Genomic DNA, 72,089 nt, shown 5'->3' with positions numbered 1-72,089 from the left:
ACAAAGAAACAGTGTTTCAGTGCGTTAAAACGTTGCTCTATCTTGAATAACAAGCTTATTACATGCGAATCCTATTGGGAACCTACTCATTCAACATGATACTTAGATTCCATTCCTTAAAATGTTGCTCGATTTTGAAAAGCAAACTAATACAAGCATATCCCATTGGGAACTCACTGAATTCGCCTAGAAATTTTGATTCCGTTCGTGAAAATTTTCCTATATCCCGAACAGTCCACTTATTACTAGTGCGGCCTATTGGGAACTAACCGAATTCACCATGTTACTCAGATTCGGCTCACCAAATTTTTATAAATCTTTAAAAGTACACATATTACAAGAGCAGGCTACTAGGAACTTACTGAATTCACAAAGAAACAGTGTTTCAGTGCGTTAAAACGTTGCTCTATCTTGAATAACAAGCTTATTACATGCGAATCCTATTGGGAACCTACTCAATTCAACATGATACTTAGATTCCGTTCCTTAAAATGTTGCTCGATATTGAAAAGCAAACTCATACAAGCATGTCCCATTGGGAACTCACTGAATTCGCCTAGAAATTTTGATTCCGTTCGTGAAAATTTTCCTATATCCCGAACAGTCCACTTATTACTAGTGCGGCCTATTGGGAACTAACCGAATTCACCATGTTACTCAGATTCGGCTCACCAAATTTTTATAAATCTTTAAAAGTACACATATTACAAGAGCAGGCTACTAGGAACTAACTGAATTCACAAAGAAACAGTGTTTCAGTGCGTTAAAACGTTGCTCTATCTTGAATAACAAGCTTATTACATGCGAATCCTATTGGGAACCTACTCAATTCAACATGATACTTAGATTCCGTTCCTTAAAATGTTGCTCGATATTGAAAAGCAAACTCATACAAGCATGTCCCATTGGGAACTCACTGAATTCGCCTAGAAATTTTGATTCCGTTCGTGAAAATTTTCCTATATCCCGAACAGTCCACTTATTACTAGTGCGGCCTATTGGGAACTAACCGAATTCACCATGTTACTCAGATTCGGCTCACCAAATTTTTATAAATCTTTAAAAGTACACATATTACAAGAGCAGGCTACTAGGAACTAACTGAATTCACAAAGAAACAGTGTTTCAGTGCGTTAAAACGTTGCTCTATCTTGAATAACAAGCTTATTACATGCGAATCCTATTGGGAACCTACTCAATTCAACATGATACTTAGATTCCGTTCCTTAAAATGTTGCTCGATATTGAAAAGCAAACTCATACAAGCATGTCCCATTGGGAACTCACTGAATTCGCCTAGAAATTTTGATTCCGTTCTTGAAAATTTTCCTATATCCCGAACAGTCCACTTATTACTAGTGCCGCCTATTGGGAACTAACCGAATTCACCATGTTACTCAGATTCGGCTCACCAAATTTTTATAAATCTTTAAAAGTACACATATTACAAGAGCAGGCTACTAGGAACTAACTGAATTCACAAAGAAACAGTGTTTCAGTGCGTTAAAACGTTGCTCTATCTTGAATAACAAGCTTATTACATGCGAATCCTATTGGGAACCTACTCAATTCAACATGATACTTAGATTCCGTTCCTTAAAATGTTGCTCGATATTGAAAAGCAAACTCATACAAGCATGTCCCATTGGGAACTCACTGAATTCGCCTAGAAATTTTGATTCCGTTCGTGAAAATTTTCCTATATCCCGAACAGTCCACTTATTACTAGTGCGGCCTATTGGGAACTAACCGAATTCACCATGTTACTCAGATTCGGCTCACCAAATTTTTATAAATCTTTAAAAGTACACATATTACAAGAGCAGGCTACTAGGAACTAACTGAATTCACAAAGAAACAGTGTTTCAGTGCGTTAAAACGTTGCTCTATCTTGAATAACAAGCTTATTACATGCGAATCCTATTGGGAACCTACTCAATTCACCATGATACTTAGATTCCGTTCCTTAAAATGTTGCTCGATATTGAAAAGCAAACTCATACAAGCATGTCCCATTGGGAACTCACTGAATTCGCCTAGAAATTTTGATTCCGTTCGTGAAAATTTTCCTATATCCCGAACAGTCCACTTATTACTAGTGCGGCCTATTGGGAACTAACCGAATTCACCATGTTACTCAGATTCGGCTCACCAAATTTTTATAAATCTTTAAAAGTACACATATTACAAGAGCAGGCTACTAGGAACTAACTGAATTCACAAAGAAACAGTGTTTCAGTGCGTTAAAACGTTGCTCTATCTTGAATAACAAGCTTATTACATGCGAATCCTATTGGGAACCTACTCAATTCAACATGATACTTAGATTCCGTTCCTTAAAATGTTGCTCGATATTGAAAAGCAAACTCATACAAGCATGTCCCATTGGGAACTCACTGAATTCGCCTAGAAATTTTGATTCCGTTCTTGAAAATTTTCCTATATCCCGAACAGTCCACTTATTACTAGTGCCGCCTATTGGGAACTAACCGAATTCACCATGTTTCTCAGATTCGGCTCACCAAATTTTTATAAATCTTTAAAAGTACACATATTACAAGAGCAGGCTACTAGGAACTAACTGAATTCACAAAGAAACAGTGTTTCAGTGCGTTAAAACGTTGCTCTATCTTGAATAACAAGCTTATTACATGCGAATCCTATTGGGAACCTACTCAATTCAACATGATACTTAGATTCCGTTCCTTAAAATGTTGCTCGATATTGAAAAGCAAACTCATACAAGCATGTCCCATTGGGAACTCACTGAATTCGCCTAGAAATTTTGATTCCGTTCGTGAAAATTTTCCTATATCCCGAACAGTCCACTTATTACTAGTGCGGCCTATTGGGAACTAACCGAATTCACCATGTTACTCAGATTCGGCTCACCAAATTTTTATAAATCTTTAAAAGTACACATATTACAAGAGCAGGCTACTAGGAACTAACTGAATTCACAAATAAACAGTGTTTCAGTGCGTTAAAACGTTGCTCTATCTTGAATAACAAGCTTATTACATGCGAATCCTATTGGGAACCTACTCAATTCAACATGATACTTAGATTCCGTTCCTTAAAATGTTGCTCGATATTGAAAAGCAAACTCATACAAGCATGTCCCATTGGGAACTCACTGAATTCGCCTAGAAATTTTGATTCCGTTCGTGAAAATTTTCCTATATCCCGAACAGTCCACTTATTACTAGTGCGGCCTATTGGGAACTAACCGAATTCACCATGTTACTCAGATTCGGCTCACCAAATTTTTATAAATCTTTAAAAGTACACATATTACAAGAGCAGGCTACTAGGAACTAAATGATTTCACAAAGAAACAGTGTTTCAGTGCGTTAAAACGTTGCTCTATCTTGAATAACAAGCTTATTACATGCGAATCCTATTGGGAACCTACTCAATTCAACATGATACTTAGATTCCGTTCCTTTAAATGTTGCTCGATATTGAAAAGCAAACTAATACAAGCATATCCCATTGGGAACTCACTGAATTCGCCTAGAAATTTTGATTCCGTTCGTGAAAATTTTCCTATATCCCGAACAGTCCACTTATTACTAGTGCGGCCTATTGGGAACTAACCGAATTCACCATGTTACTCAGATTCGGCTCACCAAATTTTTATAAATCTTTAAAAGTACACATATTACAAGAGCAGGCTACTAGGAACTAACTGAATTCACAAAGAAACAGTGTTTCAGTGCGTTAAAACGTTGCTCTATCTTGAATAACAAGCTTATTACATGCGAATCCTATTGGGAACCTACTCAATTCAACATGATACTTAGATTCCGTTCCTTAAAATGTTGCTCGATATTGAAAAGCAAACTCATACAAGCATGTCCCATTGGGAACTCACTGAATTCGCCTAGAAATTTTGTTTCCGTTCGTGAAAATTTTCCTATATCCCGAACAGTCCACTTATTACTAGTGCGGCCTATTGGGAACTAACCGAATTCACCATGTTACTCAGATTCGGCTCACCAAATTTTTATAAATCTTTAAAAGTACACATATTACAAGAGCAGGCTACTAGGAACTAACTGAATTCACAAAGAAACAGTGTTTCAGTGCGTTAAAACGTTGCTCTATCTTGAATAACAAGCTTATTACATGCGAATCCTATTGGGAACCTACTCAATTCAACATGATACTTAGATTCCGTTCCTTAAAATGTTGCTCGATATTGAAAAGCAAACTCATACAAGCATGTCCCATTGGGAACTCACTGAATTCGCCTAGAAATTTTGATTCCGTTCTTGAAAATTTTCCTATATCCCGAACAGTCCACTTATTACTAGTGCCGCCTATTGGGAACTAACCGAATTCACCATGTTTCTCAGATTCGGCTCACCAAATTTTTATAAATCTTTAAAAGTACACATATTACAAGAGCAGGCTACTAGGAACTAACTGAATTCACAAAGAAACAGTGTTTCAGTGCGTTAAAACGTTGCTCTATCTTGAATAACAAGCTTATTACATGCGAATCCTATTGGGAACCTACTCAATTCAACATGATACTTAGATTCCGTTCCTTAAAATGTTGCTCGATATTGAAAAGCAAACTCATACAAGCATGTCCCATTGGGAACTCACTGAATTCGCCTAGAAATTTTGATTCCGTTCGTGAAAATTTTCCTATATCCCGAACAGTCCACTTATTACTAGTGCGGCCTATTGGGAACTTACCGAATTCACCATGTTACTCAGATTCGGCTCACCAAATTTTTATAAATCTTTAAAAGTACACATATTACAAGAGCAGGCTACTAGGAACTAACTGAATTCACAAAGAAACAGTGTTTCAGTGCGTTAAAACGTTGCTCTATCTTGAATAACAAGCTTATTACATGCGAATCCTATTGGGAACCTACTCAATTCAACATGATACTTAGATTCCGTTCCTTAAAATGTTGCTCGATATTGAAAAGCAAACTCATACAAGCATGTCCCATTGGGAACTCACTGAATTCGCCTAGAAATTTTGATTCCGTTCTTGAAAATTTTCCTATATCCCGAACAGTCCACTTATTACTCGTGCCGCCTATTGGGAACTAACCGAATTCACCATGTTACTCAGATTCGGCTCACCAAATTTTTATAAATCTTTAAAAGTACACATATTACAAGAGCAGGCTACTAGGAACTAACTGAATTCACAAATAAACAGTGTTTCAGTGCGTTAAAACGTTGCTCTATCTTGAATAACAAGCTTATTACATGCGAATCCTATTGGGAACCTACTCAATTCAACATGATACTTAGATTCCGTTCCTTAAAATGTTGCTCGATATTGAAAAGCAAACTCATACAAGCATGTCCCATTGGGAACTCACTGAATTCGCCTAGAAATTTTGATTCCGTTCGTGAAAATTTTCCTATATCCCGAACAGTCCACTTATTACTAGTGCGGCCTATTGGGAACTAACCGAATTCACCATGTTACTCAGATTCGGCTCACCAAATTTTTATAAATCTTTAAAAGTACACATATTACAAGAGCAGGCTACTAGGAACTAAATGATTTCACAAAGAAACAGTGTTTCAGTGCGTTAAAACGTTGCTCTATCTTGAATAACAAGCTTATTACATGCGAATCCTATTGGGAACCTACTCAATTCAACATGATACTTAGATTCCGTTCCTTTAAATGTTGCTCGATATTGAAAAGCAAACTAATACAAGCATATCCCATTGGGAACTCACTGAATTCGCCTAGAAATTTTGATTCCGTTCGTGAAAATTTTCCTATATCCCGAACAGTCCACTTATTACTAGTGCGGCCTATTGGGAACTAACCGAATTCACCATGTTACTCAGATTCGGCTCACCAAATTTTTATAAATCTTTAAAAGTACACATATTACAAGAGCAGGCTACTAGGAACTAACTGAATTCACAAAGAAACAGTGTTTCAGTGCGTTAAAACGTTGCTCTATCTTGAATAACAAGCTTATTACATGCGAATCCTATTGGGAACCTACTCAATTCAACATGATACTTAGATTCCGTTCCTTAAAATGTTGCTCGATATTGAAAAGCAAACTCATACAAGCATGTCCCATTGGGAACTCACTGAATTCGCCTAGAAATTTTGTTTCCGTTCGTGAAAATTTTCCTATATCCCGAACAGTCCACTTATTACTAGTGCGGCCTATTGGGAACTAACCGAATTCACCATGTTACTCAGATTCGGCTCACCAAATTTTTATAAATCTTTAAAAGTACACATATTACAAGAGCAGGCTACTAGGAACTAACTGAATTCACAAAGAAACAGTGTTTCAGTGCGTTAAAACGTTGCTCTATCTTGAATAACAAGCTTATTACATGCGAATCCTATTGGGAACCTACTCAATTCACCATGATACTTAGATTCCGTTCCTTAAAATGTTGCTCGATATTGAAAAGCAAACTCATACAAGCATGTCCCATTGGGAACTCACTGAATTCGCCTAGAAATTTTGATTCCGTTCGTGAAAATTTTCCTATATCCCGAACAGTCCACTTATTACTAGTGCGGCCTATTGGGAACTAACCGAATTCACCATGTTACTCAGATTCGGCTCACCAAATTTTTATAAATCTTTAAAAGTACACATATTACAAGAGCAGGGTACTAGGAACTAACTGAATTCACAAAGAAACAGTGTTTCAGTGCGTTAAAACGTTGCTCTATCTTGAATAACAAGCTTATTACATGCGAATCCTATTGGGAACCTACTCAATTCAACATGATACTTAGATTCCGTTCCTTAAAATGTTGCTCGATATTGAAAAGCAAACTCATACAAGCATGTCCCATTGGGAACTCACTGAATTCGCCTAGAAATTTTGATTCCGTTCTTGAAAATTTTCCTATATCCCGAACAGTCCACTTATTACTAGTGCCGCCTATTGGGAACTAACCGAATTCACCATGTTTCTCAGATTCGGCTCACCAAATTTTTATAAATCTTTAAAAGTACACATATTACAAGAGCAGGCTACTAGGAACTAACTGAATTCACAAAGAAACAGTGTTTCAGTGCGTTAAAACGTTGCTCTATCTTGAATAACAAGCTTATTACATGCGAATCCTATTGGGAACCTACTCAATTCAACATGATACTTAGATTCCGTTCCTTAAAATGTTGCTCGATATTGAAAAGCAAACTCATCCAAGCATGTCCCATTGGGAACTCACTGAATTCGCCTAGAAATTTTGATTCCGTTCGTGAAAATTTTCCTATATCCCGAACAGTCCACTTATTACTAGTGCGGCCTATTGGGAACTATCCGAATTCACCATGTTACTCAGATTCGGCTCACCAAATTTTTATAAATCTTTAAAAGTACACATATTACAAGAGCAGGCTACTAGGAACTAACTGAATTCACAAAGAAACAGTGTTTCAGTGCGTTAAAACGTTGCTCTATCTTGAATAACAAGCTTATTACATGCGAATCCTATTGGGAACCTACTCAATTCAACATGATACTTAGATTCCGTTCCTTAAAATGTTGCTCGATATTGAAAAGCAAACTCATACAAGCATGTCCCATTGGGAACTCACTGAATTCGCCTAGAAATTTTGATTCCGTTCTTGAAAATTTTCCTATATCCCGAACAGTCCACTTATTACTCGTGCCGCCTATTGGGAACTAACCGAATTCACCATGTTACTCAGATTCGGCTCACCAAATTTTTATAAATCTTTAAAAGTACACATATTACAAGAGCAGGCTACTAGGAACTAACTGAATTCACAAAGAAACAGTGTTTCAGTGCGTTAAAACGTTGCTCTATCTTGAATAACAAGCTTATTACATGCGAATCCTATTGGGAACCTACTCAATTCAACATGATACTTAGATTCCGTTCCTTAAAATGTTGCTCGATATTGAAAAGCAAACTCATACAAGCATGTCCCATTGGGAACTCACTGAATTCGCCTAGAAATTTTGATTCCGTTCGTGAAAATTTTCCTATATCCCGAACAGTCCACTTATTACTAGTGCGGCCTATTGGGAACTAACCGAATTCACCATGTTACTCAGATTCGGCTCACCAAATTTTTATAAATCTTTAAAAGTACACATATTACAAGAGCAGGCTACTAGGAACTAAATGATTTCACAAAGAAACAGTGTTTCAGTGCGTTAAAACGTTGCTCTATCTTGAATAACAAGCTTATTACATGCGAATCCTATTGGGAACCTACTCAATTCAACATGATACTTAGATTCCGTTCCTTAAAATGTTGCTCGATATTGAAAAGCAAACTAATACAAGCATATCCCATTGGGAACTCACTGAATACGCCTAGAAATTTTGATTCCTTTCGTGAAAATTTTCCTATATCCCGAACAGTCCACTTATTACTAGTGCGGCCTATTGGGAACTAAACGAATTCACCATGTTACTCAGATTCGGCTCACCAAATTTTTATAAATCTTTAAAAGTACACATATTACAAGAGCAGGCTACTAGGAACTAACTGAATTCACAAAGAAACAGTGTTTCAGTGCGTTAAAACGTTGCTCTATCTTGAATAACAAGCTTATTACATGCGAATCCTATTGGGAACCTACTCAATTCAACATGATACTTAGATTCCGTTCCTTAAAATGTTGCTCGATATTGAAAAGCAAACTCATCCAAGCATGTCCCATTGGGAACTCACTGAATTCGCCTAGAAATTTTGATTCCGTTCGTGAAAATTTTCCTATATCCCGAACAGTCCACTTATTACTAGTGCGGCCTATTGGGAACTAACCGAATTCACCATGTTACTCAGATTCGGCTCACCAAATTTTTATAAATCTTTAAAAGTACACATATTACAAGAGCAGGCTACTAGGAACTAACTGAATTCACAAAGAAACAGTGTTTCAGTGCGTTAAAACGTTGCTCTATCTTGAATAACAAGCTTATTACATGCGAATCCTATTGGGAACCTACTCAATTCAACATGATACTTAGATTCCGTTCCTTAAAATGTTGCTCGATATTGAAAAGCAAACTCATACAAGCATGTCCCATTGGGAACTCACTGAATTCGCCTAGAAATTTTGATTCCGTTCGTGAAAATTTTCCTATATCCCGAACAGTCCACTTATTACTAGTGCGGCCTATTGGGAACTAACCGAATTCACCATGTTACTCAGATTCGGCTCACCAAATTTTTATAAATCTTTAAAAGTACACATATTACAAGAGCAGGGTACTAGGAACTAACTGAATTCACAAAGAAACAGTGTTTCAGTGCGTTAAAACGTTGCTCTATCTTGAATAACAAGCTTATTACATGCGAATCCTATTGGGAACCTACTCAATTCAACATGATACTTAGATTCCGTTCCTTAAAATGTTGCTCGATATTGAAAAGCAAACTCATACAAGCATGTCCCATTGGGAACTCACTGAATTCGCCTAGAAATTTTGATTCCGTTCTTGAAAATTTTCCTATATCCCGAACAGTCCACTTATTACTAGTGCCGCCTATTGGGAACTAACCGAATTCACCATGTTACTCAGATTCGGCTCACCAAATTTTTATAAATCTTTAAAAGTACACATATTACAAGAGCAGGCTACTAGGAACTAACTGAATTCACAAAGAAACAGTGTTTCAGTGCGTTAAAACGTTGCTCTATCTTGAATAACAAGCTTATTACATGCGAATCCTATTGGGAACCTACTCATTCAACATGATACTTAGATTCCGTTCCTTAAAATGTTGCTCGATTTTGAAATGCAAACTCATACAAGCATGTCCCATTGGGAACTCACTGAATTCGCCTAGAAATTTTGATTCCGTTCGTGAAAATTTTCCTATATCCCGAACAGTCCACTTATTACTAGTGCCGCCTATTGGGAACTAACCGAATTCACCATGTTACTCAGATTCGGCTCACCAAATTTTTATAAATCTTTAAAAGTACACATATTACAAGAGCAGGCTACTAGGAACTAACTGAATTCACAAAGAAACAGTGTTTCAGTGCGTTAAAACGTTGCTCTATCTTGAATAACAAGCTTATTACATGCGAATCCTATTGGGAACCTACTCAATTCAACATGATACTTAGATTCCGTTCCTTAAAATGTTGCTCGATATTGAAAAGCAAACTCATACAAGCATGTCCCATTGGGAACTCACTGAATTCGCCTAGAAATTTTGAATCCGTTCGTGAAAATTTTCCTATATCCCGAACAGTCCACTTATTACTAGTGCGGCCTATTGGGAACTAACCGAATTCACCATGTTACTCAGATTCGGCTCACCAAATTTTTATAAATCTTTAAAAGTACACATATTACAAGAGCAGGCTACTAGGAACTAACTGAATTCACAAAGAAACAGTGTTTCAGTGCGTTAAAACGTTGCTCTATCTTGAATAACAAGCTTATTACATGCGAATCCTATTGGGAACCTACTCAATTCAACATGATACTTAGATTCCGTTCCTTAAAATGTTGCTCGATATTGAAAAGCAAACTCATACAAGCATGTCCCATTGGGAACTCACTGAATTCGCCTAGAAATTTTGATTCCGTTCTTGAAAATTTTCCTATATCCCGAACAGTCCACTTATTACTCGTGCCGCCTATTGGGAACTAACCGAATTCACCATGTTACTCAGATTCGGCTCACCAAATTTTTATAAATCTTTAAAAGTACACATATTACAAGAGCAGGCTACTAGGAACTAACTGAATTCACAAAGAAACAGTGTTTCAGTGCGTTAAAACGTTGCTCTATCTTGAATAACAAGCTTATTACATGCGAATCCTATTGGGAACCTACTCAATTCAACATGATACTTAGATTCCGTTCCTTAAAATGTTGCTCGATATTGAAAAGCAAACTCATACAAGCATGTCCCATTGGGAACTCACTGAATTCGCCTAGAAATTTTGATTCCGTTCTTGAAAATTTTCCTATATCCCGAACAGTCCACTTATTACTCGTGCCGCCTATTGGGAACTAACCGAATTCACCATGTTACTCAGATTCGGCTCACCAAATTTTTATAAATCTTTAAAAGTACACATATTACAAGAGCAGGCTACTAGGAACTAACTGAATTCACAAAGAAACAGTGTTTCAGTGCGTTAAAACGTTGCTCTATCTTGAATAACAAGCTTATTACATGCGAATCCTATTGGGAACCTACTCAATTCAACATGATACTTAGATTCCGTTCCTTAAAATGTTGCTCGATATTGAAAAGCAAACTCATACAAGCATGTCCCATTGGGAACTCACTGAATTCGCCTAGAAATTTTGATTCCGTTCGTGAAAATTTTCCTATATCCCGAACAGTCCACTTATTACTAGTGCGGCCTATTGGGAACTAACCGAATTCACCATGTTACTCAGATTCGGCTCACCAAATTTTTATAAATCTTTAAAAGTACACATATTACAAGAGCAGGCTACTAGGAACTAAATGATTTCACAAAGAAACAGTGTTTCAGTGCGTTAAAACGTTGCTCTATCTTGAATAACAAGCTTATTACATGCGAATCCTATTGGGAACCTACTCAATTCAACATGATACTTAGATTCCGTTCCTTAAAATGTTGCTCGATATTGAAAAGCAAACTAATACAAGCATATCCCATTGGGAACTCACTGAATTCGCCTAGAAATTTTGATTCCGTTCGTGAAAATTTTCCTATATCCCGAACATTCCACTTATTACTAGTGCGGCCTATTGGGAACTAACCGAATTCACCATGTTACTCAGATTCGGCTCACCAAATTTTTATAAATCTTTAAAAGTACACATATTACAAGAGCAGGCTACTAGGAACTAAATGAATTCACAAAGAAACAGTGTTTCAGTGCGTTAAAACGTTGCTCTATCTTGAATAACAAGCTGATTACATGCGAATCCTATTGGGAACCTACTCAATTCAACATGATACTTAGATTCCGTTCCTTAAAATGTTGCTCGATATTGAAAAGCAAACTCATCCAAGCATGTCCCATTGGGAACTCACTGAATTCGCCTAGAAATTTTGATTCCGTTCGTGAAAATTTTCCTATATCCCGAACAGTCCACTTATTACTAGTGCGGCCTATTGGGAACTAACCGAATTCACCATGTTACTCAGATTCGGCTCACCAAATTTTTATAAATCTTTAAAAGTACACATATTACAAGAGCAGGCTACTAGGAACTAACTGAATTCACAAAGAAACAGTGTTTCAGTGCGTTAAAACGTTGCTCTATCCTGAATAACAAGCTTATTACATGCGAATCCTATTGGGAACCTACTCAATTCAACATGATACTTAGATTCCGTTCCTTAAAATGTTGCTCGATATTGAAAAGCAAACTCATACAAGCATGTCCCATTGGGAACTCACTGAATTCGCCTAGAAATTTTGATTCCGTTCGTGAAAATTTTCCTATATCCCGAACAGTCCACTTATTACTAGTGCGGCCTATTGGGAACTAACCGAATTCACCATGTTACTCAGATTCGGCTCACCAAATTTTTATAAATCTTTAAAAGTACACATATTACAAGAGCAGGGTACTAGGAACTAACTGAATTCACAAAGAAACAGTGTTTCAGTGCGTTAAAACGTTGCTCTATCTTGAATAACAAGCTTATTACATGCGAATCCTATTGGGAACCTACTCAATTCAACATGATACTTAGATTCCGTTCCTTAAAATGTTGCTCGATATTGAAAAGCAAACTCATACAAGCATGTCCCATTGGGAACTCACTGAATTCGCCTAGAAATTTTGATTCCGTTCTTGAAAATTTTCCTATATCCCGAACAGTCCACTTATTACTAGTGCCGCCTATTGGGAACTAACCGAATTCACCATGTTACTCAGATTCGGCTCACCAAATTTTTATAAATCTTTAAAAGTACACATATTACAAGAGCAGGCTACTAGGAACTAACTGAATTCACAAAGAAACAGTGTTTCAGTGCGTTAAAACGTTGCTCTATCTTGAATAACAAGCTTATTACATGCGAATCCTATTGGGAACCTACTCATTCAACATGATACTTAGATTCCGTTCCTTAAAATGTTGCTCGATTTTGAAATGCAAACTCATACAAGCATGTCCCATTGGGAACTCACTGAATTCGCCTAGAAATTTTGATTCCGTTCGTGAAAATTTTCCTATATCCCGAACAGTCCACTTATTACTAGTGCCGCCTATTGGGAACTAACCGAATTCACCATGTTACTCAGATTCGGCTCACCAAATTTTTATAAATCTTTAAAAGTACACATATTACAAGAGCAGGCTACTAGGAACTAACTGAATTCACAAAGAAACAGTGTTTCAGTGCGTTAAAACGTTGCTCTATCTTGAATAACAAGCTTATTACATGCGAATCCTATTGGGAACCTACTCAATTCAACATGATACTTAGATTCCGTTCCTTAAAATGTTGCTCGATATTGAAAAGCAAACTCATACAAGCATGTCCCATTGGGAACTCACTGAATTCGCCTAGAAATTTTGAATCCGTTCGTGAAAATTTTCCTATATCACGAACAGTCCACTTATTACTAGTGCGGCCTATTGGGAACTAACCGAATTCACCATGTTACTCAGATTCGGCTCACCAAATTTTTATAAATCTTTAAAAGTACACATATTACAAGAGCAGGCTACTAGGAACTAACTGAATTCACAAAGAAACAGTGTTTCAGTGCGTTAAAACGTTGCTCTATCTTGAATAACAAGCTTATTACATGCGAATCCTATTGGGAACCTACTCAATTCAACATGATACTTAGATTCCGTTCCTTAAAATGTTGCTCGATATTGAAAAGCAAACTCATACAAGCATGTCCCATTGGGAACTCACTGAATTCGCCTAGAAATTTTGATTCCGTTCTTGAAAATTTTCCTATATCCCGAACAGTCCACTTATTACTAGTGCCGCCTATTGGGAACTAACCGAATTCACCATGTTACTCAGATTCGGCTCACCAAATTTTTATAAATCTTTAAAAGTACACATATTACAAGAGCAGGCTACTAGGAACTAACTGAATTCACAAAGAAACAGTGTTTCAGTGCGTTAAAACGTTGCTCTATCTTGAATAACAAGCTTATTACATGCGAATCCTATTGGGAACCTACTCAATTCAACATGAAACTTAGATTCCGTTCCTTAAAATGTTGCTCGATATTGAAAAGCAAACTCATACAAGCATGTCCCATTGGGAACTCACTGAATTCGCCTAGAAATTTTGAATCCGTTCGTGAAAATTTTCCTATATCCCGAACAGTCCACTTATTACTAGTGCGGCCTATTGGGAACTAACCGAATTCAACATGTTACTCAGATTCGGCTCACCAAATTTTTATAAATCTTTAAAAGTACACATATTACAAGAGCAGGCTACTAGGAACTAACTGAATTCACAAAGAAACAGTGTTTCAGTGCGTTAAAACGTTGCTCTATCTTGAATAACAAGCTTATTACATGCGAATCCTATTGGGAACCTACTCAATTCAACATGATACTTAGATTCCGTTCCTTAAAATGTTGTCGATATTGAAAAGCAAACTCATACAAGCATGTCCCATTGGGAACTCACTGAATTCGCCTAGAAATTTTGATTCCGTTCTTGAAAATTTTTCTATATCCCGAACAGTCCACTTATTACTACTGCGGCCTATTGGGAACTAACCGAATTCACCATGTTACTCAGATTCGGCTCACCAAATTTTTATAAATCTTTAAAAGTACACATATTACAAGAGCAGGCTACTAGGAACTAACTGAATTCACAAAGAAACAGTGTTTCAGTGCGTTAAAACGTTGCTCTATCTTGAATAACAAGCTTATTACATGCGAATCCTATTGGGAACCTACTCATTCAACATGATACTTAGATTCCATTCCTTAAAATGTTGCTCGATTTTGAATAGCAAACTCATACAAGCATGTCCCACTGGGAACTCACTGAATTCGCCTAGAAATTTTGATTCCGTTCTTGAAAATTTTCCTATATCCCGAACAGTCCACTTATTACTAGTGCCGCCTATTGGGAACTAACCGAATTCACCATGTTACTCAGATTCGGCTCACCAAATTTTTATAAATCTTTAAAAGTACACATATTACAAGAGCAGTCTACTAGGAACTAACTGAATTCACAAAGAAACAGTGTTTCAGTGCGTTAAAACGTTGCTCTATCTTGAATAACAAGCTTATTACATGCGAATCCTATTGGGAACCTACTCAATTCAACATGATACTTAGATTCCGTTCCTTAAAATGTTGCTCGATATTGAAAAGCAAACTCACACAAGCATGTCCCATTGGGAACTCACTGAATTCGCCTAGAAATTTTGAATCCGTTCGTGAAAATTTTCCTATATCCCGAACAGTCCACTTATTACTAGTGCGGCCTATTGGGAACTAACCGAATTCACCATGTTACTCAGATTCGGCTCACCAAATTTTTATAAATCTTTAAAAGTACACATATTACAAGAGCAGGCTACTAGGAACTAACTGAATTCACAAAGAAACAGTGTTTCAGTGCGTTAAAACATTGCTCTATCTTGAATAACAAGCTTATTACATGCGAATCCTATTGGGAACCTACTCAATTCAACATGATACTTAGATTCCGTTCCTTAAAATGTTGTCGATATTGAAAAGCAAACTCATACAAGCATGTCCCATTGGGAACTCACTGAATTCGCCTAGAAATTTTGATTCCGTTCTTGAAAATTTTTCTATATCCCGAACAGTCCACTTATTACTAGTGCGGCCTATTGGGAACTAACCGAATTCACCATGTTACTCAGATTCGGCTCACCAAATTTTTATAAATCTTTAAAAGTACACATATTACAAGAGCAGGCTACTAAGAACTAACTGAATTCACAAAGAAACAGTGTTTCAGTGCGTTAAAACGTTGCTCTATCTTGAATAACAAGCTTATTACATGCGAATCCTATTGGGAACCTACTCATTCAACATGATACTTAGATTCCGTTCCTTAAAATGTTGTCGATATAGAAAAGCAAACTCATACAAGCATGTCCCATTGGGAACTCACTGAATTCGCCTAGAAATTTTGATTCCGTTCTTGAAAATTTTCCTATATCCCGAACAGTCCACTTATTACTAGTGCCGCCTATTGGGAACTAACCGAATTCACCATGTAACTCAGATTCGGCTCACCAAATTTTTATAAATCTTTAAAAGTACACATATTACAAGAGCAGGCTACTAGGAACTAACTGAATTCACAAAGAAACAGTGTTTCAGTGCGTTAAAACGTTGCTCTATCTTGAATAACAAGCTTATTACATGCGAATCCTATTGGGAACCTACTCATTCAACATGATACTTAGATTCCATTCCTTATAATGTTGCTCGATTTTGAAAAGCAAACTCATACAAGCATGTCCCATTGGGAACTCACTGAATTCGCCTAGAAATTTTGATTCCGTTCTTGAAAATTTTCCTATATCCCGAACAGTCCACTTATTACTAGTGCCGCCTATTGGGAACTAACCGAATTCACCATGTTACTCAGATTCGGCTCACCAAATTTTAATAAATCTTTAAAAGTACACATATTACAAGAGCAGGCTACTAGGAACTAACTGAATTCACAAAGAAACAGTGTTTCAGTGCGTTAAAACGTTGCTCTATCTTGAATAACAAGCTTATTACATGCGAATCCTATTGGGAACCTACTCAATTCAACATGATACTTAGATTCCGTTCCCTAAAATGTTGCTAGATATTGAAAAGCAAACTCATACAAGCATGTCCCATTGGGAACTCACTGAATTCGCCTAGAAATTTTGAATCCGTTCGTGAAAATTTTCCTATATCCCGAACAGTCCACTTATTACTAGTGCGGCCTATTGGGAACTAACCGAATTCACCATGTTACTCAGATTCGGCTCACCAAATTTTTATAAATCTTTAAAAGTACACATATTACAAGAGCAGGCTACTAGGAACTAACTGAATTCACAAAGAAACAGTGTTTCAGTGCGTTAAAACGTTGCTCTATCTTGAATAACAAGCTTATTACATGCGAATCCTATTGGGAACCTACTCAATTCAACATGATACTTAGATTCCGTTCCTTAAAATGTTGTCGATATTGAAAAGCAAACTCATACAAGCATGTCCCATTGGGAACTCACTGAATTCGCCTAAAATTTTGATTCCGTTCTTGAAAATTTTTCTATATCCCGAACAGTCCACTTATTACTACTGCGGCCTATTGGGAACTAACCGAATTCACCATGTTACTAAGATTCGGCTCACCAAATTTTTATAAATCTTTAAAAGTACACATATTACAAGAGCAGGGTACTAGGAACTAACTGAATTCACAAAGAAACAGTGTTTCAGTGCGTTAAAACGTTGCTCTATCTTGAATAACAAGCTTATTACATGCGAATCCTATTGGGAACCTACTCAATTCAACATGATACTTAGATTCCGTTCCTTAAAATGTTGCTCGATATTGAAAAGCAAACTCATACAAGCATGTCCCATTGGGAACTCACTAAATTCGCCTAGAAATTTTGATTCCGTTCTTGAAAATTTTCCTATATCCCGAACAGTCCACTTATTACTAGTGCCGCCTATTGGGAACTACCCGAATTCACCATGTAACTCAGATTCGGCTCACCAAATTTTTATAAATCTTTAAAAGTACACATATTACAAGAGCAGGCTACTAGGAACTAACTGAATTCACAAAGAAACAGTGTTTCAGTACGTTAAAACGTTGCTCTATCTTGAATAACAAGCTTATTACATGCGAATCCTATTGGGAACCTACTCATTCAACATGATACTTAGATTCCATTCCTTAAAATGTTGCTCGATTTTGAAAAGCAAACTCATACAAGCATGTCCCATTGGGAACTCACTGAATTCGCCTAGAAATTTTGATTCCGTTCTTGAAAATTTTCCTATATCCCGAACAGTCCACTTATTACTAGTGCCGCCTATTGGGAACTAACCGAATTCACCATGTTACTCAGATTCGGCTCACCAAATTTTTATAAATCTTTAAAAGTACACATATTACAAGAGCAGTCTACTAGGAACTAACTGAATTCACAAAGAAACAGTGTTTCAGTGCGTTAAAACGTTGCTCTATCTTGAATAACAAGCTTATTACATGCGAATCCTATTGGGAACCTACTCAATTCAACATGATACTTAGATTCCGTTCCTTAAAATGTTGCTCGATATTGAAAAGCAAACTCACACAAGCATGTCCCATTGGGAACTCACTGAATTCGCCTAGAAATTTTGAATCCGTTCGTGAAAATTTTCCTATATCCCGAACAGTCCACTTATTACTAGTGCGGCCTATTGGGAACTAACCGAATTCACCATGTTACTCAGATTCGGCTCACCAAATTTTTATAAATCTTTAAAAGTACACATATTACAAGAGCAGGCTACTAGGAACTAACTGAATTCACAAAGAAACAGTGTTTCAGTGCGTTAAAACGTTGCTCTATCTTGAATAACAAGCTTATTACATGCGAATCCTATTGGGAACCTACTCATTCAACATGATACTTAGATTCCGTTCCTTAAAATGTTGTCGATATTGAAAAGCAAACTCATACAAGCATGTCCCATTGGGAACTCACTGAATTCGCCTAGAAATTTTGATTCCGTTCTTGAAAATTTTCCTATATCCCGAACAGTCCACTTATTACTACTGCGGCCTATTGGGAACTAACCGAATTCACCATGTTACTCAGATTCGGCTCACCAAATTTTTATAAATCTTTAAAAGTACACATATTACAAGAGCAGGCTACTAGGAACTAACTGAATTCACAAAGAAACAGTGTTTCAGTGCGTTAAAACGTTGCTCTATCTTGAATAACAAGCTTATTACATGCGAATCCTATTGGGAACCTACTCATTCAACATGATACTTAGATTCCATTCCTTATAATGTTGCTCGATTTTGAAAAGCAAACTCATACAAGCATGTCCCATTGGGAACTCACTGAATTCGCCTAGAAATTTTGATTCCGTTCTTGAAAATTTTCCTATATCCCGAACAGTCCACTTATTACTAGTGCCGCCTATTGGGAACTAACCGAATTCACCATGTTACTCAGATTCGGCTCACCAAATTTTTATAAATCTTTAAAAGTACACATATTACAAGAGCAGGCTACTAGGAACTAACTGAATTCACAAAGAAACAGTGTTTCAGTGCGTTAAAACGTTGCTCTATCTTGAATAACAAGCTTATTACATGCGAATCCTATTGGGAACCTACTCAATTCAACATGATACTTAGATTCCGTTCCTTAAAATGTTGCTCGATATTGAAAAGCAAACTCATACAAGCATGTCCCATTGGGAACTCACTGAATTCGCCTAGAAATTTTGAATCCGTTCGTGAAAATTTTCCTATATCCCGAACAGTCCACTTATTACTAGTGCGGCCTATTGGGAACTAACCGAATTCACCATGTTACTCAGATTCGGCTCACCAAATTTTTATAAATCTTTAAAAGTACACATATTACAAGAGCAGGCTACTAGGAACTAACTGAATTCACAAAGAAACAGTGTTTCAGTGCGTTAAAACGTTGCTCTATCTTGAATAACAAGCTTATTACATGCGAATCCTATTGGGAACCTACTCAATTCAACATGATACTTAGATTCCGTTCCTTAAAATGTTGTCGATATTGAAAAGCAAACTCATACAAGCATGTCCCATTGGGAACTAACTGAATTCGCCTAGAAATTTTGATTCCGTTCTTGAAAATTTTTCTATATCCCGAACAGTCCACTTATTACTACTGCGGCCTATTGGGAACTAACCGAATTCACCATGTTACTCAGATTCGGCTCACCAAATTTTTATAAATCTTTAAAAGTACACATATTACAAGAGCAGGCTACTAGGAACTAACTGAATTCACAAAGAAACAGTGTTTCAGTGCGTTAAAACGTTGCTCTATCTTGAATAACAAGCTTATTACATGCGAATCCTATTGGGAACCTACTCAATTCAACATGATACTTAGATTCCGTTCCTTAAAATGTTGCTCGATATTGAAAAGCAAACTCATACAAGCATGTCCCATTGGGAACTCACTGAATTCGCCTAGAAATTTTGATTCCGTTCTTGAAAATTTTCCTATATCCCGAACAGTCCACTTATTACTAGTGCCGCCTATTGGGAACTAAACGAATTCACCATGTAACTCAGATTCGGCTCACCAAATTTTTATAAATCTTTAAAAGTACACATATTACAAGAGCAGGCTACTAGGAACTAACTGAATTCACAAAGAAACAGTGTTTCAGTTCGTTAAAACGTTGCTCTATCTTGAATAACATGCTTATTACATGCGAATCCTATTGGGAACCTACTCATTCAACATGATACTTAGATTCCATTCCTTAAAATGTTGCTCGATTTTGAAAAGCAAACTCATACAAGCATGTCCCATTGGGAACTCACTGAATTCGCCTAGAAATTTTGATTCCGTTCTTGAAAATTTTCCTATATCCCGAACAGTCCACTTATTACTAGTGCAGCCTATTGGGAACTAACCGAATTCACCATGTTACTCAGATTCGGCTCACCAAATTTTTATAAATCTTTAAAAGTACACATATTACAAGAGCAGGCTACTAGGAACTAACTGAATTCACAAAGAAACAGTGTTTCAGTGCGTTAAAACGTTGCTCTATCTTGAATAACAAGCTTATTACATGCGAATCCTATTGGGAACCTACTCATTCAACATGATACTTAGATTCCGTTCCTTAAAATGTTGCTCGATATTGAAAAGCAAACTCATACAAGCATGTCCCATTGGGAACTCACTGAATTCGCCTAGAAATTTTGAATCCGTTCGTGAAAATTTTCCTATATCCCGAACAGTCCACTTATTACTAGTGCCGCCTATTGGGAACTAACCGAATTCACCATGTTACTCAGATTCGGCTCACCAAATTTTTATAAATCTTTAAAAGTACACATATTACAAGAGCAGGCTACTAGGAACTAACTGAATTCACAAAGAAACAGTGTTTCAGTGCGTTAAAACGTTGCTCTATCTTGAATAACAAGCTTATTACATGCGAATCCTATTGGGAACCTACTCAATTCAACATGATACTTAGATTCCGTTCCTTAAAATGTTGTCGATATTGAAAAGCAAACTCATACAAGCATGTCCCATTGGGAACTCACTGAATTCGCCTAGAAATTTTGATTCCGTTCTTGAAAATTTTTCTATATCCCGAACAGTCCACTTATTACTAGTGCGGCCTATTGGGAACTAACCGAATTCACCATGTTACTCAGATTCGGCTCACCAAATTTTTATAAATCTTTAAAAGTACACATATTACAAGAGCAGGCTACTAGGAACTAACTGAATTCACAAAGAAACAGTGTTTCAGTGCGTTAAAACGTTGCTCTATCTTGAATAACAAGCTTATTACATGCGAATCCTATTGGGAACCTACTCATTCAACATGATACTTAGATTCCATTCCTTATAATGTTGCTCGATTTTGAAAAGCAAACTCATACAAGCATGTCCCATTGGGAACTCACTGAATTCGCCTAGAAATTTTGATTCCGTTCTTGAAAATTTTCCTATATCCCGAACAGTCCACTTATTACTAGTGCCGCCTATTGGGAACTAACCGAATTCACCATGTTACTCAGATTCGGCTCACCAAATTTTTATAAATCTTTAAAAGTACACATATTACAAGAGCAGGCTACTAGGAACTAACTGAATTCACAAAGAAACAGTGTTTCAGTGCGTTAAAACGTTGCTCTATCTTGAATAACAAGCTTATTACATGCGAATCCTATTGGGAACCTACTCAATTCAACATGATACTTAGATTCCGTTCCTTAAAATGTTGCTCGATATTGAAAAGCAAACTCATACAAGCATGTCCCATTGGGAACTCACTGAATTCGCCTAGAAATTTTGAATCCGTTCGTGAAAATTTTCCTATATCCCGAACAGTCCACTTATTACTAGTGCGGCCTATTGGGAACTAACCGAATTCACCATGTTACTCAGATTCGGCTCACCAAATTTTTATAAATCTTTAAAAGTACACATATTACAAGAGCAGGCTACTAGGAACTAACTGAATTCACAAAGAAACAGTGTTTCAGTGCGTTAAAACGTTGCTCTATCTTGAATAACAAGCTTATTACATGCGAATCCTATTGGGAACCTACTCAATTCAACATGATACTTAGATTCCGTTCCTTAAAATGTTGTCGATATTGAAAAGCAAACTCATACAAGCATGTCCCATTGGGAACTCACTGAATTCGCCTAGAAATTTTGATTCCGTTCTTGAAAATTTTTCTATATCCCGAACAGTCCAAATATTACTACTGCGCGCTATTGGGAACTAACCGAATTCACCATGTTACTCAGATTCGGCTCACCAAATTTTTATAAATCTTTAAAAGTACACATATTACAAGAGCAGGCTACTAGGAACTAACTGAATTCACAAAGAAACAGTGTTTCAGTGCGTTAAAACGTTGCTCTATCTTGAATAACAAGCTTATTACATGCGAATCCTATTGGGAACCGACTCAATTCAACATGATACTTAGATTCCGTTCCTTAAAATGTTGCTCGATATTGAAAAGCAAACTCATACAAGCATGTCCCATTGGGAACTCACTGAATTCGCCTAGAAATTTTGATTCCGTTCTTGAAAATTTTCCTATATCCCGAACAGTCCACTTATTACTAGTGCCGCCTATTGGGAACTAACCGAATTCACCATGTTACTCAGATTCGGCTCACCAAATTTTTATAAATCTTTAAAAGTACACATATTACAAGAGCAGGCTACTAGGAACTAACTGAATTCACAAAGAAACAGTGTTTCAGTGCGTTAAAACGTTGCTCTATCTTGAATAACAAGCTTATTACATGCGAATCCTATTGGGAACCTACTCAATTCAACATGATACTTAGATTCCGTTCCTTAAAATGTTGCTCGATATTGAAAAGCAAACTCATACAAGCATGTCCCATTGGGAACTCACTGAATTCGCCTAGAAATTTTGAATCCGTTCGTGAAAATTTTCCTATATCCCGAACAGTCCACTTATTACTAGTGCGGCCTATTGGGAACTAACCGAATTCACCATGTTACTCAGATTCGGCTCACCAAATTTTTATAAATCTTTAAAAGTACACATATTACAAGAGCAGGCTACTAGGAACTAACTGAATTCACAAAGAAACAGTGTTTCAGTGCGTTAAAACGTTGCTCTATCTTGAATAACAAGCTTATTACATGCGAATCCTATTGGGAACCTACTCAATTCAACATGATACTTAGATTCCGTTCCTTAAAATGTTGTCGATATTGAAAAGCAAACTCATACAAGCATGTCCCATTGGGAACTCACTGAATTCGCCTAGAAATTTTGATTCCGTTCTTGAAAATTTTTCTATATCCCGAACAGTCCACTTATTACTACTGCGGCCTATTGGGAACTAACCGAATTCACCATGTTACTCAGATTCGGCTCACCAAATTTTTATAAATCTTTAAAAGTACACATATTACAAGAGCAGGCTACTAGGAACTAACTGAATTCACAAAGAAACAGTGTTTCAGTGCGTTAAAACGTTGCTCTATCTTGAATAACAAGCTTATTACATGCGAATCCTATTGGGAACCTACTCATTCAACATGATACTTAGATTCCATTCCTAAAAAGGTTGCTCGATTTTGAAAAGCAAACTCATACAAGCATGTCCCATTGGGAACTCACTGAATTCGCCTCGAAATTTTGATTCAGTTCTTGAAAATTTTCCTATATCCCGAACAGTCCACTTATTACTAGTGCCGCCTATTGGGAACTAACCGAATTCACCATGTTACTCAGATTCGGCTCACCAAATTTTTATAAATCTTTAAAAGTACACATATTACAAGAGCAGTCTACTAGGAACTAACTGAATTCACAAAGAAACAGTGTTTCAGTGCGTTAAAACGTTGCTCTATCTTGAATAACAAGCTTATTACATGCGAATCCTATTGGGAACCTACTCAATTCAACATGATACTTAGATTCCGTTCCTTAAAATGTTGCTCGATATTGAAAAGCAAACTCACACAAGCATGTCCCATTGGGAACTCACTGAATTCGCCTAGAAATTTTGAATCCGTTCGTGAAAATTTTCCTATATCCCGAACAGTCCACTTATTACTAGTGCGGCCTATTGGGAACTAACCGAATTCACTATGTTACTCAGATTCGGCTCACCAAATTTTTATAAATCTTTAAAAGTACACATATTACAAGAGCAGGCTACTAGGAACTAACTGAATTCACAAAGAAACAGTGTTTCAGTGCGTTAAAACGTTGCTCTATCTTGAATAACAAGCTTATTACATGCGAATCCTATTGGGAACCTACTCAATTCAACATGATACTTAGATTCCGTTCGTTAAAATGTTTTCGATATTGAAAAGCAAACTCATACAAGCATGTCCCATTGGGAACTCACTGAATTCGCCTAGAAATTTTGATTCCGTTCTTGAAAATTTTTCTATATCCCGAACAGTCCACTTATTACTAGTGCGGCCTATTGGGAACTAACCGAATTCACCATGTTACTCAGATTCGGCTCACCAAATTTTTATAAATCTTTAAAAGTACACATATTACAAGAGCAGGCTACTAGGAACTAACTGAATTCACAAAGAAACAGTGTTTCAGTGCGTTAAAACGTTGCTCTATCTTGAATAACAAGCTTATTACATGCGAATCCTATTGGGAACCTACTCATTCAACATGATACTTAGATTCCGTTCCTTAAAATGTTGTCGATATTGAAAAGCAAACTCATACAAGCATGTCCCATTGGGAACTCACTGAATTCGCCTAGAAATTTTGATTCCGTTCTTGAAAATTTTCCTATATCCCGAACAGTCCACTTATTACTAGTGCCGCCTATTGGGAACTAACCGAATTCACCATGTAACTCAGATTCGGCTCACCAAATTTTTATAAATCTTTAAAAGTACACATATTACAAGAGCAGGCTACTAGGAACTAACTGAATTCACAAAGAAACAGTGTTTCAGTGCGTTAAAACGTTGCTCTATCTTGAATAACAAGCTTATTACATGCGAATCCTATTGGGAACCTACTCATTCAACATGATACTTAGATTCCATTCCTTATAATGTTGCTCGATTTTGAAAAGCAAACTCATACAAGCATGTCCCATTGGGAACTCACTGAATTCGCCTAGAAATTTTGATTCCGTTCTTGAAAATTTTCCTATATCCCGAACAGTCCACTTATTACTAGTGCCGCCTATTGGGAACTAACCGAATTCACCATGTTACTCAGATTCGGCTCACCAAATTTTTATAAATCTTTAAAAGTACACATATTACAAGAGCAGGCTACTAGGAACTAACTGAATTCACAAAGAAACAGTGTTTCAGTGCGTTAAAACGTTGCTCTATCTTGAATAACAAGCTTATTACATGCGAATCCTATTGGGAACCTACTCAATTCAACATGATACTTAGATTCCGTTCCTTAAAATGTTGCTCGATATTGAAAAGCAAACTCATACAAGCATGTCCCATTGGGAACTCACTGAATTCGCCTAGAAATTTTGAATCCGTTCGTGAAAATTTTCCTATATCCCGAACAGTCCACTTATTACTAGTGCGGCCTATTGGGAACTAACCGAATTCACCTAGTTACTCAGATTCGGCTCACCAAATTTTTATAAATCTTTAAAAGTACACATATTACAAGAGCAGGCTACTAGGAACTAACTGAATTCACAAAGAAACAGTGTTTCAGTGCGTTAAAACGTTGCTCTATCTTGAATAACAAGCTTATTACATGCGAATCCTATTGGGAACCTACTCAATTCAACATGATACTTAGATTCCGTTCCTTAAAATGTTGTCGATATTGAAAAGCAAACTCATACAAGCATGTCCCATTGGGAACTCACTGAATTCGCCTAGAAATTTTGATTCCGTTCTTGAAAATTTTTCTATATCCCGAACAGTCCACTTATTACTACTGCGGCCTATTGGGAACTAACCGAATTCACCATGTTACTCAGATTCGGCTCACCAAATTTTTATGAATCTTTAAAAGTACACATATTACAAGAGCAGGCTACTAGGAACTAACTGAATTCACAAAGAAACAGTGTTTCAGTGCGTTAAAACGTTGCTCTATCTTGAATAACAAGCTTATTACATGCGAATCCTATTGGGAACCTACCCAATTCAACATGATACTTAGATTCCGTTCCTTAAAATGTTGCTCGATATTGAAAAGCAAACTCATACAAGCATGTCCCATTGGGAACTCACTGAATTCGCCTAGAAATTTTGATTCCGTTCTTGAAAATTTTCCTATATCCCGAACAGTCCACTTATTACTAGTGCCGCCTATTGGGAACTAACCGAATTCACCATGTAACTCAGATTCGGCTCACCAAATTTTTATAAATCTTTAAAAGTACACATATTACAAGAGCAGGCTACTAGGAACTAACTGAATTCACAAAGAAACAGTGTTTCAGTGCGTTAAAACGTTGCTCTATCTTGAATAACAAGCTTATTACATGCTAATCCTATTGGGAACCTACTCAATTCAACATGATACTTAGATTCCGTTCCTTAAAATGTTGTCGATATTGAAAAGCAAACTCATACAAGCATGTCCCATTGGGAACTCACTGAATTCGCCTAGAAATTTTGATTCCGTTCTTGAAAATTTTTCTATATCCCGAACAGTCCAAATATTACTACTGCGGCCTATTGGGAACTAACCGAATTCACCATGTTACTCAGATTCGGCTCACCAAATTTTTATAAATCTTTAAAAGTACACATATTACAAGAGCAGGCTACTAGGAACTAACTGAATTCACAAAGAAACAGTGTTTCAGTGCGTTAAAACGTTGCTCTATCTTGAATAACAAGCTTATTACATGCGAATCCTATTGGGAACCTACTCAATTCAACATGATACTTAGATTCCGTTCCTTAAAATGTTGCTCGATATTGAAAAGCAAACTCATACAAGCATGTCCCATTGGGAACTCACTGAATTCGCCTAGAAATTTTGATTCCGTTCTTGAAAATTTTCCTATATCCCGAACAGTCCACTTATTACTAGTGCCGCCTATTGGGAACTAACCGAATTCACCATGTAACTCAGATTCGGCTCACCAAATTTTTATAAATCTTTAAAAGTACACATATTACAAGAGCAGGCTACTAGGAACTAACTGAATTCACAAAGAAACAGTGTTTCAGTGCGTTAAAACGTTGCTCTATCTTGAATAACAAGCTTATTACATGCGAATCCTATTGGGAACCTACTCATTCAACATGATACTTAGATTCCATTCCTTAAAATGTTGCTCGATTTTGAAAAGCAAACTCATACAAGCATGTCCCATTGGGAACTCACTGAATTCGCCTAGAAATTTTGATTCCGTTCTTGAAAATTTTCCTATATCCCGAACAGTCCACTTATTACTAGTGCCGCCTATTGGGAACTAACCGAATTCACCATGTTACTCAGATTCGGCTCACCAAATTTTTATAAATCTTTAAAAGTACACATATTACAAGAGCAGGCTACTAGGAACTAACTGAATTCACAAAGAAACAGTGTTTCAGTGCGTTAAAACGTTGCTCTATCTTGAATAACAAGCTTATTACATGCGAATCCTATTGGGAACCTACTCAATTCAACATGATACTTAGATTCCGTTCCTTAAAATGTTGCTCGATATTGAAAAGCAAACTCATACAAGCATGTCCCATTGGGAACTCACTGAATTCGCCTAGAAATTTTGAATCCGTTCGTGAAAATTTTCCTATATCCCGAACAGTCCACTTATTACTAGTGCGGCCTATTGGGAACTAACCGAATTCACCATGTTACTCAGATTCGGCTCACCAAATTTTTATAAATCTTTAAAAGTACACATATTACAAGAGCAGGCTACTAGGAACTAACTGAATTCACAAAGAAACAGTGTTTCAGTGCGTTAAAACGTTGCTCTATCTTGAATAACAAGCTTATTACATGCGAATCCTATTGGGAACCTACTCAATTCAACATGATACTTAGATTCCGTTCCTTAAAATGTTTTCGATATTGAAAAGCAAACTCATACAAGCATGTCCCATTGGGAACTCACTGAATTCGCCTAGAAATTTTGATTCCGTTCTTGAAAATTTTTCTATATCCCGAACAGTCCACTTATTACTACTGCGGCCTATTGGGAACTAACCGAATTCACCATGTTACTCAGATTCGGCTCACCAAATTTTTATAAATCTTTAAAAGTACACATATTACAAGAGCAGGCTACTAGGAACTAACTGAATTCACAAAGAAACAGTGTTTCAGTGCGTTAAAACGTTGCTCTATCTTGAATAACAAGCTTATTACATGCGAATCCTATTGGGAACCTACTCAATTCAACATGATACTTAGATTCCGTTCCTTAAAATGTTGCTCGATATTGAAAAGCAAACTCATACAAGCATGTCCCATTGGGAACTCACTGAATTCGCCTAGAAATTTTGATTCCGTTCTTGAAATTTTCCTATATCCCGAACAGTCCACTTATTACTAGTGCCGCCTATTGGGAACTAACCGAATTCACCATGTAACTCAGATTCGGCTCACCAAATTTTTATAAATCTTTAAAAGTACACATATTACAAGAGCAGGCTACTAGGAACTAACTGAATTCACAAAGAAACAGTGTTTCAGTGCGTTAAAACGTTGCTCTATCTTGAATAACAAGCTTATTACATGCGAATCCTATTGGGAACCTACTCATTCAACATGATACTTAGATTCCAATCCTTATAATGTTGCTCGATTTTGAAAAGCAAACTCATACAAGCATGTCCCATTGGGAACTCACTGAATTCGCCTAGAAATTTTGATTCCGTTCTTGAAAATTTTCCTATATCCCGAACAGTCCACTTATTACTAGTGCCGCCTATTGGGAACTAACCGAATTCACCATGTTACTCAGATTCGGCTCACCAAATTTTTATAAATCTTTAAAAGTACACATATTACAAGAGCAGGCTACTAGGAACTAACTGAATTCACAAAGAAACAGTGTTTCAGTGCGTTAAAACGTTGCTCTATCTTGAATAACAAGCTTATTACATGCGAATCCTATTGGGAACCTACTCAATTCAACATGATACTTAGATTCCGTTCCTTAAAATGTTGCTCGATATTGAAAAGCAAACTCATACAAGCATGTCCCATTGGGAACTCACTGAATTCGCCTAGAAATTTTGAATCCGTTCGTGAAAATTTTCCTATATCCCGAACAGTCCACTTATTACTAGTGCGGCCTATTGGGAACTAACCGAATTCACCATGTTACTCAGATTCGGCTCACCAAATTTTTATAAATCTTTAAAAGTACACATATTACAAGAGCAGGCTACTAGGAACTAACTGAATTCACAAAGAAACAGTGTTTCAGTGCGTTAAAACGTTGCTCTATCTTGAATAACAAGCTTATTACATGCGAATCCTATTGGGAACCTACTCAATTCAACATGATACTTAGATTCCGTTCCTTAAAATGTTGCTCGATATTGAAAAGCAAACTCATACAAGCATGTCCCATTGGGAACTCACTGAATTCGCCTAGAAATTTTGATTCCGTTCTTGAAAATTTTTCTATATCCCGAACAGTCCACTTATTACTAGTGCGGCCTATTGGGAACTAACCGAATTCACCATGTTACTCAGATTCGGCTCACCAAATTTTTATAAATCTTTAAAAGTACACATATTACAAGAGCAGGCTACTAGGAACTAACTGAATTCACAAAGAAACAGTGTTTCAGTGCGTTAAAACGTTGCTCTATCTTGAATAACAAGCTTATTACATGCGAATCCTATTGGGAACCTACTCAATTCAACATGATACTTAGATTCCGTTCCTTAAAATGTTGCTCGATATTGAAAAGCAAACTCATACAAGCATGTCCCATTGGGAACTCACTGAATTCGCCTAGAAATTTTGATTCCGTTCTTGAAATTTTCCTATATCCCGAACAGTCCACTTATTACTAGTGCCGCCTATTGGGAACTAACCGAATTCACCATGTAACTCAGATTCGGCTCACCAAATTTTTATAAATCTTTAAAAGTACACATATTACAAGAGCAGGCTACTAGGAACTAACTGAATTCACAAAGAAACAGTGTTTCAGTGCGTTAAAACGTTGCTCTATCTTGAATAACAAGCTTATTACATGCGAATCCTATTGGGAACCTACTCATTCAACATGATACTTAGATTCCAATCCTTATAATGTTGCTCGATTTTGAAAAGCAAACTCATACAAGCATGTCCCATTGGGAACTCACTGAATTCGCCTAGAAATTTTGATTCCGTTCTTGAAAATTTTCCTATATCCCGAACAGTCCACTTATTACTAGTGCCGCCTATTGGGAACTAACCGAATTCACCATGTTACTCAGATTCGGCTCACCAAATTTTTATAAATCTTTAAAAGTACACATATTACAAGAGCAGGCTACTAGGAACTAACTGAATTCACAAAGAAACAGTGTTTCAGTGCGTTAAAACGTTGCTCTATCTTGAATAACAAGCTTATTACATGCGAATCCTATTGGGAACCTACTCAATTCAACATGATACTTAGATTCCGTTCCTTAAAATGTTGCTCGATATTGAAAAGCAAACTCATACAAGCATGTCCCATTGGGAACTCACTGAATTCGCCTAGAAATTTTGAATCCGTTCGTGAAAATTTTCCTATATCCCGAACAGTCCACTTATTACTAGTGCGGCCTATTGGGAACTAACCGAATTCACCATGTTACTCAGATTCGGCTCACCAAATTTTTATAAATCTTTAAAAGTACACATATTACAAGAGCAGGCTACTAGGAACTAACTGAATTCACAAAGAAACAGTGTTTCAGTGCGTTAAAACGTTGCTCTATCTTGAATAACAAGCTTATTACATGCGAATCCTATTGGGAACCTACTCAATTCAACATGATACTTAGATTCCGTTCCTTAAAATGTTGCTCGATATTGAAAAGCAAACTCATACAAGCATGTCCCATTGGGAACTCACTGAATTCGCCTAGAAATTTTGATTCCGTTCTTGAAAATTTTTCTATATCCCGAACAGTCCACTTATTACTAGTGCGGCCTATTGGGAACTAACCGAATTCACCATGTTACTCAGATTCGGCTCACCAAATTTTTATAAATCTTTAAAAGTACACATATTACAAGAGCAGGCTACTAGGAACTAACTGAATTCACAAAGAAACAGTGTTTCAGTGCGTTAAAACGTTGCTCTATCTTGAATAACAAGCTTATTACATGCGAATCCTATTGGGAACCTACTCAATTCAACATGATACTTAGATTCCGTTCCTTAAAATGTTGCTCGATATTGAAAAGCAAACTCATACAAGCATGTCCCATTGGGAACTCACTGAATTCGCCTAGAAATTTTGATTCCGTTCTTGAAATTTTCCTATATCCCGAACAGTCCACTTATTACTAGTGCCGCCTATTGGGAACTAACCGAATTCACCATGTAACTCAGATTCGGCTCACCAAATTTTTATAAATCTTTAAAAGTACACATATTACAAGAGCAGGCTACTAGGAACTAACTGAATTCACAAAGAAACAGTGTTTCAGTGCGTTAAAACGTTGCTCTATCTTGAATAACAAGCTTATTACATGCGAATCCTATTGGGAACCTACTCATTCAACATGATACTTAGATTCCAATCCTTATAATGTTGCTCGATTTTGAAAAGCAAACTCATACAAGCATGTCCCATTGGGAACTCACTGAATTCGCCTAGAAATTTTGATTCCGTTCTTGAAAATTTTCCTATATCCCGAACAGTCCACTTATTACTACTGCGGCCTATTGGGAACTAACCGAATTCACCATGTTACTCAGATTCGGCTCACCAAATTTTTATAAATCTTTAAAAGTACACATATTACAAGAGCAGGCTACTAGGAACTAACTGAATTCACAAAGAAACAGTGTTTCAGTGCGTTAAAACGTTGCTCTATCTTGAATAACAAGCTTATTACATGCGAATCCTATTGGGAACCTACTCAATTCAACATGATACTTAGATTCCGTTCCTTAAAATGTTGCTCGATATTGAAAAGCAAACTCATACAAGCATGTCCCATTGGGAACTCACTGAATTCGCCTAGAAATTTTGATTCCGTTCTTGAAAATTTTCCTATATCCCGAACAGTCCACTTATTACTACTGCGGCCTATTGGGAACTAACCGAATTCACCATGTTACTCAGATTCGGCTCACCAAATTTTTATAAATCTTTAAAAGTACACATATTACAAGAGCAGGCTACTAGGAACTAACTGAATTCACAAAGAAACAGTGTTTCAGTGCGTTAAAACGTTGCTCTATCTTGAATAACAAGCTTATTACATGCGAATCCTATTGGGAACCTACTCATTCAACATGATACTTAGATTCCATTCCTTAAAATGTTGCTCGATTTTGAAAAGCAAACTCATACAAGCATGTCCCATTGGGAACTCACTGAATTCGCCTAGAAATTTTGATTCCGTTCTTGAAAATTTTCCTATATCCCGAACAGTCCACTTATTACTACTGCGGCCTATTGGGAACTAACCGAATTCACCATGTTACTCAGATTCGGCTCACCAAATTTTTATAAATCTTTAAAAGTACACATATTACAAGAGCAGGCTACTAGGAACTAACTGAATTCACAAAGAAACAGTGTTTCAGTGCGTTAAAACGTTGCTCTATCTTGAATAACAAGCTTATTACATGCGAATCCTATTGGGAACCTACTCATTCAACATGATACTTAGATTCCATTCCTTAAAATGTTGCTCGATTTTGAAAAGCAAACTCATACAAGCATGTCCCATTGGGAACTCACTGAATTCGCCTAGAAATTTTGATTCCGTTCTTGAAAATTTTCCTATATCCCGAACAGTCCACTTATTACTAGTGCCGCCTATTGGGAACTAACCGAATTCACCATGTTACTCAGATTCGGCTCACCAAATTTTTATAAATCTTTAAAAGTACACATATTACAAGAGCAGGCTACTAGGAACTAACTGAATTCACAAAGAAACAGTGTTTCAGTGCGTTAAAACGTTGCTCTATCTTGAATAACAAGCTTATTACATGCGAATCCTATTGGGAACCTACTCAATTCAACATGATACTTAGATTCCGTTCCTTAAAATGTTGCTCGATATTGAAAAGCAAACTCATACAAGCATGTCCCATTGGGAACTCACTGAATTCGCCTAGAAATTTTGAATCCGTTCGTGAAAATTTTCCTATATCCCGAACAGTCCACTTATTACTAGTGCGGCCTATTGGGAACTAACCGAATTCACCATGTTACTCAGATTCGGCTCACCAAATTTTTATAAATCTTTAAAAGTACACATATTACAAGAGCAGGCTACTAGGAACTAACTGAATTCACAAAGAAACAGTGTTTCAGTGCGTTAAAACGTTGCTCTATCTTGAATAACAAGCTTATTACATGCGAATCCTATTGGGAACCTACTCAATTCAACATGATACTTAGATTCCGTTCCTTAAAATGTTGTCGATATTGAAAAGCAAACTCATACAAGCATGTCCCATTGGGAACTCACTGAATTCGCCTAGAAATTTTGATTCCGCTCTTGAAAATTTTTCTATATCCCGAACAGTCCACTTATTACTACTGCGGCCTATTGGGAACTAACCGAATTCACCATGTTACTCAGATTCGGCTCACCAAATTTTTATAAATCTTTAAAAGTACACATATTACAAGAGCAGGCTACTAGGAACTAACTGAATTCACAAAGAAACAGTGTTTCAGTGCGTTAAAACGTTGCTCTATCTTGAATAACAAGCTTATTACATGCGAATCCTATTGGGAACCTACTCAATTGAACATGATACTTAGATTCCGTTCCTTAAAATGTTGCTCGATATTGAAAAGCAAACTCATACAAGCATGTCCCATTGGGAACTCACTGAATTCGCCTAGAAATTTTGATTCCGTTCTTGAAAATTTTCCTATATCCCGAACAGTCCACTTATTACTACTGCGGCCTATAGGGAACTAACCGAATTCACCATGTTACTCAGATTCGGCTCACCAAATTTTTATAAATCTTTAAAAGTACACATATTACAAGAGCAGGCTACTAGGAACTAACTGAATTCACAAAGAAACAGTGTTTCAGTGCGTTAAAACGTTGCTCTATCTTGAATAACAAGCTTATTACATGCGAATCCTATTGGGAACCTACTCAATTCAACATGATACTTAGATTCCGTTCCTTAAAATGTTGTCGATATTGAAAAGCAAACTCATACAAGCATGTCCCATTGGGAACTCACTGAATTCGCCTAGAAATTTTGATTCCGTTCTTGAAAATTTTCCTATATCCCGAACAGTCCACTTATTACTACTGCGGCCTATTGGGAACTAACCGAATTCACCATGTTACTCAGATTCGGCTCACCAAATTTTTATAAATCTTTAAAAGTACACATATTACAAGAGCAGGCTACTAGGAACTAACTGAATTCACAAAGAAACAGTGTTTCAGTGCGTTAAAACGTTGCTCTATCTTGAATAACAAGCTTATTACATGCGAATCCTATTGGGAACCTACTCATTCAACATGATACTTAGATTCCATTCCTTAAAATGTTGCTCGATTTTGAAAAGCAAACTCATACAAGCATGTCCCATTGGGAACTCACTGAATTCGCCTAGAAATTTTGATTCCGTTCTTGAAAATTTTCCTATATCCCGAACAGTCCACTTATTACTAGTGCCGCCTATTGGGAACTAACCGAATTCACCATGTTACTCAGATTCGGCTCACCAAATTTTTATAAATCTTTAAAAGTACACATATTACAAGAGCAGGCTACTAGGAACTAACTGAATTCACAAAGAAACAGTGTTTCAGTGCGTTAAAACGTTGCTCTATCTTGAATAACAAGCTTATTACATGCGAATCCTATTGGGAACCTACTCAATTCAACATGATACTTAGATTCCGTTCCTTAAAATGTTGCTCGATATTGAAAAGCAAACTCATACAAGCATGTCCCATTGGGAACTCACTGAATTCGCCTAGAAATTTTGAATCCGTTCGTGAAAATTTTCCTAAATCCCGAACAGTCCACTTATTACTAGTGCGGCCTATTGGGAACTAACCGAATTCACCATGTTACTCAGATTCGGCTCACCAAATTTTTATAAATCTTTAAAAGTACACATATTACAAGAGCAGGCTACTAGGAACTAACTGAATTCACAAAGAAACAGTGTTTCAGTGCGTTAAAACGTTGCTCTATCTTGAATAACAAGCTTATTACATGCGAATCCTATTGGGAACCTACTCAATTCAACATGATACTTAGATTCCGTTCCTTAAAATGTTGTCGATATTGAAAAGCAAACTCATACAAGCATGTCCCATTGGGAACTCACTGAATTCGCCTAGAAATTTTGATTCCGTTCTTGAAAATTTTTCTATATCCCGAACAGTCCACTTATTACTACTGCGGCCTATTGGGAACTAACCGAATTCACCATGTTACTCAGATTCGGCTCACCAAATTTTTATAAATCTTTAAAAGTACACATATTACAAGAGCAGGCTACTAGGAACTAACTGAATTCACAAAGAAACAGTGTTTCAGTGCGTTAAAACGTTGCTCTATCTTGAATAACAAGCTTATTACATGCGAATCCAATTGGGAACCTACTCATTCAACATGATACTTAGATTCCATTCCTTAAAATGTTGCTCGATTTTGAAAAGCAAACTCATACAAGCATGTCCCATTGGGAACTCACTGAATTCGCCTAGAAATTTTGATTCCGTTCTTGAAAATTTTCCTATATCCCGAACAGTCCACTTATTACTAGTGCCGCCTATTGGGAACTAACCGAATTCACCATGTTACTCAGATTCGGCTCACCAAATTTTTATAAATCTTTAAAAGTACACATATTACAAGAGCAGGCTACTAGGAACTAACTGAATTCACAAAGAAACAGTGTTTCAGTGCATTAAAACGTTGCTCTATCTTGAATAACAAGCTTATTACATGCGAATCCTATTGGGAACCTACTCAATTCAACATGATACTTAGATTCCGTTCCTTAAAATGTTGCTCGATATTGAAAAGCAAACTCATACAAGCATGTCCCATTGGGAACTCACTGAATTCGCCTAGAAATTTTGATTCCGTTCTTGAAAATTTTCCTATATCCCGAACAGTCCACTTATTACTAGTGCGGCCTATTGGGAACTAACCGAATTCACCATGTTACTCAGATTCGGCTCACCAAATTTTTATAAATCTTTAAAAGTACACATATTACAAGAGCAGGCTACTAGGAACTAACTGAATTCACAAAGAAACAGTGTTTCAGTGCGTTAAAACGTTGCTCTATCTTGAATAACAAGCTTATTACATGCGAATCCTATTGGGAACCTACTCAATTCAACATGATACTTAGATTCCGTTCCTTAAAATGTTGTCGATATTGAAAAGCAAACTCATACAAGCATGTCCCATTGGGAACTCACTGAATTCGCCTAGAAATTTTGATTCCGTTCTTGAAAATTTTTCTATATCCCGAACAGTCCACTTATTACTACTGCGGCCTATTGGGAACTAACCGAATTCACCATGTTACTCAGATTCGGCTCACCAAATTTTTATAAATCTTTAAAAGTACACATATTACAAGAGCAGGCTACTAGGAACTAACTGAATTCACAAAGAAACAGTGTTTCAGTGCGTTAAAACGTTGCTCTATCTTGAATAACAAGCTTATTACATGCGAATCCTATTGGGAACCTACTCAATTCAACATGATACTTAGATTCCGTTCCTTAAAATGTTGCTCGATATTGAAAAGCAAACTCATACAAGCATGTCCCATTGGGAACTCACTGAATTCGCCTAGAAATTTTGATTCCGTTCTTGAAATTTTCCTATATCCCGAACAGTCCACTTATAACTAGTGCCGCCTATTGGGAACTAACCGAATTCACCATGTAACTCAGATTCGGCTCACCAAATTTTTATAAATCTTTAAAAGTACATATATTACAAGAGCAGGCTACTAGGAACTAACTGAATTCACAAAGAAACAGTGTTTCAGTGCGTTAAAACGTTGCTCTATCTTGAATAACAAGCTTATTACATGCGAATCCTATTGGGAACCTACTCATTCAACATGATACTTAGATTCCAATCCTTATAATGTTGCTCGATTTTGAAAAGCAAACTCATACAAGCATGTCCCATTGGGAACTCACTGAATTCGCCTAGAAATTTTGATTCCGTTCTTGAAAATTTTCCTATATCCCGAACAGTCCACTTATTACTAGTGCCGCCTATTGGGAACTAACCGAATTCACCATGTTACTCAGATTCGGCTCACCAAATTTTTATAAATCTTTAAAAGTACACATATTACAAGAGCAGGCTACTAGGAACTAACTGAATTCACAAAGAAACAGTGTTTCAGTGCGTTAAAACGTTGCTCTATCTTGAATAACAAGCTTATTACATGCGAATCCTATTGGGAACCTACTCAATTCAACATGATACTTAGATTCCGTTCCTTAAAATGTTGCTCGATATTGAAAAGCAAACTCATACAAGCATGTCCCATTGGGAACTCACTGAATTCGCCTAGAAATTTTGAATCCGTTCGTGAAAATTTTCCTATATCCGAACAGTCCACTTATTACTAGTGCGGCCTATTGGGAACTAACCGAATTCACCATGTTACTCAGATTCGGCTCACCAAATTTTTATAAATCTTTAAAAGTACACATATTACAAGAGCAGGCTACTAGGAACTAACTGAATTCACAAAGAAACAGTGTTTCAGTGCGTTAAAACGTTGCTCTATCTTGAATAACAAGCTTATTACATGCGAATCCTATTGGGAACCTACTCAATTCAACATGATACTTAGATTCCGTTCCTTAAAATGTTGCTCGATATTGAAAAGCAAACTCATACAAGCATGTCCCATTGGGAACTCACTGAATTCGCCTAGAAATTTTGATTCCGTTCTTGAAAATTTTTCTATATCCCGAACAGTCCACTTATTACTACTGCGGCCTATTGGGAACTAACCGAATTCACCATGTTACTCAGATTCGGCTCACCAAATTTTTATAAATCTTTAAAAGTACACATATTACAAGAGCAGGCTACTAGGAACTAACTGAATTCACAAAGAAACAGTGTTTCAGTGCGTTAAAACGTTGCTCTATCTTGAATAACAAGCTTATTACATGCGAATCCTATTGGGAACCTACTCAATTCAACATGATACTTAGATTCCGTTCCTTAAAATGTTGCTCGATATTGAAAAGCAAACTCATACAAGCATGTCCCATTGGGAACTCACTGAATTCGCCTAGAAATTTTGATTCCGTTCTTGAAATTTTCCTATATCCCGAACAGTCCACTTATTACTAGTGCCTCCTATTGGGAACTAACCGAATTCACCATGTAACTCAGATTCGGCTCACCAAATTTTTATAAATCTTTAAAAGTACACATATTACAAGAGCAGGCTACTAGGAACTAACTGAATTCACAAAGAAACAGTGTTTCAGTGCGTTAAAACGTTGCTCTATCTTGAATAACAAGCTTATTACATGCGAATCCTATTGGGAACCTACTCATTCAACATGATACTTAGATTCCAATCCTTATAATGTTGCTCGATTTTGAAAAGCAAACTCATACAAGCATGTCCCATTGGGAACTCACTGAATTCGCCTAGAAATTTTGATTCCGTTCTTGAAAATTTTCCTATATCCCGAACAGTCCACTTATTACTAGTGCCGCCTATTGGGAACTAACCGAATTCACCATGTTACTCAGATTCGGCTCACCAAATTTTTATAAATCTTTAAAAGTACACATATTACAAGAGCAGGCTACTAGGAACTAACTGAATTCACAAAGAAACAGTGTTTCAGTGCGTTAAAACGTTGCTCTATCTTGAATAACAAGCTTATTACATGCGAATCCTATTGGGAACCTACTCAATTCAACATGATACTTAGATTCCGTTCCTTAAAATGTTGCTCGATATTGAAAAGCAAACTCATACAAGCATGTCCCATTGGGAACTCACTGAATTCGCCTAGAAATTTTGAATCCGTTCGTGAAAATTTTCCTATATCCCGAACAGTCCACTTATTACTAGTGCGGCCTATTGGGAACTAACCGAATTCACCATGTTACTCAGATTCGGCTCACCAAATTTTTATAAATCTTTAAAAGTACACATATTACAAGAGCAGGCTACTAGGAACTAACTGAATTCACAAAGAAACAGTGTTTCAGTGCGTTAAAACGTTGCTCTATCTTGAATAACAAACTTATTACATGCGAATCCTATTGGGAACCTACTCAATTCAACATGATACTTAGATTCCGTTCCTTAAAATGTTGCTCGATATTGAAAAGCAAACTCATACAAGCATGTCCCATTGGGAACTCACTGAATTCGCCTAGAAATTTTGATTCCGTTCTTGAAAATTTTCCTATATCCCGAACAGTCCACTTATTACTAGTGCCGCCTATTGGGAACTAACCGAATTCACCATGTTACTCAGATTCGGCTCACCAAATTTTTATAAATCTTTAAAAGTACACATATTACAAGAGCAGGCTACTAGGAACTAACTGAATTCACAAAGAAACAGTGTTTCAGTGCGTTAAAACGTTGCTCTATCCTGAATAACAAGCTTATTACATGCGAATCCTATTGGGAACCTACTCAATTCAACATGGTACTTAGATTCCGTTCCTTAAAATGTTGCTCGATATTGAAAAGCAAACTCATACAAGCATGTCCCATTGGGAACTCACTGAATTCGCCTAGAAATTTTGATTCCGTTCGTGAAAATTTTCCTATATCCCGAACAGTCCACTTATTACTAGTGCGGCCTATTGGGAACTAACCGAATTCAACATGTTACTCAGATTCGGCTCAACAAATTTTTATAAATCTTTAAAAGTACACATATTACAAGAGCAGGCTACTAGGAACTAACTGAATTCACAAAGAAACAGTGTTTCAGTGCGTTAAAACGTTGCTCTATCTTGAATAACAAGCTTATTACATGCGAATCCTATTGGGAACCTACTCAATTCAACATGATACTTAGATTCCGTTCCTTAAAATGTTGCTCGATATTGAAAAGCAAACTCATACAAGCATGTCCCATTGGGAACTCACTGAATTCGCCTAGAAATTTTGATTCCGTTCTTGAAAATTTTCCTATATCCCGAACAGTCCAATTATTACTAGTGCCGCCTATTGGGAACTAACCGAAATTCACCATGTTACTCAGATTCGGCTCACCAAATTTTTATAAATCTTTAAAAGTACACATATTACAAGAGCAGGCTACTAGGAACTCTCTGAATTCACAAAGAAACAGTGTTTCAGTGCGTTAAAACGTTGCTCTATCTTGAATAACAAGCTTATTACATGCGAATCCTATTGGGAACCTACTCAATTCAACATGATACTTAGATTCCGTTCCTTAAAATGTTGCTCGATATTGAAAAGCAAACTCATACAAGCATGTCCCATTGGGAACTCACTGAATTCGCCTAGAAATTTTGATTCCGTTCGTGAAAATTTTCCTATATCCCGAACAGTCCACTTATTACTAGTGCGGCCTATTGGGAACTAACCGAATTCACCATGTTACTCAGATTCGGCTCACCAAATTTTTATAAATCTTTAAAAGTACACATATTACAAGAGCAGGCTACTAGGAACTAACTGAATTCACAAAGAAACAGTGTTTCAGTGCGTCAAAACGTTGCTCTATCTTGAATAACAAGCTTATTACATGCGAATCCTATTGGGAACCTACTCAATTCAACATGATACTTAGATTCCGTTCCTTAAAATGTTGCTCGATATTGAAAAGCAAACTCATACAAGCATGTCCCATTGGGAACTCACTGAATTCGCCTAGAAATTTTGAATCCGTTCGTGAAAATTTTCCTGTATCCCGAACAGTCCACTTATTACTAGTGCCGCCTATTGGGAACTAACCGAATTCACCATGTTACTCAGATTCGGCTCACCAAATTTTTATAAATCTTTAAAAGTACACATATTACAAGAGCAGGCTACTAGGAACTAACTGAATTCACAAAGAAACAGTGTTTCAGTGCGTTAAAACGTTGCTCTATCCTGAATAACAAGCTTATTATATGCGAATCCTATTGGGAACCTACTCAATTCAACATGATACTTAGATTCCGTTCCTTAAAATGTTGCTCGATATTGAAAAGCAAACTCATACAAGCATGTCCCATTGGGAACTCACTGAATTCGCCTAGAAATTTTGAATCCGTTCGTGAAAATTTTCCTATATCCCGAACAGTCCACTTATTACTAGTGCGGCCTATTGGGAACTAACCGAATTCACCATGTTACTCAGATTCGGCTCACCAAATTTTTATAAATCTTTAAAAGTACACATATTACAAGAGCAGGCTACTAGGAACTAACTGAATTCACAAAGAAACAGTGTTTCAGTGCGTTAAAACGTTGCTCTATCTTGAATAACAAGCTTATTACATGCGAATCCTATTGGGAACCTACTCAATTCAACATGATACTTAGATTCCGTTCCTTAAAATGTTGTCGATATTGAAAAGCAAACTCATACAAGCATGTCCCATTGGGAACTCACTGAATTCGCCTAGAAATTTTGATTCCGTTCTTGAAAATTTTTCTATATCCCGAACAGTCCACTTATTACTACTGCGGCCTATTGGGAACTAACCGAATTCACCATGTTACTCAGATTCGGCTCACCAAATTTTTATAAATCTTTAAAAGTACACATATTACAAGAGCAGGCTACTAGGAACTAACTGAATTCACAAAGAAACAGTGTTTCAGTGCGTTAAAACGTTGCTCTATCCTGAATAACAAGCTTATTACATGCGAATCCTATTGGGAACCTACTCAATTCAACATGATACTTAGATTCGGTTCCTTAAAATGTTGCTCGATATTGAAAAGCAAACTCATACAAGCATGTCCCATTGGGAACTCACTGAATTCGCCTAGAAATTTTGATTCCGTTCGTGAAAATTTTCCTATATCCCGAACAGTCCACTTATTACTAGTGCCGCCTATTGGGAACTAACCGAATTCACCATGTTACTCAGATTCGGCTCACCAAATTTTTATAAATCTTTAAAAGTACACATATTACAAGAGCAGGCTACTAGGAACTAACTGAATTCACAAAGAAACAGTGTTTCAGTGCGTTAAAACGTTGCTCTATCTTGAATAACAAGCTTATTACATGCGAATCCTATTGGGAACCTACTCAATTCAACATGATACTTAGATTCCGTTCCTTAAAATGTTGCTCGATATTGAAAAGCAAACTCATACAAGCATGTCCCATTGGGAACTCACTGAATTCGCCTAGAAATTTTGAATCCGTTCGTGAAAATTTTCCTATATCCCGAACAGTCCACTTATTACTAGTGCGGCCTATTGGGAACTAACCGAATTCACCATGTTACTCAGATTCGGCTCACCAAATTTTTATAAATCTTTAAAAGTACACATATTACAAGAGCAGGCTACTAGGAACTAACTGAATTCACAAAGAAACAGTGTTTCAGTGCGTTAAAACGTTGCTCTATCTTGAATAACAAACTTATTACATGCGAATCCTATTGGGAACCTACTCAATTCAACATGATACTTAGATTCCGTTCCTTAAAATGTTGCTCGATATTGAAAAGCAAACTCATACAAGCATGTCCCATTGGGAACTCACTGAATTCGCCTAGAAATTTTGATTCCGTTCTTGAAAATTTTCCTATATCCCGAACAGTCCACTTATTACTAGTGCCGCCTATTGGGAACTAACCGAATTCACCATGTTACTCAGATTCGGCTCACCAAATTTTTATAAATCTTTAAAAGTACACATATTACAAGAGCAGGCTACTAGGAACTAACTGAATTCACAAAGAAACAGTGTTTCAGTGCGTTAAAACGTTGCTCTATCCTGAATAACAAGCTTATTACATGCGAATCCTATTGGGAACCTACTCAATTCAACATGGTACTTAGATTCCGTTCCTTAAAATGTTGCTCGATATTGAAAAGCAAACTCATACAAGCATGTCCCATTGGGAACTCACTGAATTCGCCTAGAAATTTTGATTCCGTTCGTGAAAATTTTCCTATATCCCGAACAGTCCACTTATTACTAGTGCGGCCTATTGGGAACTAACCGAATTCAACATGTTACTCGGATTCGGCTCAACAAATTTTTATAAATCTTTAAAAGTACACATATTACAAGAGCAGGCTACTAGGAACTAACTGAATTCACAAAGAAACAGTGTTTCAGTGCGTTAAAACGTTGCTCTATCTTGAATAACAAGCTTATTACATGCGAATCCTATTGGGAACCTACTCAATTCACCATGATACTTAGATTCCGTTCCTTAAAATGTTGCTCGATATTGAAAAGCAAACTCATACAAGCATGTCCCATTGGGAACTCACTGAATTCGCCTAGAAATTTTGATTCCGTTCTTGAAAATTTTCCTATATCCCGAACAGTCCACTTATTACTAGTGCCGCCTATTGGGAACTAACCGAAATTCACCATGTTACTCAGATTCGGCTCACCAAATTTTTATAAATCTTTAAAAGTACACATATTACAAGAGCAGGCTACTAGGAACTAACTGAATTCACAAAGAAACAGTGTTTCAGTGCGTTAAAACGTTGCTCTATCTTGAATAACAAGCTTATTACATGCGAATCCTATTGGGAACCTACTCAATTCAACATGATACTTAGATTCCGTTCCTTAAAATGTTGCTCGATATTGAAAAGCAAACTCATACAAGCATGTCCCATTGGGAACTCACTGAATTCGCCTAGAAATTTTGATTCCGTTCGTGAAAATTTTCCTATATCCCGAACAGTCCACTTATTACTAGTGCGGCCTATTGGGAACTAACCGAATTCACCATGTTACTCAGATTCGGCTCACCAAATTTTTATAAATCTTTAAAAGTACACATATTACAAGAGCAGGCTACTAGGAACTAACTGAATTCACAAAGAAACAGTGTTTCAGTGCGTCAAAACGTTGCTCTATCTTGAATAACAAGCTTATTACATGCGAATCCTATTGGGAACCTACTCAATTCAACATGATACTTAGATTCCGTTCCTTAAAATGTTGCTCGATATTGAAAAGCAAACTCATACAAGCATGTCCCATTGGGAACTCACTGAATTCGCCTAGAAATTTTGAATCCGTTCGTGAAAATTTTCCTGTATCCCGAACAGTCCACTTATTACTAGTGCCGCCTATTGGGAACTAACCGAATTCACCATGTTACTCAGATTCGGCTCACCAAATTTTTATAAATCTTTAAAAGTACACATATTACAAGAGCAGGCTACTAGGAACTAACTGAATTCACAAAGAAACAGTGTTTCAGTGCGTTAAAACGTTGCTCTATCCTGAATAACAAGCTTATTACATGCGAATCCTATTGGGAACCTACTCAATTCAACATGATACTTAGATTCCGTTCCTTAAAATGTTGCTCGATATTGAAAAGCAAACTCATACAAGCATGTCCCATTGGGAACTCACTGAATTCGCCTAGAAATTTTGAATCCGTTCGTGAAAATTTTCCTATATCCCGAACAGTCCACTTATTACTAGTGCGGCCTATTGGGAACTAACCGAATTCACCATGTTACTCAGATTCGGCTCAACAAATTTTTATAAATCTTTAAAAGTACACATATTACAAGAGCAGGCTACTAGGAACTAACTGAATTCACAAAGAAACAGTGTTTCAGTGCGTTAAAACGTTGCTCTATCTTGAATAACAAGCTTATTACATGCGAATCCTATTGGGAACCTACTCAATTCAACATGATACTTAGATTCCGTTCCTTAAAATGTTGTCGATATTGAAAAGCAAACTCATACAAGCATGTCCCATTGGGAACTCACTGAATTCGCCTAGAAATTTTGATTCCGTTCTTGAAAATTTTTCTATATCCCGAACAGTCCACTTATTACTACTGCGGCCTATTGGGAACTAACCGAATTCACCATGTTACTCAGATTCGGCTCACCAAATTTTTATAAATCTTTAAAAGTACACATATTACAAGAGCAGGCTACTAGGAACTAACTGAATTCACAAAGAAACAGTGTTTCAGTGCGTTAAAACGTTGCTCTATCTTGAATAACAAGCTTATTACATGCGAATCCTATTGGGAACCTACTCAATTCAACATGATACTTAGATTCCGTTCCTTAAAATGTTGCTCGATATTGAAAAGCAAACTCATACAAGCATGTCCCATTGGGAACTCACTGAATTCGCCTAGAAATTTTGATTCCGTTCTTGAAAATTTTCCTATATCCCGAACAGTCCACTTATTACTACTGCGGCCTATTGGGAACTAACCGAATTCACCATGTTACTCAGATTCGGCTCACCAAATTTTTATAAATCTTTAAAAGTACACATATTACAAGAGCAGGCTACTAGGAACTAACTGAATTCACAAAGAAACAGTGTTTCAGTGCGTTAAAACGTTGCTCTATCTTGAATAACAAGCTTATTACATGCGAATCCTATTGGGAACCTACTCATTCAACATGATACTTAGATTCCATTCCTTAAAATGTTGCTCGATTTTGAAAAGCAAACTCATACAAGCATGTCCCATTGGGAACTCACTGAATTCGCCTAGAAATTTTGATTCCGTTCTTGAAAATTTTCCTATATCCCGAACAGTCCACTTATTACTACTGCGGCCTATTGGGAACTAACCGAATTCACCATGTTACTCAGATTCGGCTCACCAAATTTTTATAAATCTTTAAAAGTACACATATTACAAGAGCAGGCTACTAGGAACTAACTGAATTCACAAAGAAACAGTGTTTCAGTGCGTTAAAACGTTGCTCTATCTTGAATAACAAGCTTATTACATGCGAATCCTATTGGGAACCTACTCATTCAACATGATACTTAGATTCCATTCCTTAAAATGTTGCTCGATTTTGAAAAGCAAACTCATACAAGCATGTCCCATTGGGAACTCACTGAATTCGCCTAGAAATTTTGATTCCGTTCTTGAAAATTTTCCTATATCCCGAACAGTCCACTTATTACTAGTGCCGCCTATTGGGAACTAACCGAATTCACCATGTTACTCAGATTCGGCTCACCAAATTTTTATAAATCTTTAAAAGTACACATATTACAAGAGCAGGCTACTAGGAACTAACTGAATTCACAAAGAAACAGTGTTTCAGTGCGTTAAAACGTTGCTCTATCTTGAATAACAAGCTTATTACATGCGAATCCTATTGGGAACCTACTCAATTCAACATGATACTTAGATTCCGTTCCTTAGAATGTTGCTCGATATTGAAAAGCAAACTCATACAAGCATGTCCCATTGGGAACTCACTGAATTCGCCTAGAAATTTTGAATCCGTTCGTGAAAATTTTCCTATATCCCGAACAGTCCACTTATTATTAGTGCGGCCTATTGGGAACTAACCGAATTCACCATGTTACTCAGATTCGGCTCACCAAATTTTTATAAATCTTTAAAAGTACACATATTACAAGAGCAGGCTACTAGGAACTAACTGAATTCACAAAGAAACAGTGTTTCAGTGCGTTAAAACGTTGCTCTATCTTGAATAACAAGCTTATTACATGCGAATCCTATTGGGAACCTACTCAATTCAACATGATACTTAGATTCCGTTCCTTAAAATGTTGTCGATATTGAAAAGCAAACTCATACAAGCATGTCCCATTGGGAACTCACTGAATTCGCCTAGAAATTTTGATTCCGCTCTTGAAAATTTTTCTATATCCCGAACAGTCCACTTATTACTACTGCGGCCTATTGGGAACTAACCGAATTCACCATGTTACTCAGATACGGCTCACCAAATTTTTATAAATCTTTAAAAGTACACATATTACAAGAGCAGGCTACTAGGAACTAACTGAATTCACAAAGAAACAGTGTTTCAGTGCGTTAAAACGTTGCTCTATCTTGAATAACAAGCTTATTACATGCGAATCCAATTGGGAACCTACTCATTCAAGATGATACTTAGATTCCATTCCTTAAAATGTTGCTCGATTTTGAAAAGCAAACTCATACAAGCATGTCCCATTGGGAACTCACTGAATTCGCCTAGAAATTTTGATTCCGTTCTTGAAAATTTTCCTATATCCCGAACAGTCCACTTATTACTAGTGCCGCCTATTGGGAACTAACCGAATTCACCATGTTACTCAGATTCGGCTCACCAAATTTTTATAAATCTTTAAAAGTACACATATTACAAGAGCAGTCTACTAGGAACTAACTGAATTCACAAAGAAACAGTGTTTCAGTGCGTTAAAACGTTGCTCTATCTTGAATAACAAGCTTATTACATGCGAATCCTATTGGGAACCTACTCAATTCAACATGATACTTAGATTCCGTTCCTTAAAATGTTGCTCATTATTGAAAAGCAAACTCATACAAGCATGTCCCATTGGGAACTCACTGAATTCACCTAGAAATTTTGATTCCGTTCTTGAAAATTTTCCTATATCCCGAACAGTCCACTTATTACTAGTGCGGCCTATTGGGAACTAACCGAATTCACCATGTTACTCAGATTCGGCTCACCAAATTTTTATAAATCTTTAAAAGTACACATATTACAAGAGCAGGCTACTAGGAACTAACTGAATTCACAAAGAAACAGTGTTTCAGTGCGTCAAAACGTTGCTCTATCTTGAATAACAAGCTTATTACATGCGAATCCTATTGGGAACCTACTCAATTCAACATGATACTTAGATTCCGTTCCTTAAAATGTTGCTCGATATTGAAAAGCAAACTCATACAAGCATGTCCCATTGGGAACTCACTGAATTCGCCTAGAAATTTTGAATCCGTTCGTGAAAATTTTCCTGTATCCCGAACAGTCCACTTATTACTAGTGCCGCCTATTGGGAACTAACCGAATTCACCATGTTACTCAGATTCGGCTCACCAAATTTTTATAAATCTTTAAAAGTACACATATTACAAGAGCAGGCTACTAGGAACTAACTGAATTCACAAAGAAACAGTGTTTCAGTGCGTTAAAACGTTGCTCTATCCTGAATAACAAGCTTATTACATGCGAATCCTATTGGGAACCTACTCAATTCAACATGATACTTAGATTCCGTTCCTTAAAATGTTGCTCGATATTGAAAAGCAAACTCATACAAGCATGTCCCATTGGGAACTCACTGAATTCGCCTAGAAATTTATAATCCGTTCGTGAAAATTTTCCTATATCCCGAACAGTCCACTTATTACTAGTGCGGCCTATTGGGAACTAACCGAATTCACCATGTTACTCAGATTCGGCTCACCAAATTTTTATAAATCTTTAAAAGTACACATATTACAAGAGCAGGCTACTAGGAACTAATTGAATTCACAAAGAAACAGTGTTTCAGTGTGTTAAAACGTTGCTCTATCTTGAATAACAAGCTTATTACATGCGAATCCTATTGGGAACCTACTCAATTCAACATGATACTTAGATTCCGTTCCTTAAAATGTTGTCGATATTGAAAAGCAAACTCATACAAGCATGTCCCATTGGGAACTCACTGAATTCGCCTAGAAATTTTGATTCCGTTCTTGAAAATTTTTCTATATCCCGAACAGTCCACTTATTACTACTGCGGCCTATTGGGAACTAACCGAATTCACCATGTTACTCAGATTCGGCTCACCAAATTTTTATAAATCTTTAAAAGTACACATATTACAAGAGCAGGCTACTAGGAACTAACTGAATTCACAAAGAAACAGTGTTTCAGTGCGTTAAAACGTTGCTCTATCTTGAATAACAAGCTTATTACATGCGAATCCTATTGGGAACCTACTCAATTCAACATGATACTTAGATTCCGTTCCTTAAAATGTTGCTCGATATTGAAAAGCAAACTCATACAAGCATGTCCCATTGGGAACTCACTGAATTCGCCTAGAAATTTTGATTCCGTTCTTGAAAATTTTCCTATATCCCGAACAGTCCACTTATTACTACTGCGGCCTATTGGGAACTAACCGAATTCACCATGTTACTCAGATTCGGCTCACCAAATTTTTATAAATCTTTAAAAGTACACATATTACAAGAGCAGGCTACTAGGAACTAACTGAATTCACAAAGAAACAGTGTTTCAGTGCGTTAAAACGTTGCTCTATCTTGAATAACAAGCTTATTACATGCGAATCCTATTGGGAACCTACTCATTCAACATGATACTTAGATTCCATTCCTTAAAATGTTGCTCGATTTTGAAAAGCAAACTCATACAAGCATGTCCCATTGGGAACTCACTGAATTCGCCTAGAAATTTTGATTCCGTTCTTGAAAATTTTCCTATATCCCGAACAGTCCACTTATTACTACTGCGGCCTATTGGGAACTAACCGAATTCACCATGTTACTCAGATTCGGCTCACCAAATTTTTATAAATCTTTAAAAGTACACATATTACAAGAGCAGGCTACTAGGAACTAACTGAATTCACAAAGAAACAGTGTTTCAGTGCGTTAAAACGTTGCTCTATCTTGAATAACAAGCTTATTACATGCGAATCCTATTGGGAACCTACTCATTCAACATGATACTTAGATTCCATTCCTTAAAATGTTGCTCGATTTTGAAAAGCAAACTCATACAAGCATGTCCCATTGGGAACTCACTGAATGCGCCTAGAAATTTTGATTCCGTTCTTGAAAATTTTCCTATATCCCGAACAGTCCACTTATTACTAGTGCCGCCTATTGGGAACTAACCGAATTCACCATGTTACTCAGATTCGGCTCACCAAATTTTTATAAATCTTTAAAAGTACACATATTACAAGAGCAGGCTACTAGGAACTAACTGAATTCACAAAGAAACAGTGTTTCAGTGCGTTAAAACGTTGCTCTATCTTGAATAACAAGCTTATTACATGCGAATCCTATTGGGAACCTACTCAATTCAACATGATACTTAGATTCCGTTCCTTAAAATGTTGCTCGATATTGAAAAGCAAACTCATACAAGCATGTCCCATTGGGAACTCACTGAATTCGCCTAGAAATTTTGAATCCGTTCGTGAAAATTTTCCTATATCCCGAACAGTCCACTTATTACTAGTGCGGCCTATTGGGAACTAACCGAATTCACCATGTTACTCAGATTCGGCTCACCAAATTTTTATAAATCTTTAAAAGTACACATATTACAAGAGCAGGCTACTAGGAACTAACTGAATTCACCAAGAAACAGTGTTTCAGTGCGTTAAAACGTTGCTCTATCTTGAATAACAAGCTTATTACATGCGAATCCTATTGGGAACCTACTCATTCAACATGATACTTAGATTCCATTCCTTAAAATGTTGCTCGATTTTGAAAAGCAAACTCATACAAGCATGTCCCATTGGGAACTCACTGAATTCGCCTAGAAATTTTGATTCCGTTCTTGAAAATTTTCCTATATCCCGAACAGTCCACTTATTACTAGTGCCGCCTATTGGGAACTAACCGAATTCACCATGTTACTCAGATTCGGCTCACCAAATTTTTATAAATCTTTAAAAGTACACATATTACAAGAGCAGTCTACTAGGAACTAACTGAATTACAAAGAAACAGTGTTTCAGTGCGTTATAACGTTGCTCTATCTTGAATAACAAGCTTATTACATGCGAATCCTATTGGGAACCTACTCAATTCAACATGATACTTAGATTCCGTTCCTTAAAATGTTGCTCGATATTGAAAAGCAAACTCATACAAGCATGTCCCATTGGGAACTCACTGAATTCGCCTAGAAATTTTGATTCCGTTCTTGAAAATTTTCCTATATCCCGAACAGTCCTTTTATTACTAGTGCGGCCTATTGGGAACTAACCGAATTCACCATGTTACTCAGATTCGGCTCACCAAATTTTTATAAATCTTTAAAAGTACACATATTACAAGAGCAGGCTACTAGGAACTAACTGAATTCACAAAGAAACAGTGTTTCAGTGCGTTAAAACGTTGCTCTATCTTGAATAACAAGCTTATTACATGCGAATCCTATTGGGAACCTACTCAATTCAACATGATACTTAGATTCCGTTCCTTAGAATGTTGCTCGATATTGAAAAGCAAACTCATACAAGCATGTCCCATTGGGAACTCACTGAATTCGCCTAGAAATTTTGAATCCGTTCGTGAAAATTTTCCTATATCCCGAACAGTCCACTTATTACTAGTGCGGCCTATTGGGAACTAACCGAATTCACCATGTTACTCAGATTCGGCTCACCAAATTTTTATAAATCTTTAAAAGTACACATATTACAAGAGCAGGCTACTAGGAACTAACTGAATTCACAAAGAAACAGTGTTTCAGTGCGTTAAAACGTTGCTCTATCTTGAATAACAAGCTTATTACATGCGAATCCTATTGGGAACCTACTCAATTCAACATGATACTTAGATTCCGTTCCTTAAAATGTTGTCGATATTGAAAAGCAAACTCATACAAGCATGTCCCATTGGGAACTCACTGAATTCGCCTAGAAATTTTGATTCCGCTCTTGAAAATTTTTCTATATCCCGAACAGTCCACTTATTACTACTGCGGCCTATTGGGAACTAACCGAATTCACCATGTTACTCAGATTCGGCTCACCAAATTTTTATAAATCTTTAAAAGTACACATATTACAAGAGCAGGCTACTAGGAACTAACTGAATTCACAAAGAAACAGTGTTTCAGTGCGTTAAAACGTTGCTCTATCTTGAATAACAAGCTTATTACATGCGAATCCAATTGGGAACCTACTCATTCAAGATGATACTTAGATTCCATTCCTTAAAATGTTGCTCGATTTTGAAAAGCAAACTCATACAAGCATGTCCCATTGGGAACTCACTGAATTCGCCTAGAAATTTTGATTCCGTTCTTGAAAATTTTCCTATATCCCGAACAGTCCACTTATTACTAGTGCCGCCTATTGGGAACTAACCGAATTCACCATGTTACTCAGATTCGGCTCACCAAATTTTTATAAATCTTTAAAAGTACACATATTACAAGAGCAGTCTACTAGGAACTAACTGAATTCACAAAGAAACAGTGTTTCAGTGCGTTAAAACGTTGCTCTATCTTGAATAACAAGCTTATTACATGCGAATCCTATTGGGAACCTACTCAATTCAACATGATACTTAGATTCCGTTCCTTAAAATGTTGCTCATTATTGAAAAGCAAACTCATACAAGCATGTCCCATTGGGAACTCACTGAATTCACCTAGAAATTTTGATTCCGTTCTTGAAAATTTTCCTATATCCCGAACAGTCCACTTATTACTAGTGCGGCCTATTGGGAACTAACCGAATTCACCATGTTACTCAGATTCGGCTCACCAAATTTTTATAAATCTTTAAAAGTACACATATTACAAGAGCAGGCTACTAGGAACTAACTGAATTCACAAAGAAACAGTGTTTCAGTGCGTTAAAACGTTGCTCTATCTTGAATAACAAGCTTATTACATGCGAATCCTATTGGGAACCTACTCAATTCAACATGATACTTAGATTCCGTTCCTTAAAATGTTGTCGATATTGAAAAGCAAACTCATACAAGCATGTCCCATTGGGAACTCACTGTATTCGCCTAGAAATTTTGATTCCGTTCTTGAAAATTTTTCTATATCCCGAAGAGTCCACTTATTACTACTGCGGCCTATTGGGAACTAACCGAATTCACCATGTTACTCAGATTCGGCTCACCAAATTTTTATAAATCTTTAAAAGTACACATATTACAAGAGCAGGCTACTAGGAACTAACTGAATTCACAAAGAAACAGTGTTTCAGTGCGTTAAAACGTTGCTCTATCTTGAATAACAAGCTTATTACATGCGAATCCTATTGGGAACCTACTCAATTCAACATGATACTTAGATTCCGTTCCTTAAAATGTTGCTCGATATTGAAAAGCAAACTCATACAAGCATGTCCCATTGGGAACTCACTGAATTCGCCTAGAAATTTTGATTCCGTTCGTGAAAATTTTCCTATATCCCGAACAGTCCACTTATTACTAGTGCGGCCTATTGGGAACTAACCGAATTCACCATGTTACTCAGATTCGGCTCACCAAATTTTTATAAATCTTTAAAAGTACACATATTACAAGAGCAGGCTACTAGGAACTAACTGAATTCACAAAGAAACAGTGTTTCAGTGCGTTAAAACGTTGCTCTATCTTGAATAACAAGCTTATTACATGCGAATCCTATTGGGAACCTACTCAATTCAACATGATACTTAGATTCCGTTCCTTAAAATGTTGCTCGATATTGAAAAGCAAACTCATACAAGCATGTCCCATTGGGAACTCACTGAATTCGCCTAGAAATTTTGATTCCGTTCTTGAAAATTTTCCTATATCCCGAACAGTCCACTTATTACTAGTGCCGCCTATTGGGAACTAACCGAATTCACCATGTAACTCAGATTCGGCTCACCAAATTTTTATAAATCTTTAAAAGTACACATATTACAAGAGCAGGCTACTAGGAACTAACTGAATTCACAAAGAAACAGTGTTTCAGTGCGTTAAAACGTTGCTCTATCTTGAATAACAAGCTTATTACATGCGAATCCTATTGGGAACCTACTCATTCAACATGATACTTAGATTCCATTCCTTAAAATGTTGCTCGATTTTGAAAAGCAAACTCATACAAGCATGTCCCATTGGGAACTCACTGAATTCGCCTAGAAATTTTGATTCCGTTCTTGAAAATTTTCCTATATCCCGAACAGTCCACTTATTACTAGTGCCGCCTATTGGGAACTAACCGAATTCACCATGTTACTCAGATTCGGCTCACCAAATTTTTATAAATCTTTAAAAGTACACATATTACAAGAGCAGGCTACTAGGAACTAACTGAATTCACAAAGAAACAGTGTTTCAGTGCGTTAAAACGTTGCTCTATCTTGAATAACAAGCTTATTACATGCGAATCCTATTGGGAACCTACTCAATTCAACATGATACTTAGATTCCGTTCCTTAAAATGTTGCTCGATATTGAAAAGCAAACTCATACAAGCATGTCCCATTGGGAACTCACTGAATTCGCCTAGAAATTTTGAATCCGTTCGTGAAAATTTTCCTATATCCCGAACAGTCCACTTATTACTAGTGCGGCCTATTGGGAACTAACCGAATTCACCATGTTACTCAGATTCGGCTCACCAAATTTTTATAAATCTTTAAAAGTACACATATTACAAGAGCAGGCTACTAGGAACTAACTGAATTCACAAAGAAACAGTGTTTCAGTGCGTTAAAACGTTGCTCTATCTTGAATAACAAGCTTATTACATGCGAATCCTATTGGGAACCTACTCAATTCAACATGATACTTAGATTCCGTTCCTTAAAATGTTGTCGATATTGAAAAGCAAACTCATACAAGCATGTCCCATTGGGAACTCACTGAATTCGCCTAGAAATTTTGATTCCGCTCTTGAAAATTTTTCTATATCCCGAACAGTCCACTTATTACTACTGCGGCCTATTGGGAACTAACCGAATTCACCATGTTACTCAGATTCGGCTCACCAAATTTTTATAAATCTTTGAAAGTACACATATTACAAGAGCAGGCTACTAGGAACTAACTGAATTCACAAAGAAACAGTGTTTCAGTGCGTTAAAACGTTGCTCTATCTTGAATAACAAGCTTATTACATGCGAATCCAATTGGGAACATACTCATTCAAGATGATACTTAGATTCCATTCCTTAAAATGTTGCTCGATTTTGAAAAGCAAACTCATACAAGCATGTCCCATTGGGAACTCACTGAATTCGCCTAGAAATTTTGATTCCGTTCTTGAAAATTTTCCTATATCCCGAACAGTCCACTTATTACTAGTGCCGCCTATTGGGAACTAACCGAATTCACCATGTTACTCAGATTCGGCTCACCAAATTTTTATAAATCTTTAAAAGTACACATATTACAAGAGCAGTCTACTAGGAACTAACTGAATTCACAAAGAAACAGTGTTTCAGTGCGTTAAAACGTTGCTCTATCTTGAATAACAAGCTTATTACATGCGAATCCTATTGGGAACCTACTCAATTCAACATGATACTTAGATTCCGTTCCTTATAATGTTGCTCGATATTGAAAAGCAAACTCATACAAGCATGTCCCATTGGGAACTCACTGAATTCCCCTGAAATTTTGATTCCGTTCTTGAAAATTTTCCTATATCCCGAACAGTCCACTTATTACTAGTGCGGCCTATTGGGAACTAACCGAATTCACCATGTTACTCAGATTCGGATCACCAAATTTTTATAAATCTTTAAAAGTACACATATTACAAGAGCAGGCTACTAGGAACTAACTGAATTCACAAAGAAACAGTGTTTCAGTGCGTTAAAACGTTGCTCTATCTTGAATAACAAGCTTATTACATGCGAATCCTATTGGGAACCTACTCAATTCAACATGATACTTAGATTCCGTTCCTTAAAATGTTGTCGATATTGAAAAGCAAACTCATACAAGCATGTCCCATTGGGAACTCACTGAATTCGCCTAGAAATTTTGATTCCGTTCTTGAAAATTTTTCTATATCCCGAACAGTCCACTTATTACTACTGCGGCCTATTGGGAACTAACCGAATTCACCATGTTACTCAGATTCGGCTCACCAAATTTTTATAAATCTTTAAAAGTACACATATTACAAGAGCAGGCTACTAGGAACTAACTGAATTCACAAAGAAACAGTGTTTCAGTGCGTTAAAACGTTGCTCTATCTTGAATAACAAGCTTATTACATGCGAATCCTATTGGGAACCTACTCAATTCAACATGATACTTAGATTCCGTTCCTTAAAATGTTGCTCGATATTGAAAAGCAAACTCATACAAGCATGTCCCATTGGGAACTCACTGAATTCGCCTAGAAATTTTGATTCCGTTCTTGAAATTTTCCTATATCCCGAACAGTCCACTTATTACTAGTGCCGCCTATTGGGAACTAACCGAATTCACCATGTAACTCAGATTCGGCTCACCAAATTTTTATAAATCTTTAAAAGTACACATATTACAAGAGCAGGCTACTAGGAACTAACTGAATTCACAAAGAAACAGTGTTTCAGTGCGTTAAAACGTTGCTCTATCTTGAATAACAAGCTTATTACATGCGAATCCTATTGGGAACCTACTCATTCAACATGATACTTAGATTCCAATCCTTATAATGTTGCTCGATTTTGAAAAGCAAACTCATACAAGCATGTCCCATTGGGAACTCACTGAATTCGCCTAGAAATTTTGATTCCGTTCTTGAAAATTTTCCTATATCCCGAACAGTCCACTTATTACTAGTGCCGCCTATTGGGAACTAACCGAATTCACCATGTTACTCAGATTAGGCTCACCAAATTTTTATAAATCTTTAAAAGTACACATATTACAAGAGCAGGCTACTAGGAACTAACTGAATTCACAAAGAAACAGTGTTTCAGTGCGTTAAAACGTTGCTCTATCTTGAATAACAAGCTTATTACATGCGAATCCTATTGGGAACCTACTCAATTCAACATGATACTTAGATTCCGTTCCTTAAAATGTTGCTCGATATTGAAAAGCGAACTCATACAAGCATGTCCCATTGGGAACTCACTGAATTCGCCTAGAAATTTTGAATCCGTTCGTGAAAATTTTCCTATATCCCGAACAGTCCACTTATTACTAGTGCGGCCTATTTGGAACTAACCGAATTCACCATGTTACTCAGATTCGGCTCACCAAATTTTTATAAATCTTTAAAAGTACACATATTACAAGAGCAGGCTACTAGGAACTAACTGAATTCACAAAGAAACAGTGTTTCAGTGCGTTAAAACGTTGCTCTATCTTGAATAACAAGCTTATTACATGCGAATCCTATTGGGAACCTACTCAATTCAACATGATACTTAGATTCCGTTCCTTAAAATGTTGCTCGATATTGAAAAGCAAACTCATACAAGCATGTCCCATTGGGAACTCACTGAATTCGCCTAGAAATTTTGATTCCGTTCTTCAAAATTTTTCTATATCCCGAACAGTCCACTTATTACTACTGCGGCCTATTGGGAACTAACCGAATTCACCATGTTACTCAGATTCGGCTCACCAAATTTTTATAAATCTTTAAAAGTACACATATTACAAGAGCAGGCTACTAGGAACTAACTGAATTCACAAAGAAACAGTGTTTCAGTGCGTTAAAACGTTGCTCTATCTTGAATAACAAGCTTATTACATGCGAATCCTATTGGGAACCTACTCAATTCAACATGATACTTAGATTCCGTTCCTTAAAATGTTGCTCGATATTGAAAAGCAAACTCATACAGGCATGTCCCATTGGGAACTCACTGAATTCGCCTAGAAATTTTGATTCCGTTCTTGAAAATTTTCCTATATCCCGAACAGTCCACTTATTACTAGTGCCGCCTATTGGGAACTAACCGAATTCACCATGTTACTCAGATTCGGCTCACCAAATTTTTATAAATCTTTAAAAGTACACATATTACAAGAGCAGGCTACTAGGAACTAACTGAATTCACAAGAAACAGTGTTTCAGTGCGTTAAAACGTTGCTCTATCCTGAATAACAAGCTTATTACATGCGAATCCTATTGGGAACCTACTCAATTCAACATGGTACTTAGATTCCGTTCCTTAAAATGTTGCTCGATATTGAAAAGCAAACTCATACAAGCATGTCCCATTGGGAACTCACTGAATTCGCCTAGAAATTTTGATTCCGTTCGTGAAAATTTTCCTATATCCCGAACAGTCCACTTATTACTAGTGCGGCCTATTGGGAACTAACCGAATTCAACATGTTACTCAGATTCGGCTCACCAAATTTTTATAAATCTTTAAAAGTACACATATTACAAGAGCAGGCTACTAGGAACTAACTGAATTCACAAAGAAACAGTGTTTCAGTGCGTTAAAACGTTGCTCTATCTTGAATAACAAGCTTATTACATGCGAATCCTATTGGGAACCTACTCAATTCACAATGATACTTAGATTCCGTTCCTTAAAATGTTGCTCGATATTGAAAAGCAAACTCATACAAGCATGTCCCATTGGGAACTCACTGAATTCGCCTAGAAATTTTGATTCCGTTCTTGAAAATTTTCCTATATCCCGAACAGTCCACTTATTACTAGTGCCGCCTATTGGGAACTAACCGAAATTCACCATGTTACTCAGATTCGGATCACCAAATTTTTATAAATCTTTAAAAGTACACATATTACAAGAGCAGGCTACTAGGAACTAACTGAATTCACAAAGAAACAGTGTTTCAGTGCGTTAAAACGTTGCTCTATCTTGAATAACAAGCTTATTACATGCGAATCCTATTGGGAACCTACTCAATTCAACATGATACTTAGATTCCGTTCCTTAAAATGTTGCTCGATATTGAAAAGCAAACTCATACAAGCATGTCCCATTGGGAACTCACTGAATTCGCCTAGAAATTTTGATTCCGTTCGTGAAAATTTTCCTATATCCCGAACAGTCCACTTATTACTAGTGCGGCCTATTGGGAACTAACCGAATTCACCATGTTACTCAGATTCGGCTCACCAAATTTTTATAAATCTTTAAAAGTACACATATTACAAGAGCAGGCTACTAGGAACTAACTGAATTCACAAAGAAACAGTGTTTCAGTGCGTCAAAACGTTGCTCTATCTTGAATAACAAGCTTATTACATGCGAATCCTATTGGGAACCTACTCAATTCAACATGATACTTAGATTCCGTTCCTTAAAATGTTGCTCGATATTGAAAAGCAAACTCATACAAGCATGTCCCATTGGGAACTCACTGAATTCGCCTAGAAATTTTGAATCCGTTCGTGAAAATTTTCCTGTATCCCGAACAGTCCACTTATTACTAGTGCCGCCTATTGGGAACTAACCGAATTCACCATGTTACTCAGATTCGGCTCACCAAATTTTTATAAATCTTTAAAAGTACACATATTACAAGAGCAGGCTACTAGGAACTAACTGAATTCACAAAGAAACAGTGTTTCAGTGCGTTAAAACGTTGCTCTATCCTGAATAACAAGCTTATTACATGCGAATCCTATTGGGAACCTACTCAATTCAACATGATACTTAGATTCCGTTCCTTAAAATGTTGCTCGATATTGAAAAGCAAACTCATACAAGCATGTCCCATTGGGAACTCACTGAATTCGCCTAGAAATTTTGATTCCGTTCGTGAAAATTTCCCTATATCCCGAACAGTCCACTTATTACTAGTGCGGCCTATTGGGAACTAACCGAATTCACCATGTTACTCAGATTCGGCTCACCAAATTTTTTTAAATCTTTAAAAGTACACATATTACCAGAGCAGGCTACTAGGAACTAACTGAATTCACAAAGAAACAGTGTTTCAGTGCGTCAAAACGTTGCTCTATCTTGAATAACAAGCTTATTACATGCGAATCCTATTGGGAACCTACTCAATTCAACATGATACTTAGATTCCGTTCCTTAAAATGTTGCTCGATATTGAAAAGCAAACTCATACAAGCATGTCCCATTGGGAACTCACTGAATTCGCCTAGAAATTTTGATTCCGTTCTTGAAAATTTTCCTATATCCCGAACAGTCCACTTATTACTAGTGCCGCCTATTGGGAACTAACCGAATTCACCATGTTACTCAGATTCGGCTCACCAAATTTTTATAAATCTTTAAAAGTACACATATTACAAGAGCAGGCTACTAGGAACTAACTGAATTCACAACGAAACAGTGTTTCAGTGCGTTAAAACGTTGCTCTATCCTGAATAACAAGCTTATTACATGCGAATCCTATTGGGAACCTACTCAATTCAACATGGTACTTAGATTCCGTTCCTTAAAATGTTGCTCGATATTGAAAAGCAAACTCATACAAGCATGTCCCATTGGGAACTCACTGAATTCGCCTAGAAATTTTGATTCCGTTCGTGAAAATTTTCCTATATCCCGAACAGTCCACTTATTACTAGTGCGGCCTATTGGGAACTAACCGAATTCAACATGTTACTCAGATTCGGCTCACCAAATTTTTATAAATCTTTAAAAGTACACATATTACAAGAGCAGGCTACTAGGAACTAACTGAATTCACAAAGAAACAGTGTTTCAGTGCGTTAAAACGTTGCTCTATCTTGAATAACAAGCTTATTACATGCGAATCCTATTGGGAACCTACTCAATTCAACATGATACTTAGATTCCGTTCCTTAAAATGTTGCTCGATATTGAAAAGCAAACTCATACAAGCATGTCCCATTGGGAACTCACTGAATTCGCCTAGAAATTTTGATTCCGTTCTTGAAAATTTTCCTAAATCCCGAACAGTCCACTTATTACTAGTGCCGCCTATTGGGAACTAACCGAAATTCACCATGTTACTCAGATTCGGCTCACCAAATTTTTATAAATCTTTAAAAGTACACATATTACAAGAGCAGGCTACTAGGAACTAACTGAATTCACAAAGAAACAGTGTTTCAGTGCGTTAAAACGTTGCTCTATCTTGAATAACAAGCTTATTACATGCGAATCCTATTGGGAACCTACTCAATTCAACATGATACTTAGATTCCGTTCCTTAAAATGTTGCTCGATATTGAAAAGCATACTCATACAAGCATGTCCCATTGGGAACTCACTGAATTCGCCTAGAAATTTTGATTCCGTTCGTGAAAATTTTCCTATATCCCGAACAGTCCACTTATTACTAGTGCGGCCTATTGGGAACTAACCGAATTCACCATGTTACTCAGATTCGGCTCACCAAATTTTTATAAATCTTTAAAAGTACACATATTACAAGAGCAGGCTACTAGGAACTAACTGAATTCACAAAGAAACAGTGTTTCAGTGCGTCAAAACGTTGCTCTATCTTGAATAACAAGCTTATTACATGCGAATCCTATTGGGAACCTACTCAATTCACCATGATACTTAGATTCCGTTCCTTAAAATGTTGCTCGATATTGAAAAGCAAACTCATACAAGCATGTCCCATTGGGAACTCACTGAATTCGCCTAGAAATTTTGATTCCGTTCTTGAAAATTTTCCTATATCCCGAACAGTCCACTTATTACTAGTGCCGCCTATTGGGAACTAACCGAATTCACCATGTTACTCAGATTCGGCTCACCAAATTTTTATAAATCTTTAAAAGTACACATATTACAAGAGCAGGCTACTAGGAACTAACTGAATTCACAAAGAAACAGTGTTTCAGTGCGTTAAAACGTTGCTCTATCCTGAATAACAAGCTTATTACATGCGAATCCTATTGGGAACCTACTAAATTCAACATGGTACTTAGATTCCGTTCCTTAAAATGTTGCTCGATATTGAAAAGCAAACTCATACAAGCATGTCCCATTGGGAACTCACTGAATTCGCCTAGAAATTTTGATTCCGTTCGTGAAAATTTTCCTATATCCCGAACAGTCCACTTATTACTAGTGCGGCCTATTGGGAACTAACCGAATTCACCATGTTACTCAGATTCGGCTCACCAAATTTTTATAAATCTTTAAAAGTACACATATTACAAGAGCAGGCTACTAGGAACTAACTGAATTCACAAAGAAACAGTGTTTCAGTGCGTCAAAACGTTGCTCTATCTTGAATAACAAGCTTATTACATGCGAATCCTATTGGGAACCTACTCAATTCACCATGATACTTAGATTCCGTTCCTTAAAATGTTACTCGATATTGAAAAGCAAACTCATACAAGCATGTCCCATTGGGAACTCACTGAATTCGCCTAGAAATTTTGATTCCGTTCTTGAAAATTTTCCTAAATCCCGAACAGTCCACTTATTACTACTGCGGCCTATTGGGAACTAACCGAATTCACCATGTTACTCAGATTCGGCTCACCAAATTTTTATAAATCTTTAAAAGTACACATATTACAAGAGCAGGCTACTAGGAACTAACTGAATTCACAAAGAAACAGTGTTTCAGTGCGTTAAAACGTTGCTCTATCTTGAATAACAAGCTTATTACATGCGAATCCTATTGGGAACCTACTCAATTCAACATGATACTTAGATTCCGTTCCTTAAAATGTTGCTCGATATTGAAAAGCAAACTCATACAAGCATGTCCCATTGGGAACTCACTGAATTCGCCTAGAAATTTTGATTCCGTTCGTGAAAATTTTCCTATATCCCGAACAGTCCACTTATTACTAGTGCGGCCTATTGGGAACTAACAGAATTCACCATGTTACTCAGATTCGGCTCACCAAATTTTTATAAATCTTTAAAAGTACACATATTACAAGAGCAGGCTACTAGGAACTAACTGAATTCACAAAGAAACAGTGTTTCAGTGCGTCAAAACGTTGCTCTATCTTGAATAACAAGCTTATTACATGCGAATCCTATTGGGAACCTACTCAATTCACCATGATACTTAGATTCCGTTCCTTAAAATGTTGCTCGATATTGAAAAGCAAACTCATACAAGCATGTCCCATTGGGAACTCACTGAATTCGCCTAGAAATTTTGATTCCGTTCTTGAAAATTTTCCTATATCCCGAACAGTCCACTTATAACTAGTGCCGCCTATTGGGAACAAACCGAATTCACCATGTTACTCAGATTCGGCTCACCAAATTTTTATAAATCTTTAAAAGTACACATATTACAAGAGCAGGCTACTAGGAACTAACTGAATTCACAAAGAAACAGTGTTTCAGTGCGTTAAAACGTTGCTCTATCCTGAATAACAAGCTTATTACATGCGAATCCTATTGGGAACCTACTCAATTCAACATGATACTTAGATTCTGTTCTTTAAAATGTTGCTCTATATTGAAAAGCAAACTCATACAAGCATGTCCCATTGGGAACTCACTGAATTCGCCTAGAAATTTTGATTCCGTTCGTGAAAATTTTCCTATATCCCGAACAGTCCACTTATTACTAGTGCGGCCTATTGGGAACTAACCGAATTCACCATGTTACTCAGATTCGGCTCACCAAATTTTTATAAATCTTTAAAAGTACACATATTACAAGAGCAGGCTACTATGAACTAACTGAATTCACAAAGAAACAGTGTTTCAGTGCGTCAAAACGTTGCTCTATCTTGAATAACAAGCTTATTACATGCGAATCCTATTGGGAACCTACTCAATTCAACATGATACTTAGATTCCGTTCCTTAAAATGTTGCTCGATATTGAAAAGCAAACTCATACAAGTATGTCCCATTGGGAACTCACTGAATTCTCCTAGAAATTTTGATTCCGATTTTGAAAATTTTCCTATATCCCGAACAGTCCACTTATTACTAGTGCCGCCTATTGGGAACTAACCGAATTCACCATGTTACTCAGATTCGGCTCACCAAATTTTTATAAATCTTTAAAAGTACACATATTACAAGAGCAGGCTACTAGGAACTAACTGAATTCACAAAGAAACAGTGTTTCAGTGCGTTAAAACGTTGCTCTATCTTGAATAACAAGCTTATTACATGCGAATCCTATTGGGAACCTACTCAATTCAACATGATACTTAGATTCGGTTCCTTAAAATGTTGCTCGATATTGAAAAGCAAACTCATACAAGCATGTCCCATTGGGAACTCACTGAATTCGCCTAGAAATTTTGATTCCGTTCGTGAAAATTTTCCTATATCCCGAACAGTCCACTTATTACTAGTGCCGCCTATTGGGAACTAACCGAATTCACCATGTTACTCAGATTCGGCTCACCAAATTTTTATAAATCTTTAAAAGTACACATATTACAAGAGCAGGCTACTAGGAACTAACTGAATTCACAAAGAAACAGTGTTTCAGTGCGTTAAAACGTTGCTCTATCTTGAGTAACAAGCTTATTACATGCGAATCCTATTGGGAACCTACTCAATTCAACATTATACTTAGATTCCGTTCCTTAAAATGTTGCTCGATATTGAAAAGCCAACTCATACAAGCATGTCCCATTGGGAACTCACTGAATTCGCCTAGAAATTTTGATTCCGTTCGTGAAAATTTTCCTATATCCCGAACAGTCCACTTATTACTAGTGCGGCCTATTGGGAACTAACCGAATTCACCATGTTACTCAGATTCGGCTCACCAAATTTTTATAAATCTTTAAAAGTACACATATTACAAGAGCAGGCTACTAGGAACTAACTGAATTCACAAAGAAACAGTGTTTCAGTGCGTTAAAACGTTGCTCTATCTTGAATAACAAGCTTATTACATGCGAATCCTATTGGGAACCTACTCAATTCACCATGATACTTAGATTCCGTTCCTTAAAATGTTGCTCGATATTGAAAAGCAAACTCATACAAGCATGTCCCATTGGGAACTCACTGAATTCGCCTAGAAATTTTGATTCCGTTCGTGAAAATTTTCCTATATCCCGAACAGTCCACTTATTACTAGTGCGGCCTATTGGGAACTAACCGAATTCACCATGTTACTCAGATTCGGCTCACCAAATTTTTATAAATCTTTAAAAGTACACATATTACAAGAGCAGGCTACTAGGAACTAACTGAATTCACAAAGAAACAGTGTTTCAATGCGTTAAAACGTTGCTGTATCTTGAATAACAAGCTTATTACATGCCAATCCTATTGGGAACCTACTCAATTCACCATGATACTTAGATTCCGTTCCTTAAAATGTTGCTCGATATTGAAAAGCAAACTCATACAAGCATGTCCATTGGGAACTCACTGAATTCGCCTAGAAATTTTGATTCCGTTCGTGAAAATTTTCCTATATCCCGAACAGTCCACTTATTACTAGGGCGGCCTATTGGGAACTAACCGAATTCACCATGTTACTCAGATTCGGCTCACCAAATTTTTATAAATCTTTAAAAGTACACATATTACAAGAGCAGGCTACTAGGAACTAACTGAATTCACAAAGAAACAGTGTTTCAGTGCGTTAAAACGTTGCTCTATCTTGAATAACAAGCTTATTACATGCGAATCCTATTGGGAACCTACTCAATTCACCATGATACTTAGATTCCGTTCCTTAAAATGTTGCTCGATATTGAAAAGCAAACTCATACAAGCATGTCCCATTGGGAACTCACTGAATTCGCCTAGAAATTTTGATTCCGTTCGTGAAAATTTTCCTATATCCCGAACAGTCCACTTATTACTAGTGCGGCCTATTGGGAACTAACCGAATTCACCATGTTACTCAGATTCGGCTCACCAAATTTTTATAAATCTTTAAAAGTACACATATTACAAGAGCAGGCTACTAGGAACTAACTGAATTCACAAAGAAACAGTGTTTCAGTGCGTTAAAACGTTGCTCTATCTTGAATAACAAGCTTATTGCATGCGAATCCTATTGGGAATTTACTCAATTCACCATGATACTTAGATTCCGTTCCTTAAAATGTTGATCGATATTGAAAAGCAAACTCATACAAGCATGTCCCATTGGGAACTCACTGAATTCGCCTAGAAATTTTGATTCAGTTCGTGAAAATTTTCCTATATCCCGAACAGTCCACTTATTACTAGTGCGGCCTATTGGGAACTAACCGAATTCACCATGTTACTCAGATTCGGCTCACCAAATTTTTATAAATCTTTAAAAGTACACATATTACAAGAGCAGGCTACTAGGAACTAACTGAATTCACAAAGAAACAGTGTTTCAGTGCGTTAAAACGTTGCTCTATCTTGAATAACAAGCTTATTACATGCGAATCCTATTGGGAACCTACTCAATTCACCATGATACTTAGATTCCGTTCCTTAAAATGTTGCTCGATATTGAAAAGCAAACTCATACAAGCATGTCCCATTGGGAACTCACTGAATTCGCCTAGAAATTTTGATTCCGTTCGTGAAAATTTTCCTATATCCCGAACAGTCCACTTATTACTAGTGCGGCCTATTGGGAACTAACCGAATTCACCATGTTACTCAGATTCGGCTCACCAAATTTTTATAAATCTTTAAAAGTACACATATTACAAGAGCAGGCTACTAGGAACTAACTGAATTCACAAAGAAACAGTGTTTCAGTGCGTTAAAACGTTGCTCTATCTTGAATAACAAGCTTATTACATGCGAATCCTATTGGGAACCTACTCAATTCACCATGATACTTAGATTCCGTTCCTTAAAATGTTGCTCGATATTGAAAAGCAAACTCATACAAGCATGTCCCATTGGGAACTCACTGAATTCGCCTAGAAATTTTGATTCCGTTCGTGAAAATTTTCCTATATCCCGAACAGTCCACTTATTACTAGTGCGGCCTATTGGGAACTAACCGAATTCACCATGTTACTCAGATTCGGCTCACCTAATTTTTATAAATCTTTAAAAGTACACATATTACAAGAGCAGGCTACTAGGAACTAACTGAATTCACAAAGAAACAGTGTTTCAGTGCGTTAAAACGTTGCTCTATCTTGAATAACAAGCTTATTGCATGCGAATCCTATTGGGAATTTACTCAATTCACCATGATACTTAGATTCCGTTCCTTAAAATGTTGATCGATATTGAAAAGCAAACTCATACAAGCATGTCCCATTGGGAACTCACTGAATTCGCCTAGAAATTTTGATTCAGTTCGTGAAAATTTTCCTATATCCCGAACAGTCCACTTATTACTAGTGCGGCCTATTGGGAACTAACCGAATTCACCATGTTACTCAGATTCGGCTCACCAAATTTTTATAAATCTTTAAAAGTACACATATTACAAGAGCAGGCTACTAGGAACTAACTGAATTCACAAAGAAACAGTGTTTCAGTGCGTTAAAACGTTGCTCTATCTTGAATAACAAGCTTATTACATGCGAATCCTATTGGGAACCTACTCAATTCACCATGATACTTAGATTCCGTTCCTTAAAATGTTGCTCGATATTGAAAAGCAAACTCATACAAGCATGTCCCATTGGGAACTCACTGAATTCGCCTAGAAATTTTGATTCCGTTCGTGAAAATTTTCCTATATCCCGAACAATCCACTTATTACTAGTGCCGCCTTTTGGGAACTAACCGAATTCACCATGTTACTCATATTCGGCTCACCAAATTTTTATAAATCTTTAAAAGTACACATATTACAATTGCAGGCTACTAGGAACTAACTGAATTCACAAAGAAACAGTGTTTCAGTGCGTTAAAACGTTGCTCTATCTTGAATAACAAGCTTATTACATGCGAATCCTATTGGGAACCTACTCAATTCAACATGATACTTAGATTCCGTTCCTTAAAATGTTGCTCGATATTGAAAAGCAAACTCATACAAGCATGTCCCATTGGGAACTCACTGAATTCGCCTAGAAATTTTGATTCCGTTCGTGAAAATTTTCCTATATCCCGAACAGTCCACTTATTACTAGTGCGGCCTATTGGGAACTAACCGAATTCACCATGTTACTCAGATTCGGCTCACCAAATTTTTATAAATCTTTAAAAGTACACATATTACAAGAGCAGGCTACTAGGAACTAACTGAATTCACAAAGAAACAGTGTTTCAGTGCGTCAAAACGTTGCTCTATCTTGAATAACAAGCTTATTACATGCGAATCCTATTGGGAACCTACTCAATTCAACATGATACTTAGATTCCGTTCCTTAAAATGTTGCTCGATATTGAAAAGCAAACTCATACAAGCATGTCCCATTGGGAACTCACTGAATTCGCCTAGAAATTTTGAATCCGTTCGTGAAAATTTTCCTGTATCCCGAACAGTCCACTTATTACTAGTGCCGCCTATTGGGAACTAACCGAATTCACCATGTTACTCAGATTCGGCTCACCAAATTTTTATAAATCTTTAAAAGTACACATATTACAAGAGCAGGCTACTAGGAACTAACTGAATTCACAAAGAAACAGTGTTTCAGTGCGTTAAAACGTTGCTCTATCCTGAATAACAAGCTTATTACATGCGAATCCTATTGGGAACCTACTCAATTCAACATGATACTTAGATTCCGTTCCTTAAAATGTTGCTCGATATTGAAAAGCAAACTCATACAAGCATGTCCCATTGGGAACTCACTGAATTCGCCTAGAAATTTTGATTCCGTTCGTGAAAATTTCCCTATATCCCGAACAGTCCACTTATTACTAGTGCGGCCTATTGGGAACTAACCGAATTCACCATGTTACTCAGATTCGGCTCACCAAATTTTTTTAAATCTTTAAAAGTACACATATTACCAGAGCAGGCTACTAGGAACTAACTGAATTCACAAAGAAACAGTGTTTCAGTGCGTCAAAACGTTGCTCTATCTTGAATAACAAGCTTATTACATGCGAATCCTATTGGGAACCTACTCAATTCAACATGATACTTAGATTCCGTTCCTTAAAATGTTGCTCGATATTGAAAAGCAAACTCATACAAGCATGTCCCATTGGGAACTCACTGAATTCGCCTAGAAATTTTGATTCCGTTCTTGAAAATTTTCCTATATCCCGAACAGTCCACTTATTACTAGTGCCGCCTATTGGGAACTAACCGAATTCACCATGTTACTCAGATTCGGCTCACCAAATTTTTATAAATCTTTAAAAGTACACATATTACAAGAGCAGGCTACTAGGAACTAACTGAATTCACAACGAAACAGTGTTTCAGTGCGTTAAAACGTTGCTCTATCCTGAATAACAAGCTTATTACATGCGAATCCTATTGGGAACCTACTCAATTCAACATGGTACTTAGATTCCGTTCCTTAAAATGTTGCTCGATATTGAAAAGCAAACTCATACAAGCATGTCCCATTGGGAACTCACTGAATTCGCCTAGAAATTTTGATTCCGTTCGTGAAAATTTTCCTATATCCCGAACAGTCCACTTATTACTAGTGCGGCCTATTGGGAACTAACCGAATTCAACATGTTACTCAGATTCGGCTCACCAAATTTTTATAAATCTTTAAAAGTACACATATTACAAGAGCAGGCTACTAGGAACTAACTGAATTCACAAAGAAACAGTGTTTCAGTGCGTTAAAACGTTGCTCTATCTTGAATAACAAGCTTATTACATGCGAATCCTATTGGGAACCTACTCAATTCACCATGATACTTAGATTCCGTTCCTTAAAATGTTGCTCGATATTGAAAAGCAAACTCATACAAGCATGTCCCATTGGGAACTCACTGAATTCGCCTAGAAATTTTGATTCCGTTCTTGAAAATTTTCCTAAATCCCGAACAGTCCACTTATTACTAGTGCCGCCTATTGGGAACTAACCGAAATTCACCATGTTACTCAGATTCGGCTCACCAAATTTTTATAAATCTTTAAAAGTACACATATTACAAGAGCAGGCTACTAGGAACTAACTGAATTCACAAAGAAACAGTGTTTCAGTGCGTTAAAACGTTGCTCTATCTTGAATAACAAGCTTATTACATGCGAATCCTATTGGGAACCTACTCAATTCAACATGATACTTAGATTCCGTTCCTTAAAATGTTGCTCGATATTGAAAAGCATACTCATACAAGCATGTCCCATTGGGAACTCACTGAATTCGCCTAGAAATTTTGATTCCGTTCGTGAAAATTTTCCTATATCCCGAACAGTCCACTTATTACTAGTGCGGCCTATTGGGAACTAACCGAATTCACCATGTTACTCAGATTCGGCTCACCAAATTTTTATAAATCTTTAAAAGTACACATATTACAAGAGCAGGCTACTAGGAACTAACTGAATTCACAAAGAAACAGTGTTTCAGTGCGTCAAAACGTTGCTCTATCTTGAATAACAAGCTTATTACATGCGAATCCTATTGGGAACCTACTCAATTCACCATGATACTTAGATTCCGTTCCTTAAAATGTTGCTCGATATTGAAAAGCAAACTCATACAAGCATGTCCCATTGGGAACTCACTGAATTCGCCTAGAAATTTTGATTCCGTTCTTGAAAATTTTCCTATATCCCGAACAGTCCACTTATTACTAGTGCCGCCTATTGGGAACTAACCGAATTCACCATGTTACTCAGATTCGGCTCACCAAATTTTTATAAATCTTTAAAAGTACACATATTACAAGAGCAGGCTACTAGGAACTAACTGAATTCACAAAGAAACAGTGTTTCAGTGCGTTAAAACGTTGCTCTATCCTGAATAACAAGCTTATTACATGCGAATCCTATTGGGAACCTACTCAATTCAACATGGTACTTAGATTCCGTTCCTTAAAATGTTGCTCGATATTGAAAAGCAAACTCATACAAGCATGTCCCATTGGGAACTCACTGAATTCGCCTAGAAATTTTGATTCCGTTCGTGAAAATTTTCCTATATCCCGAACAGTCCACTTATTACTAGTGCGGCCTATTGGGAACTAACCGAATTCAACATGTTACTCAGATTCGGCTCACCAAATTTTTATAAATCTTTAAAAGTACACATATTACAAGAGCAGGCTACTAGGAACTAACTGAATTCACAAAGAAACAGTGTTTCAGTGCGTTAAAACGTTGCTCTATCTTGAATAACAAGCTTATTACATGCGAATCCTATTGGGAACCTACTCAATTCACCATGATACTTAGATTCCGTTCCTTAAAATGTTGCTCGATATTGAAAAGCAAACTCATACAAGCATGTCCCATTGGGAACTCACTGAATTCGCCTAGAAATTTTGATTCCGTTCTTGAAAATTTTCCTAAATCCCGAACAGTCCACTTATTACTAGTGCCGCCTATTGGGAACTAACCGAAATTCACCATGTTACTCAGATTCGGCTCACCAAATTTTTATAAATCTTTAAAAGTACACATATTACAAGAGCAGGCTACTAGGAACTAACTGAATTCACAAAGAAACAGTGTTTCAGTGCGTTAAAACGTTGCTCTATCTTGAATAACAAGCTTATTACATGCGAATCCTATTGGGAACCTACTCAATTCAACATGATACTTAGATTCCGTTCCTTAAAATGTTGCTCGATATTGAAAAGCATACTCATACAAGCATGTCCCATTGGGAACTCACTGAATTCGCCTAGAAATTTTGATTCCGTTCGTGAAAATTTTCCTATATCCCGAACAGTCCACTTATTACTAGTGCGGCCTATTGGGAACTAACCGAATTCACCATGTTACTCAGATTCGGCTCACCAAATTTTTATAAATCTTTAAAAGTACACATATTACAAGAGCAGGCTACTAGGAACTAACTGAATTCACAAAGAAACAGTGTTTCAGTGCGTCAAAACGTTGCTCTATCTTGAATAACAAGCTTATTACATGCGAATCCTATTGGGAACCTACTCAATTCACCATGATACTTAGATTCCGTTCCTTAAAATGTTGCTCGATATTGAAAAGCAAACTCATACAAGCATGTCCCATTGGGAACTCACTGAATTCGCCTAGAAATTTTGATTCCGTTCTTGAAAATTTTCCTATATCCCGAACAGTCCACTTATTACTAGTGCCGCCTATTGGGAACTAACCGAATTCACCATGTTACTCAGATTCGGCTCACCAAATTTTTATAAATCTTTAAAAGTACACATATTACAAGAGCAGGCTACTAGGAACTAACTGAATTCACAAAG

This window comes from Rattus norvegicus, chromosome 17, assembly GCF_021556685.1.
Source record: "Rattus norvegicus strain SHRSP/BbbUtx chromosome 17, alternate assembly SHRSP_T2T, whole genome shotgun sequence".
NCBI classification, from domain to species: Eukaryota; Metazoa; Chordata; class Mammalia; order Rodentia; family Muridae; genus Rattus; species Rattus norvegicus.
The sequence above is the reverse complement of the archived record's forward strand: the minus strand, read 5'-3'. Positions refer to the sequence as shown.